This window comes from Nelumbo lutea, chromosome 5, assembly GCF_056320005.1.
Source record: "Nelumbo lutea isolate HS-2025 chromosome 5, American lotus-T2T, whole genome shotgun sequence".
In the NCBI taxonomy this organism is placed as follows: Eukaryota; Viridiplantae; Streptophyta; class Magnoliopsida; order Proteales; family Nelumbonaceae; genus Nelumbo; species Nelumbo lutea.
The window spans coordinates 68006624-68078712 of record NC_142688.1 but is presented as its reverse complement, the minus strand read 5'-3'; the positions used below and the strand labels follow the sequence as shown (position 1 = coordinate 68078712).

The following is a 72089-nucleotide window of genomic DNA, read 5'->3' as shown; positions in this document are numbered from 1 at the left end:
GAACGATACTTCACTCACTACTTTATTACTTGAACGGCTAGTGCACTTGCTAGTGTCACAATGAGCCACACATCATTGGGGTATTTGATTTCCCATATGAAGCCAACGTCAAGCAATTTTTGCACCTTGTCAATGATCACTTGCCACCTATTTGTAGCAAAGCTACTCTTCTTCTGCTTGATGGGTCAATAGTGAGGGTGAGCATTCAGGTGGTGTGTGATGACATCGGGGTCAATCCCTAGCATATCCATCGCTGATCAAGTGAACACGTCAGCATGATCTCTTAACAGCTACACAAGTTCTTCCTAGAGGCAGTCATCTAGGAGAGAGCCAACCTGGACCATCCTCTCGGGGTTTTCCTCATTGAGTGACACCTGATGAGGTCTTCAACTGGTTGGCCGCACTGTGTCTTTACTTTGTCCCACAAATCATATACTTCAGTAATCAATGTTGCCATCGCCAGGCGCGGTCCTCGGCAAGAGAGCAAATAGCACTGTCGCACAATTCTTTAGTCTCCATGTTCTACCCCTATGCCATATTCGGTGGGGAATTTCATGGCAAGGTGGAATGTGGAGATCGTAGCTGTGACAGTGCTTCTTTTGCATTGATGTACTTTTGGGCATGGCTCATCAGTGTGACTAGGGTCTACGGAGGGTTCTTGGATATGGAGAAGTTGAATGGCGAGGGGCGGAGCCCGTGCTGAATAGCAGTGACAGCTACATACTAGTTCAGGTTCCTAACCTATAGTGATTTTTTGTTGAATTTCACCAGGTAGTCTTTGAGAGATTCAGCCTTCCTCTGCAGTACTTGCATAAGGCTGGCCGAAGTCTTCTAGTGCTTCTGGCTTGCCATGAACTATGCACAAAACTAGGTCTCCATCTACTCCCACAACGCTATGGAATGTGGGGGTAGAAAGGAAATACCAAGTTAGGGCTGCACCTATGAGGGTGGCCACTAGGGCTTTGTACATCAGGCCCTCAGAGGATCCATGCAACATCAGTTGAGCCTTCAGTGTTTCGATGTGGTTGGTGGGGTCAGTATTCCCATTGTACTTGTCAAGCTGAGGTGCTCGCCACCGCATGGGAGGCACATTGTCTATGATCTCTTGAACGAATGGTGATTCCTTAGCGGTCGATACAGCTGGTTGCACTGACTGATCTACAGGTAGTGCCGTGCTTCTCTGAAAGTGGCTGCACTCCAACTCTTCCAAGCATTGTCGGAGCTCCCAAATCTCGGTGTCTTTATTGTTCGGGACCACAGTATGCGGGGCTCTCTCCTTGGGGCATGCGGAGAGGTCTTTTTCTGAGCTGGACTCAACGACAGAGACTACACGAGGTGGCGTCTGCTTGCCAAGCCTTTCTTTAGCAGGGATCCACGTAGTTTGATGCGTCCTACTGCGGTTGTCAGGCTCATGAGTGTGATCTATTGAGGCGGACTTCCTTGTCGTGTCTTGCTTTTCATGGTTAGACTGCACTCTCCTTTTGTTCGACCAACACATTTTGGGGTCCTCGGGGCAAGGATTGTCCTTTGTATGCGTCAGGGCGGATCCTAGTGTCTTCATTATCTTGAAGATCTTATTGACCTTCTCCTGCATTGCCCGGAACTACACAAGATCAACCGCAGTTAGAGGCTAAGGGATTTCTTGGTGTGGAGGGCTGCGACATCGAGACTCCCAAGATGGGGATCAGCATGTTGACCGTTCGAACTGGTTCTTCGGCATCTTGATCGCTTTCTTGATTGCGCGGTAGGAGAGAAAAGATTTCAGAGAAGGCTTTTTTTGTGTTTCCCACAGACGACACCAATCTGATACTACTCGATCTGAGGTGGTGCACAAACTGAGGAAGGTAGTCAAATAATCCTTGCCAACAGGGTGGTGCCAAGGTGGAAGGATGAGACTGTGCTTCAAGACCTATGATAAAAAAAGGGAAGTCAGAGGCTTGAGGAGTTATCGTCGGGTAGGCACTCCGACGATCAAGTCAATTGAGGGTGTTGGTCCAATTAGAGTAACAGTATGGGCGCTAGAAATTCCATCCCTTACCTTGAGCGGGAATAACTCTTTATAGCCGAAGATCCTTGTCCTGGTCGGATTGGGCTTCCGAGATTGTCGGGATGAGGTTAACCACCGAGGTCCTTGGGATAGAGTCCTATTTCCCAGCGAGTTGCCTTTCTCTCTCTCTTCTTATCTGTAGTTGTGCTTACCCGCGTGACGTGTAGCTGGCATGGCTAAGAGGATAAGATGGGGGGCCACATTAATAGCATAGCTTGGGTGGAGCCATGGAGTCGGTGTATATCACAGAGTTGGTTGAGCTATGTCGACGTGGCTGGGATGACCAGGCTGCCACGTGTCTCTTAAGACCAGCTCAGTGATGACCCGAACTCCACTCCCCCAGTTTTGAAGTCGAGGAATGAAGTGTTTCGCCGAGGTGTAGAGCGGTAGGATGCTTTGATCCTTGGTTGAGCAACTTCCAAGTTTAAGTCTAGTTGAGCGTCTGGTCCACTTGGTGTTCCTCGGTGCTTGCCAAAATTTGGGATCCACGCAATGTGGTTTGTGGCTGAAGGGTCCTTCAATCGTCGACTGCGAAACTCCAAGAATTCTAACTTCGTAGTCCAAACTGCATCCATGTTCCTCAACTATCTCCACAACCAAATGGATGACACAATCCACCAGATAATGGACCCGAGCTGCAAGCACCGCTCATCTTACATCTTTGCCCCATTCTTATTTATGTATATTTGTGAACACTTTCAGTTGAGCATCACTCCCCGCTGATTGTCCCGCTTGTCTGTCAGCATGGTGACTTTGGAGGGTGATCGAATAGAGGATGTGTTTCTTGACATTTGTTGTGGGAAGCAGTGGCTTGGTTCCAAGAGGGGCAAGAAGTTTGGGGTCACCAAGGTTAAGCTTAGATTTTCTTCTTTGGATGGTTTTGTTCTGCGCCCACATGCTTAGACAGTCTGTCACACCATGCCATTTTACGTCGGGGTTAATGTTCTCGATGGTGGTGACCAGTAGTGTGTTGTGGATGTTGAGAACCCTGTCATTCGTGTTGCGTGTCTGATTCTGTGGCCTGGTTGGTCACTTATCTTGATCATGCCGGACAAGAACAAGTTACGGCGTGTCACCCTGTTCGTAGTTTCTGAGGTCTGGGGATGAAGATGTTTTTTGGCAGCATCATCATGGCTTGGCATTTCCTGGTATCACTCGTTTCCCATTAGCCAACTATAGGCATATAAATGTTCATGGTTCTATACACATGGGCCATTTATGTGCCATTCTTATCGGGTTGCAGATGTTCATGGTGACCGAGCCCCACCCTTGACATGTAATGGCCCCACCACCAGGCCATGCAACTAAGCAAGGTGGAGAAGCCCTTTCAAAAGTTGGTGGTCCCCGGGTTGCTTAGGTGGCTATAGAGGAGCAGGGGCCTCTGGGCGCTGATCACAAGGGCAAGTGGCCTGCTGTTGAGGATGGTGAGAGTAGTCACCCTATTCTACATAAGAGGTGCAGGCAACGATGATTGCTCATTCTTTTTGGCCAGCAATAACGGGGCTTGTCGGTGATTCGGTGGTCGTATTTGATGCTACAGTGCCCCAGGCAGAAGAGCATGTTATTGCTGACGAAGGTGTTTCATAGGAGCATTCTAGAGATGCTGCTCAGGATCACCTAGATCCTTCGCTTGAAGTGGGGAAGAATACCCACATGGAGTTGGTGTAGTTAGTGGTTCTAGTCCCTCCCACTACCATTGTGACAATTCCCATCACCGGTGGATGGGTGATGAAAATGGCTCCCCGTGCTCAGAGAAAGGAGTCGTAGGTTTCTGAATTGGTAAGTGTGCTTGATATTTGATTCAGTGCATGTTTTGATTAGTATTTTCTTTTCTTCCTAGACTAAATGTGCAATTGTAGTCTTATGTGTTGAAATAGGTGGAAGTTAGGGAAAGATTGCCTCGAGTCTGTCACCACTCAAGTGCCATATGAATGTGCTATGAATAAAGAGGTGTGTATAAGTAAGTTGTATGTTCAATCCTTTGATATGCTTTTTTTTTGCTTTTGTTCATGATGCATTGTTCGTTTTCCCATAGGGAGTTTGTGATGTGGACTTGGCTAGTGTGCCTACAATGCTTGTCATTAGGTGTTTGATAGAGGAACCAAAATCTCTTCAGCCTCCTGTCGAAGGAAGAGAGTCGTCCAAGGAGTAGTCATCCAATGTGGGTGATATGGTCATTGCCTCAAATGTTCATCAGGGAGGCATTGCTCATGATGGGGATGCCATACTTGTTGATCACGAATAGGAGTAGGAGCCTTCTGTTGTAGTGCAAGCGCAGCTCCCTAGGGGTCTTATGGGCAAGTTTGAGTGTGAGTAGGAGACCGCATATTCTGATCATGGAGCATGGGCAAGCTAGGGGTATTTTGGTAATTTTAACCCATGGGGTATTTTGGGGATTTGGTGCAAGGGGTAATTTGGGAATTTAGTTAGGGGGTATTTTGGGAATTTGGTAACTCGACAATGAGGGAAGGGTGATTTTAGGGTCTAAGGGTAATGTCTGATTTGAGGTTCAAAGTGTAAGCTGTGGTTGATCCAGGCTATTGGTATCAATTAGATTTAATGGTGGATCTGAGGGCTCTTGGGGTGAAATTTGGGTCTCTTGGGTTTTTAGGTGTTTCGGAGAGGTTGGAAGGGTCTGATAGAGTGTTTGGGGTGAGTTAGGGGTTCAGACATAGGATTGAGAAAAATCAGGTGTTGAAAATTGCCCCTCATTGTTGTGAGGTAGAAGAGGGGCGAGACGGAGAAGGAAGATTATTGTGAGGGAAAAAGTGAAGAAGAGATCTCGTGAAACATCGTTTCCATCATGTTCAAGCCATTTTATTTTTGGCAAAGTTACCTTTCCTAGGTATCATGAACCTTTGGAATTAGGGTACATTTGCCGTAAAGAAAACAATACGAACAACTCAAAATTTGAAAATCATTTATTTTGGCAAAGTGACCCCTCCTAGGTATTAGAAACCATACGGAGTCAAGGTATACCTGCTGTCAAGGAGAAATAACTTAGGATAAATCTTTAAAAGCAAGGCAAGGCAAATGTTCAATCACTAAAAGATTTCTTACAATTCTTAAAGAGTTTAGTGAAATGTTTCAAATATTTAACAGAGATTATGAAATTGATATAGTATAATTGCTCTTTGACATAGCAGAGTGTGAAGAACTCATTGTCAAGCTTTAGATATCACTATTTATCATTCATTCCTTCTCAAATTTTCTTTTTTTTATTGCTTTTCATTTTGTTCTTTTTTTATTTTCCTTTCTCTCTCTCTCTCTCTCTCTCTCTCTCTCTCTCTCTCTCTTTTCTTATTATCGTTTATATCATCTCCAGTTACTCAATTCAGACGTGGGTCAAAGTATAGAGGCTAACATGACCAATGGAAGATAGACGTGGGTCAAGGCATAAAGACTGATATGACCAACATGATTTTTGACATGGGTTAAAGTATAGAGGCTAACATGACAAATGGAATTTGAGTAAGCAAAAGGATATGATGTGTTTAAAGCCAATATAGAAGCTGGGTATGTACCGAGAAGGTCAAAACATCTCATCAAAGTGTTATACAAGGAAGTTTTCAATTATCAAGCAATGCATAAGGACATGAAATATGGAAATGATAAGAAGAAAAAACTTTTAAACTCAAGGGAAAAAGTGCCTTTAACCTTAACTCGTATGAGAGTAATTATGTCCAAATGGGCTATGTCTGCTTCACATTAGATGAAAGTGTATATCCTCTCTTCAAGGTCATTACTCAAAACTCATTGAATTCAAAAACATGCGCGTTGGAATTGTAAGTTGTTGAACAAGGGTTTCATTGTAAGAAAAGCCTTATCATAGGGGGTTTGCCCTAGTTTTTTTTTTCTTGTTTTTTGGTTAATAAAAATGGGGGGCTATGAAGTTGATACTTTAATGGAGCGAGTGACAACTATGGTCCTTCATTGTCGGCCATATAGGTCTATCTAGTGCTGGTTTGCCGATTTTTTAAAGATCAATGAGGTCTTGCTCATTAGGATGAAATGTGGTATAAGATGGATGTTACAAATGACAGTTGAAAAAGCCCAAATAACAATTAATATAGGCATCAAATGCTTGAATCACTATTCCAGGGATTTGATTCAAGGTCTACTCCTTATCATCATATTTTCATCTTATCTTCTCTCTCTCTCTCTCTCTCTTTCTTCTCTCTTTTTTTTTTTTTTGATTTTTTGTCAATGCTCTCTTCATGGCCATATGGATGGAGATTGCTCTTCATATTTTTCATCAGCATGAATCATGCGTTCTTATTGATCAATGATGATTTTATTTTGGGACGAAATGTAAATGGGTAGGGAAAATCAAAACTAGCATGTGAGTGTCATCATATAAGCTTCTATAAGGATAAAATCATCTTAATTGCCTTAATTTCTTCTAATTGTTTCTTGATTTTTCATTTGCCATTTCACTTCTTGCATTGACCTTTCTTGATAATTGCCCCACTTACTTGAGTATTTCATTCTTAACAAAGCTACCAAAAGTACATTCCCCCCCTTTTTTTTGAGCTCTTACTTAATTACTCTAATCGCTTTTTGCTTGTTTTGACATCCACTCGCTGGAAAGTGTTTATTGTGAAAAAAAGATTGTCAGGGAGGCTTAAAGGACTAACTAGGAGATATTATTATACATTATTAGGATTGAATGCACAAGGTCAAACAAGAGGCCAATGATGGCCTCTCTTCATTTCATCATTGACTGCATGCCACTTATTGAAGAAGCATCTGTTGAGCATAGGTCAAGCAAAGCTCCATTGGGCATTCTCCTTCTTCTTCATCTCTCTTTTTTTTTTTTCTTTTTTCTTTGTTCTTCTTTCTCTCTTTTTTTTTATTATTATTTTTATCCCTTTGATAACTCCTGAAGTGCATCCTATGGGTTTGGCTAGTTTATCGAAAAAATGTCTAGTGCATAAGCTCAATTGGCTAATTAGCGACTTTTTCTGAATTCAAGGGATAATTAAGGAAAGAGTAACGACTGAGGATGGCCTCCAGTCGTTTTTGTGATTAATCGACAATGCACTAGGTTAGGATGATGCCTTTGTTCTATGCCGACTCAGGCATTATTCAAAGGGAATTTACTATGATTTGGCAGTTGTAATTATGCCCTAGTTTGGAAAAAGATGATAGCTTTATTACGGGTTGGGAGGTCAATAGGAAGTTCAACTATAGAGCTCTTGATCAATAGTTAATTTTTCTCAGGTTTGCTTTGGGACTTTGATAAGAGGCAAACTTTACCTTCTTCTATACAGCTCTGAATGGACTAATCACTCTCTTATAAGTAAGCATCTTAGGCAAGGGAATGAGAAATGGGGGGAAATAATATTTTAGACCACTTTTCTTATAACATAAAACTAGTGCTAGATCGAGCAAATCTTGAGTCTATAACTCATAATCCTAGAGAATTTTTCATAGATTATACCTATCGGTGGCGTGAAATGACATCCAAACTGCAATACCCTATGCCCAAAGGAACTAGTGCCAAATCGAGAACCTTTCATAGATTATGCCTATCGGTGGAGACCAATTAGACATCTCCAATACGCCAGAGAGCACCGGTTTGTCTTTGTCATGAATATCAAACTTCACACTCCCAGTCATCATTATTTTATCTATACTCACAAATGTGACTTCTTCAGATTTCTTATCCGCTCGGTTTCGTTGAAGAAGGGAAGAGACGCCTTTCAGAGTAGATGCTACTTCTCACACCATTCACTTCCTGGTGGGTTTCAGGGCTGAGTGGGGTATGGTTGAGAGTCAAGTACTCGGGGGTTGAATTGTCGTCCTCACAATTGAAGGTAGGAATCGGAAAGAAAAACCTCAACAACATGAGGATGAGGTTGGAGAGAGTCCAATAAATTTCAATTTCCAACACGTTTAGGTTTTCATTTTTTATTATTTTTTAATTTTAATTATTTTGATAAAAATAATAAGATAATAGATAATTCCTAACGAAACAAATTAGGTGCTCACTCAGTCATTGTGCTTAGCTATAGTCCCTACTACATTCCGACCCGGTGTCATGAGTCGAGGCTAAACAGGCAAAGTAATCTCCATCATTTATGGGGCTAGCCAGTGGAAGCCACCACTCGGTCCATTCTCGTAAAACATAGTTTTTATGATTTCGGCAGGATAAAGGCGCTGAATACTGTGTCGTTTTCGTCAGTAACCGGGTAATAGGCTAATAGCCCTTAGTTCGGCGCAACTGCAGTAGATCCGGGTTCCTCCCATACGGGTTGACTTAATTTGGTCTAAGATCTACAAATGACGGCCAGATTTTGAGGATAAAGAGGTACTATCATATAATAATGATATGATATGCATTCAGTACTCTTCCGCGAAAGATCCGAAACAAACGTACGTGGCCTTACAGAAAGAATACCTTCTCCTCATTTATTTAATCAAACGCCACTGGCCGGAACGAACACCGGAGCTAATAATTTCTCTGCAGTCTACTTCTTTCCACTTTCAGATTCCTTCTCCCCTTTACTTCTACCCAGAGAGAGAGAGAGAGAGAAAGGAAACCCGAGCGAGCGAAAGGACCAAAGTAATGGCTTGCTCGATCAATTTTCCTGTTTCGGGAAAGTCAATATCTCAGACTTCTGCTTCTCTTATTCCCTCCCCTACTAAAACCCTCAAGCTTTCCACCTCTGTTTCGCCACTTCCATCTATTGGATTCATTTCTGGAGCTTCTCTTCGTCTGAATGAAACCCTAAAACTCCGCGGTTCGAAGAAGAGCTCGGCTGTCGTCACCGCTTTAGCTGTCCCTGTATGTAACTGGATGTTCTTGTCATCTGCTTTAGTTTGGTTCGCTCTTCATTGTTAAATTCCTGTGTTTTTAGTTAGATATGTCTTATACGATAGGTTAGAATTAGGAGATTGGTTGATATTTGTTGTCTGTGGGGCGAGCTCTGTTTTTGTTTCCAGCAGGTAATAGCTTCTGTCAAACCAGAGCCCTTAAAGATCATGATATCCGGTGCTCCGGCATCTGGCAAAGGAACACAGTGTGAGCTAATCACGAAGAAAGTAAGCTTTCTTTTTCTCTTTTCTTAAATGTGAGTGTTGAATGCCAATCTTTAGATTTGAACCTGGAACTCAGTGGTCATGTTCAATGTTCCATCTACTAGATTCTTGAGAATAATAAGTTCTGGGATTGATTAGGTTGGTAATGTTATTATAGTGGTGATCTTAATCACAATAATAAAAGAAGATGTATAATAATAATTAAAACAAAAATAAAAGTATGACATATTTACAAGAAAATAAAATAAAAATAATTCAAATTATATTATGATGGTCAATGTGAAAAAATTTGTGTTGACATCTCATCCCAAAAAATGTGTTGACATTGGCAATCTAATTATGGATTGGATTGTGACTCTTCCTTTGTTTAAAGAGGTGAATGGGGCAAAGTTCGGGTCTAGGTTTTGGGATAAGGTTGAATGCCTATGCAATGCAATAGTTTATGTTTGTTATTGTTTGTGTTGTGTTGTGTTGGTGCCAGCTCATCACCTGAATGTATTTTTCTTCTGTTATTAATAGAAATATCCTTTTATTATAAAAAATAAAAGCAACAAAAGAAGAAAATGTATAATAACAATTAAAATAAAAATAAAAGTATATATAGTTAAAAGTAAATAGAAAATGCCTATGTTATGCATCTTTATTCTTCTTAACATAAAAGATTTTTATTACAAATAAAGAAAAAAATGAGATCCCCCCTTCCTCTTCATCCTCCTCCCCTTCCTCCTAACCCCCCTCCTCTTAAGGAGGTTTACGCCTCTTGCGTTCTGAACTATGCTTCACGCTTCTAGGTAATGGAACTCCTCGCGTCATGCCTCTACATTTTAAAATGTTGATTCAAATTATATTATAATCAATAAATGTTAACTAATTTTGAATTTTACAATTCAATTTCTACTACTGCTACTACAAGTAGTAGAACATAAAGCTAAAATTGTACATATCCACATCAGTTTACGTCTTTTAGTAGTGCACCTACAAATAGAAGGGTTAAACAACCCTCCCAAGCTAATAGAGAGCCACATGCAACCAAAAAGTGAGGTAAATCACTCTTAGATAAAGCCAACAAAGGGACAAGGGATTAAAAGATGAAAAACAGTCTCACCATTAACCTTGCACAAGCTGCACTAGTTGGGGGACAAGCACCAGTTTGGCCTTTTTCTTTGAAGTTTATCACAAATATTAATGCAACAGTGAAAGACTTCCCAATAGAAGGCACTAAATCTAGGGGGAATGGGAGGACACCAGATTTCTTTTACAGTCTGTTTGGTTGCTGAGAAGGGATGGGATGGGAGAGGATGGGACAAGAAGGAAAATTTTATTTTCTCATTTTGGCATTCTGGTGTTTGATTGCTGAGAAGGGAAAATTATTGTTCATCGTCTTCCTTCGAACTCAAACCAGTGGCGTGGATGAGGCGAGTTCCAATCTCCCCCTCATTAGTAAAAGAAGAATGCCCAGAAAAAAATTACCAAATAATAATATATTTATAAATTAATACTTCAGCAGCATGTAGGAAGGGTTTGTCACCTTCAAAGTTGCAAAGGATACAAGGGCAAAGCAAGATCTGGAGTTGTTCTCACTGCCTCCAATCTTCACCCCAACGAGAAAACGTATAAAAATAAATTAAGAAAAAAGTAAAAAGAATAATTGGGACCTGGTTTAACAAATCTGAGGGAAGAGAAACATATCTCATGGGAAAAACTGATTTGAGGGAAGAAAACTCTTACCTTGAAGCGGGTTTGAACCTAGAAAAAGGCATAAACACCTTGGCACGTTTTAACGGGAAAACAATGTTTTTTAGCCAACGAACAACCATGTTCGTTCAAGGTTCTACAAGCACAAGTGTAGATCTGTAAAACATCTACCTCTATACCGTTGGATACAATGGATTTTAGCCGACAAATGACCATGTTTTCCCGACGGCATGAGGAGATCAATGATGCCAAAAACGTGAAGAATATAGTCGCCTGTATTCTATGGTCATGGATCTGGTCTTATCTTGGCCGAATATCATCGAGAATGCTGCCGGAGACTTGATTGTTGTAGACGCAGGGAGACGGTGAGAGGATGGCTGCGGAGCTTCAGTCGAAAGTCTCAACATTTTTTTCTCACAATTTTCTCTTCTCACCAGGGTCGCACCATTTTAGCGCGACCTCACATCCTTGGTTTTGACAACCAACATCCCACGGTTTCACATCCCATCCCAGTGAACAAACACGTGAAAATGGGAATCTAATGGGAATATTCCCATTTTCCCATCCCAATCGCAGCAACCAAACGTACCATTACTGGGAATGAAGGGGAAGGGGAGGGAGAGGAAGTTGCAAGGGAATTGAATTTACAGGCGAAAGTCCCAGCCGAGTAAGGGTCCAAACCCTATTGTCTACACCTCGTCTCCAAGAACCACAGAATTCAACTAGGAGAGCAAAGCATAAACAAGGGGAATTCCTGACACTCTTAGGTTCCTAATGAAACCCAAGTTCTAGTTTAGATCAAAAGGAGAGGGAGAGGAGTAAAGGAAGTCAGCCACTGGCCTACCTTTAAAGTCGGAGATAGCATAAAGAAAAGGGAAGACCTCCAATAAGGGGGTTTTCCCAACCCTTATGTCTTCCTAAAACCTAATCTTTTGACCCGAGACCAGGTCATACTTGACGTGATTGAGGAAGAGAGGAAGACAATTATGGATATAAATATATTTTGATATATAATATAATATAATATAAATATTATAATCGTATATTTAATATAAATAACATTTAATATATGGGGACCTCAATCCCCATCCCCAACCCCGACCCTGATCGGAGATTCCTATTAATCCTCGTCCCCGTCCCCACCCCACCAAAACAATTCCCATCCCTGACCCCATCAGGTCGGGGAAGTCGGATCCCCATCGGGGATGGGGGAAATTGCCATCCCTAGTGGCATGGCACTTATGGAATGAGTTCAGGCACTTTAATGACTTTCAAAAGGCATGATGATCCAAGTTAAATGTTTTGGAGAACTGAAAACAGTTTGGTAGATGATTTGGCTAAGCAAGGGGTACAAAGACATTCCTTGAATTGGGCTCAATTGTAATACTTGGGTTGGGTCAGCTCTACTGAATCTGTGTTTTCTCTTTTTTCTTTTTCTTTTTTTTTTCACAACCTCTTGTTGTAATCCTATTTTCTAATCTTAATGAAATTATTTGTCTTGCTGATAAAATAAAAATATGCAAAATTCTCAAATAATTCAAATGACCAATTTAGAAGAAAGGAAACATATGAAGAATGATCCATATAATTGATATTGGATTTATGGTCATCCAATAAAAAGAAAAAGGTTCCATTAGGAAAAGAAATGAGAAAAATAACACACTTGGGGTGTTAGATTTAGAACTAGAAAAAAAAATACCAATTTATCCAAGAGAAACTAAGAACTTGATTGGTCCTTTTTGCATTTAACTCTCTTAAAACACCAAGAGAAACTAATAGAACTTGATTTTCCCTATTGGTTTTTCATTTTTTTCTCTTTTTATTTGGCCCATAATTATTGAAGTGTTTCTTTCATATTTTAAAATAATGAATTTATGTTGCTCACAAAAAAAAAAAAAAGAACTCTAAATAAGTGACTCTAGATGCAAGAGTCAATTCAATGAGTTGATCCTTCTCTTCTTTATGGCTATGAACCAAATCTTCAAGCTTGGCATTGATTCTTTCACGTTAGGGTTTGTCATGTTTTCCCAAGATATTTCTAGTTGTGGCTCTGAAACCAAACTGATGTAGGACAAGGTAGGAGTCCTGCTAACTTAAGATCTGGTGGTATGGGCTTTGCAGAGTGAAGGAGAGGCTAAGATCTGATGGTGGGTTTTGCAGGGTGAAGGTGGGGCTTAGGGTGATTAAAGATGAAGAATAGGAGTAACTAAAGCAAGTTGGTAGTAGAAAGGATGAGAACTCTTTCTGCTGGGGTAAACAACAAAGATATAGATACTTAGAAGAAGAAATAAGTGAGAAAGAGGGAAAAAAGGCGAACATTTCCTTGAAATAACTAGAATTTACTAAACCAAAATTTATTTCATCAAATAAGCTCTTTTCTAGATGCAATTACAATGACTGTATTTATAGACACAACTTATGAACTCGGATGTGCCTTTACAGACTCCAAATTGGACTAGGAAACTCACCTTTTTTTTTTTTTGATAAATAACTGGCCTTTTTTATAAGTAAAAAGAAAATTAAAAAAAAAAAAGAAAAATCAAATATAACCTAGATAGGTGTTGAGGGAACACCTCCAAAAGAGCTAATAAACAACAGACACCCAAATCCCAAAACAAAAGGCCCCTAAATGACTTACACCCCAATCAACCCAAAAGAAACTAGAAAAAACCAGCATCCCAAAATTTGAAGCATCCTCTAGAACAACCAGCTGAGCCTTGGAACCAACATAGAAAGTCACCCTCTCACCTGCACTGCAACCCTCAGTTCCCTTCATACTTCTTCAACAAAATCTGACGTTTCCTTCACCTTCCTCCCATTTCTCACCCCCTTTTAATTACTTTAGGAAACTGACCTAAATCAACTTTTAATCACTTAAATACTAAGACAAATTCATGGGTAATGCATAGGAACAGTCCAATATGGATTATAATGAAAATTTACTAATCCTACTAAAACTAACTTAGTGTAAAGGAACAAAAGATAAATAATGAGTTTAATAAGTAATTACAAAGAAGCACTATAAATAGTAAGGTTGAAATTGGTGTAGGAATTGGAAAACTGATTTAATTTTCCATGGATTCTTTCTTGGCTTCCATATCTGCTTTAAGGGGGGCCAAGTATTCCAGGGCAAGCTTTGGGATGAAATTTGGTAGAACCAAGGGTAATATCAAGATTCAAAATTTTGACACGATACGGCCCATATTGTCCGGCATAGGGTGTGTCATATCATATTGGCAGGTGGCCAATATGCCATTTTGAAGGCCTTTCGCAAAACTGTCGGTTTTAAATGTTAAATAACATTTAAAGTATGAAAGAAAAAAGTTGGTTTTTTGTAGTACTGAAACACCCAATATGCATGCTTGTGCGTATTGAGTATCGATACTTTGAACCTTGGGTAATATACCTTTTAGGGGCAACCTAACATGAGGGCATTTCAAGATGGTTTGGCAGAAAAGGGCGAAAGCTGCTAAAGTGGGAAATTTTCATGTTTTAAAGTAAATTGAAGAATGTATTTGGATCATTCAGTCCTTGTCAAATGAAAAGATTTAATAAATAATTTTGTGGGCTCTTTATGGATGTAATGTTTGCAGAATTAGAGAGAAGATAGAAAGAAGTGAAATAAAACCCATGTTAGTTATGGACTATTGGAATCACTTAAAGGTATTAATATAAGTTGCACGAACTCATAATCTATTTCATTGTTTAAAACATTCTATACAAATTTATGGACTATTGGAATACTAAGCAACAAATGTCATGCAACTAAAAAACAGAAAATTAAAGAATTGCTAGTCCTACTTTGACTCATGGAAATTGAATAAATCCCAAATTACTTTGCAATGAACTTGAAACTTTAAATATAAACCAACTATAAATAGACAGACATATCAAACTCTATGGTCAGACCTACAGATTTATAATCCAACAAAAATATCCCTGCTGTCTGAACTAGGAAAAAACATAACAGTTTCAGAATATTCCATGAAAAACATAAAATTTCAGACAATTCCATATTTGACCACTGGCTCTTTCGTAAAAGATGGATCTATAGAAACTATTATTATATTGTTCATCCCTGTGAATGGTGCCTTTTATGGTTTTGTCATAATGATATTGTGAATTAGTGATAGAAATGATTATCTTGCCATTTGCGTAGATGGCTTATGGCTTTGACAACATATAGGGGCCATTACTTGGTGTAGTGGTAAAATCTCGGGCTGGCAAGTGTGAGAATGCAGGTCGTGTCTGAGAGTGGTTACTATGCAAAAAAATGCCAAAGATACTGACCATACCCAGTCTGCCTCTCCCAATACCCCAGATAGTTAGGACCAACATTGGGTAATGGCCTTTTTTTGGCTTTGACACTTGACAGAATCTGCATGTTTACCTATTTCCCTGGATGTTCAAAGGTCTTATGTACTCATCTTGTAATCTTTCTATATGAACTTTCTCATGCCTTGGGAATCTGTGTGGATGACCAGTTTTACTTAATGGATTTTTCATGTTATAATTGCTACATGAAGAGAAAAAAAAAAAAAAGATTGAATGAAATCATCCTCATATATGCAGTATGGACTGGTGCACATTGCTGCTGGAGATTTACTACGAGCAGAAGTTGCAGCTGGGACTGAAAATGGAAAGCAAGCAAAAGAACATATGGAAAAAGGACAGTTGGTTCCTGATGAAATAGTTGTCATGGTAGTTTTCATTATTTTTATTTTATTTTTCCCTTTTTGTGATTTTGGTCCGCCTTTTACTTCATCAATGGGATCTTATTTACTTGTTTTTTTATTATCTAGATGGTGAAGGAGCGCTTGTTGCAGTCAGATTCTCAGGAAAGTGGCTGGCTTTTAGATGGATATCCAAGGAGCTTATCTCAAGCAAAGGCTCTTGAAGACTTTGGCATCCAGCCAGACCTTTTTATTCTTCTAGAAGTAAGCAATAGACAATTCTTGGTTAAAATCCCTGTTCAAAAGAATCACCATTTAAAGAATGAGTTTTGAGCAAAAAAAAAAATAATAATAATAATTCCTTTTTGAAGCTAAATACTTTAACTCCAAAGAATCTATTCTTAGAATGAGTTTGGAGCCTTAAATAGCTTTAGTTTCAGCAAGTTTCATACATCCAATCATCCAGATTTAAAGCTGATTCTTAGATTAACAAAATTCAACAGAATTAATTCTCTGAGATCATGCCAAACAGCATAATAAATATTGAATTTTTTTTCCATAAATAGATCAGTGTGCAAGAAATAGACTTATTGGCCCAAAAGAAATGGTAACATTCTTTCAATTACCTCTAGTTTATAGTTCTCTACTCTTTGTCCCATCTATGGTGTCATCTACATGAATCCAGTTCTACCATTCCATTCTGTTCAATACCATATCAATTGTTATATACGGACCCTTGAATCATTTCTCACTACTTCATCCCATGTCCTTTTTCTGTCTGCCCTGGTTCTTATTGGCCCTTTCAATTTTTAATAGACCACATCTCACTGTTGCTGTAGATGGTCTATGGATGTGCCCAAACTATCTTAGTCTACTACCTTTCTAGTTTTCCCACTCATTGATCTCAACATTGGCATATGTACAACACTTTTTTTTTTTTTACACTGTTTCTTAATTGCCCAACACTCTGCTCTGTACAACATTGCTAGCCTTATAACATTTCTATAAAATTTTCCTTTTAGCCATTTAGTGGTATTCTCCTATCACATAAAATTTCAGATGCGTTCTTCCATTTTTTGTCCATCCTGCTCTAATCAAGGTTTAAAATATCGGTGTTGGTGGAAATGTCATTCATCCAAATATAGGAAACATGTCGGAAATATTGTAAAAAATATAGGAATAGTGGAAACATTGTAAAATATGCAAAAAAATATAACGATACTTCATGAAATGATAAAAGAAGCATAAGCACACCTTTTTAAATTATTATCTTGTTGCAGATCATTAAACAAAACTAAGAAACTAAGGTTATGAGACAAAAGCATATCTTTTGGAGTTGTTCCATAAACCTTAAGATTCAAAACTACATGATGGACTGCATGTTTGAAATGAACATCAAGCTGGCTCAAAGTGGAAACTATCGATACATATCTACAATATTGTCACCATAATACCATCTCTTATACTCAGTGCTTTTAGTGTTCACTAGGGAATATGTTGATTCCAGAAAAATTTTGTGTCACTATCAACGGAAATGTAAATATGTAGTGGAAACTACCTCTTGTACTCCACATGGTGTTGGTTGTGTTCACTGGGGAATATTTTGATTCCAGTAAAAATTCATGTCACTACCCATGGAAATGGAAATATGTCGTGGAAATATTAGGAAATGTATGGGTATTTTAAACCATGATTCTAATTTGTCGTTGTTAGTCTGTTGATTTTGATCATTGAGCCAAGGTAGCAAGAGAGGTCGCATTGAGATATCTCTGGACCCTTAAAAAAAGAGTCAAAGAGCTTACATATTATTAAACCACATAGCTTCTGCTCGTATAGTCTTAATCATTTATTTGAACTTTGCTTTATAAATTTTCTGCATGTGCTATTTTGATGTTTGCAGGTCCCTGAAGAGATCCTTGTTGAGAGAGTTGTTGGCCGAAGACTTGATCCAGTTACTGGAAAGATATACCACCTAAAGTATTCTCCTCCAGAAACTGAAGAAATTGCTGCAAGACTTACACAACGGTTTGATGATACAGAAGAAAAGGCATGACTAAGCTGCTATTTGTTAAAAATGCCCCTCTACTTAGTAGATATTCTCTTCCATTATTTTTTTTCCACAGTACTCTTTGATTCTGTTTTTGTTTATTTACTGCTTCTTTTAAATCTAGTTGTTAACCATCTGGATGTTGTGTTGGCCTAAACTATGTGTCAACTGTCGACCTAATAATGCTGACAGGAGTAGGAATAATGGCCTACTCTTGCATTTTCTTTCACACATGCTCCACAATGTCAAATGTATAACTAAAACAACCTCCATTACTCATGTTAAAAGAACAAAATAAACTTTTGGATGGACATGTGCAAGTCAATGGAGGGGGAGTGGATCTTAGTTTCTACTCTCTTTTTGCTAGCTCAGCACTCATGAAGTCATGATGTGTAAACATATTCTGTTGTATATACACACACGTCAGGAGCAAGCTTCAGTTTACAACCAGCATGTAGATCATATTCTTGTCTCTATTGATTAAAATACTCGGGAGCAAACCTTGAATCCTTTATAACTTTACTTCTCTTCTACCCTTTTTGGCTTGATCCAGGTAAAACTTCGACTGAGGACTCATCATCAAAATGTAGAGGCTGTACTCTCAACATATGAAGGCGTAACAGTCAAGGCATGTGAAAATAACACCATATTTAGTTGGGAATTTAATATAAATGTAAATATGAATGCAGGATAAAAGAAATAAACTGGAAGTAGTATATAACTACTATGATCCGTTTTCTTTGTTATCATTTTCTTTTTTGCTATGCCTGTAGCTCTGTGCATGTGTGGATTAAGACATCATCATTCTTCTAGAAAAGGCAACAAAAAGCTTTACCGTGCCTTCGGCACTTGATCAGTTGTGAAGAACATAATGAGAATTAAGATGGATAGCTGTTTAGGGACTATGATTAGGTCTTGAGAAGACCATTGGTAGGTTGCAATTTGCACTATCTTTGCAGGCCTTTATATAGTTTCACTTTCAATTTTCTTTCGTGTTCTACTTGTATTCTGGTATTTCATGGAATTTAAAATTTTCAGGTGCCTTTTAATGTGGATTTTTTGCTTCATGTGAATCATGTGATCTTTATGGGGGTTTAAGTCATGCTCAAGTCAAGCCTCTTTCTATGGGAGGTGGCTTGCTAGAAAATTTACTCTTGTATATGCCTAAGTAGAGGAAGACCAATAGTTAATAGGATGGTGAATACATTCATTATTTCTTTTATTTATTTTCATTTCTTTTCTAGGTTATTGTGGTGATGGATTTGCTTTTTACTTTTTTTTTTCATTTACTATTAAACCAATTTATATGGTGCCTTTCTGAGACCATTTTCATTCATGAAAAATCCAGTAGCATCATCCTCTTTCCCTACCATTTTTTTTTTGTGTATAGCCCTTACAAAAATTCCCTTGGCATCTTACATTGTAGTTGTTGTTTTATTGTTCTAAAGTTAAAAACTCGTTCATTTCTACAGGGCCAGTTGCAGAGTGAATTTTGTAGAAAATCATGAATGATAAATATAAACCATTGTAGGTTCTTCTGTACGCTCCCAAAATATCCAAATTTCACAAGTTATTAGTTAATTGCAGGTCAATGGGAATGTTCCAAAGGAGGAGGTGTTTGCACAAATTGACGGTATACTGACTGGACTTATTAAGCAAAAGAAGGCTGCTTCAGATTTGGCTGGTGTACGACATGATTCACCAAGTTCTGAGGGTACAGAATCATTGAAGCAAGTGGCGTGTTAATCCCAAGTTGTAAAGAGTGGAGTAACCTGCCACTTGGTTGAGGCAATCAATGCCATTAAAATACGTACTACAAAGCTGGTGGGTGTAGGCCTTAGAGCCTTTTTTTTTTTTTTTTTTTTTTTGCCTCGTTATATTTTGATTTACAGGGGCTTGCAGCCCTTAGAAGTGGAATTAGCTCTAATTCTTTCAAATTCAGTGCAACGTGTTGCATTTTTTCATCATTAAAACAGGAAGTTTTCCATATCCATGTACCTCCACCTGAGCTGCAGTTTCAATTCTGTGGGACCCAGTGGTCTGTGTCATTAAGTGGCAAGCCTGCCAATATAAGGCACAATTAAATTATTCCCATAGCATATGATTCCACATAATAGCATTTGTCCTAGAATGTGGCAAGCCTGCCAATATAAGGTCTGATACTTCCAGAGCCATTCTAAGAAAAAAAGATACTTCCAGAGCCCATCGCAAGATGGGCTTTATACTTTTATCCCAGCTTCAAAGTGGCTACAGTGCACAAAAAAAATGTATGCAATAGAGAAACTCCAATAAATCCTAAAAGAACACAACGATGGGCACTAAATCCAAGTCTTACGTGATTATAAGCAAGGTATGTACATACAGGAAACACATTTATGTTAATAAAGTACAGAACTGGAGATATATAGGTATATATAAATGCTAATAATTAATTATTTTTACATTTTTTAATAAATATGCACCAAGAAAATAACCAAACGTTAAAATTTAAAATACATACAATTGCAACAAATATGTTGGTTTGGCCTTTTGGTGGGTGTGTCAATGAATAGGGGTAGATGGAGGTAAATAAGAATATTAATGAGGGGAGCTAATTAATTAGGAAAGATGTGTTTGAGAGAGATTTTGAATTTGAAATAGGAATTGATGAAGCTAAATGTAGAAATTAATGTGTTAGTTAATAATTCAGCATGCTATCCTTTCTCCCCTATCATAACCTATTTTGTGCTTTTGTTCATTTTTTATTTTTAAAATTAAACAAAATAACTCAAATAACCAATCAATTTTAATTATTTAAAACTTTCTTCTCTCTTTATTAAGTCATCATTATCTCTCTCTTCTGTCTCATTATCTCTTTGATTATCACTCATTAATCATTCCATGAACACTTTCTCCCAACTCACTTTACTAATTCTTTCTTTCAATTATTCCATTAAATTGCTTAAAATTTATACTCTTCCATTTTTATTTTATTTTATTTTCTCTCTCCTCTCATTAATATAATAAAACAAAGGCAATTTTCTTAGGTGTGATCATTTCAGTTTGTCTCAGGCTTTGGCCTACATTAAATTTCAGGGCCAAGCTTGGGCCTAATACTTTAAGGCCAACATGGCCTAGCCTAACCCATAAATAAATAATAGTTTAAAAATTAGTTGATAAAAATTACCTAAAAATAGTGAGAGGGAATCTATGGCATTCGTCCCACCCCTTCCATCATTTAACCTATTTTAGCATATTTTTATAGGCTCTTCCATTATTAGCCTATTGTATTCCAAAGAGAAAATTTCACTCTCATCTATTATTTGTTTTATATTCAAATTCTATTTAATTGGTTAGTTTTCAAAAAAAAAAGTTATAATTTGAAACCTAATAACTAAAATTCATAAAAATATTAAATTTTAGCAAATTTTTTATCTAGCCACGTTTAAGAATTAAGAATTTAATAAAAATTAATACTTAATAATTAAAAATATAATACATTTGAATTTTATTTAAAAACAACTGATATTAATAGGATAATTAAAATTAATAAACAAATTAAAAATATTAAAAGTAATAAAACAACCATTTGAATTTTTATATAAAAATTTAAAAAAATAATTAAAATGGCCAATAAGAAATGTCATAAGAAACTTACTCAGGGATGATCATTTCTAAGCTCAAGCAACAATTTTTTTTTCTAAGCTAGGGCAAGCTCAAATATGCACCAAACTCACACATAATGTATATGTTTGGTTCCGTTGGAGTTTACAATGATGCCATTTATTACTTTAAAGGTTTAGATGCCATTTATTACTTTAAAGGTTTATCTGTACTATCTTGTTTTAAACATTTCTTACTTTTTTTTGTTTGGTTGGCCATCATTTTAAAGGTTTGTTGCTTTCCACCTCAGATTAATACTAATAAAAGCATGCAAGATCAGCATTTTTTTTTATCAGTGTATGCGACATCAGCATTTCGTTTCAGGGAATGTTGGTGTGTTAAGGGAAACAGAAATTTGACGTTTCCCCAAATGCCCCATGCACAAAAAAAAAAACCAAGTATTTCAGTTTCTTAGTGTTTATTTGATAAATAGTGAAACTAAACAGTGGCTTCATATGCAATAAACATAAATGCACATGTGGCGCTGATGTGACAACGTTTTTTCAATAAATGCCAATGGAACCAAACATCTTCAATATAGGTAGTAAAGTTGTAAATGGATTGGATTCATATCGAATCCAATTACATCTGCATCCGCATTTCATTATTATGTTGGATTCCAGACCATTCAAGTTTAATCCAAAACCATCTTATTGTGTTTAAAATGACCAAAAAGTAAAAAAAAAAAGGTTTTAAAAGACTAATTATTTTTTAAGTATATTTGTATAATAAATGTATATAAATATAAAATATTAAATTTATCAAGTATAAAATTTATATAATTATACATAGTATCTATATATATATATATATAAATATATTCTCGGACATGAATTTTAATCGGATCAATGCAAGTTCTAACATCCAAATCTGAGATAATTGGATTTGAAGTCGATAGCCCTAGGGCTATTTGCTAGGGCTATCGAGAAGGAAACCCTAGATACCTAGTTAATTGCACACGAAAAGGTGGTGGATGGTAGGGGTGCTAACCGAACCGTGAGGTAATTTTCTTGACCAAACCGATATGTTTGGTTTTTACATTTAGTTGAACCAAAACCGAACCGATGTAACCAGTTAGCCGCGATTCGGTTTTTTGGTTTTTTTATGCCCTCAAAATAAAAAAAAAAAAAGAGAGAGAGAAAAACACAATCAAAGAGAACTGGGAGATGTAGTAGAGGGATCGCCAGTGTCGCTGAGCAAATGCAGCTGAACCTCTGGTGTCGCCAAAGCAGGAGGGGTCGCTAGTGTTGGAGGCCGTCGGTGATTCGATTGAAGGGCGGAGCGCTGAAGGCCGTCGGTGATTCGATTGAAGGGCGGAGCGCTGAAGGCCGTCGGTCCATTGGGGAAGAAGAGAATTGAGAGAGTGGGAGTCCAAAAGAGTGAAAGTTAGAGAGAGAGAGAGAGAGAGAGAGAGAGAGAGAGAGAGAGAGAGAGAGCTTAGAGAGCTTAGAGAGCTTAGAGAGAGACTGAGAGAGAGCTTAGAGATGAGAGAACTGGGAGAGACGGAGAGTGGGAGTCTGAGAAAGTGAGAGTCCGAGAGAGAGAGCTTAGAGGGAGAGAGGGAAAGAAAGGGATTAAGGGAAAACTGAAAAGTCCCTAGCTCCCTGTGTGGTGGGTGTCAATCTGTCAGACAGGCTGTTTGCCAGTTTGGCTACCAGTCTACCAAACTGGTGAACTGAAACCTCAATGTTTGACCACTCTCAGTTCGGCTTTTTAATTAGATTTTCAAAAAATATATATAATATATATAATGTCATATAAATATTATATATATTAATATATCGGTCGGTTTGGTTAACCGCCGATTTTTTAAATGTTTAACCGAAACCAAACCAAAACTATTGGTTTTTTTAAAACATTGAACCGATTGGTTTGGTTTTTCAGTGTTTTTGCTCACCCCTAGTGGATGAAGGCTTCACCTCCATCAAGAGATTTGGGTTTCTGGAACTTGATCTTCATTTTCTTGAGAAAGAAGATGATGAACAGTGTCCAAGGATAGTTTTGATATTTTTAAAAGTTTTAAATGCACATGAGTTCACATGATATACATAACTGACGGTCCATTAACAATAGGTACTAGATTGTCGCATTTTAAAGTTCAGGTACTAAATTGGCACTCAGCCTAAAGTACATGGTAGGGTACCTATCGAGAATTTTCCCAATAATAAATTATAATTTCATATTTTTTTGTTCCAAGTTCAATTTTCATATTTTCACAATAAGATTCAAGTAAACATCTAAACCATCTTTTCTAATCATAAGGTTTAATATTGTAGCTAAGTAGTATAAAGGAGAAATATGTTTTCCAATATTTTCTTAAATTTAATTTTCATTACATCAATAATATTTTGAAAATTTAAATTACTTCTATATTTTGAAAAACATTTAGTAATCATAAATAAATAATTGACTAAAATATCATAGGGCATTTTCTCATTATAAAAATTAGTAAGAATATTTTTGTATGAAATACAACTCTTTAACATAGAATAGGCAGAATTCCACCTATGTTGAACATCTAATACAAATTTTCTACATTTTAGACTATATTTTTGACATAAATATTTAAATTCTAATTTTAGAAATATGATAAGAAATAATATTTAAAATACCTTAAACATATAAATTTAAGATATGACATGCACATATAATATGAAATAATTTACCATTTAAACATGGTTTTAATTGAGAGTTTAAAATATTTATTACTTAACCATTATTACTGGTATTATAAAAATTAATAGAAAAAACTTTATTTTCAATTCCACTCCAATCTATAAATAAAAAACAACAATGATAATTTTTCTTTAAATAAGAAAATAAAAATAAATTATATTATATTAAAATTTACAAAAAATAAAGCAAATTTGTCAAATTTTGATAGATCATCCTAATTTATCCTCACAAGGGTATCTTTCCATTTTTAATGGTGAATTTATGAAATGTAGAGATAATTTTGTATAATGCTTACGGCAAGCAATCGTTATAGTGCTTTTATGATTAATTCTTAATTTCATTAATAGATTTGGTTGTGTTTTCAAGATGTAGAGTTTTATGAAGGAGCAAAGCCATGCAAAAATTGGATACTAACGGAATCATGCGACACTCCATTCAGCCATTGGGTTGTGATGTAGCATGGACCGAAACCCACCATATCGTATATCGTGGTGCGATCCTCGCCAGTCGCCACACCCAAAATAGCAGCGGCAACAGTTTTATCTCATGGTCTTCACTACAACATTACCCTTTCTATATTGTTGATTGTATTCTCCATTGAACCTCCAAAACTAACCTCAAGCACTCTCACACCATCCCAAATCCAACCATCGCCGGCCACCTGTGCCATTCCGGGCCTCTCAGATCACTCCCAGAGAACTGAGACCTGTGCGACCCATCTGGTGTTCTCTGGGAGTGAACTGAGGGGCCCTGATATGGATGGATTGCTGGTGGGCCATGACTGGGCCTGGGTGTCCTGATGGTTGAAGCAAGTCCTGATGTTATCATCGTCTCATCTTATTTGGCAGGTAGCCTGAAATCAAGTAAGAAACAGTAGACTGTTCCTGATACTCTTAGAAAATGTACTCAAATGGAATCGCATGAATGATGGGTCTTTCGTAGTGGTGCACAGGCATTCAAACTTGACACGCTTTTGAAACTGGTAGATGTCAAAGGAGCTGATGGGAAGACAGCTCTCCTGCACTTTGTTGTTCAGGAGATAATCCGCTCTGAAGGCAGACATACGGGCTGTCTGTATGGCCAGAGAGAACCCAAGCATCTCTAGTGTGAAAAAAAAAAGATCTATTGGAGGAGAATACTCCCCAAGAAACAAAATACCATTATCATACTAATGTGGCCCATAGGCTTTGCCTGTAAGGTGCCGTGCTGATCAGGTGCCGAGCTACCTGCGAGGTGCCAAGCTGACCAGGTGTCGAGCTACCTGTGAGGTGCCGAGTTGCCTGTGAGGTGCCGAGTTGCCTGTGAGGTGCCGAGCTACCTGTGAGGTGCCAAGCTGACCAGGTGTCGTACTACCTGTGAGGTGCCAAGCTGCCTAGGTGTCAAGCTACCTTTGATTGCGCTGCATCAGCCTCGTAATGTCGGTCATCCACTCCTACAAGAAGCTACTAGGAGCCTTGGAAGGCTCAACCTTAGGTCACCAGCTCACACAGGAGCCTTGGAAGGCTCAACCAGCAAGGGTGCCTATGTAGTCTGTTGGCCGCCAACTCCTGCGGAAGCCACGAAGAGCTTATCTTTGTAGAGAGGACCTTGCGGAAAGGATTGAAGAGGTTTCATCCGAATTGAAAGTAAAGTTGGTAAAGCTGCTTAGTCTGCTAGCTCCCTACATAGTCTTTGAGTTCATAAAAAATGTAAACCATAAAGCGAGAGCTTCAATTTCTAAAAAGTGAGGACTTAGCTTTCTAGGAGAAGAGGACTTAGCTTTTGTAAGATGAGAACTTAGCTTTTGTAGGATGAGAACTTAGCTTTTTGTAGCGTTCCCACAAACGACACCAATTGATGTAACCGGTTCTAGTCACGTACCATTTTTTTTTTCATTTTTTGCTAAGTACCTTGTCATTTGACCTGGTCCCAGGAAAGGATAGTGGATCTCCCTAGTAGAGAACTGCCTGGGGGAGAGCTATGCCTAGCTCCCTGATGGCGAACTGCCTAGGGGAGAGCTATGCCTAGCTCCCTAATGGCGAACTGCTTGGGGGAGAGCTATGCCTAGCTCCCTAATGGCGAACTGCTTGGGGGAGAGTTATGCCTAGCTTCCTGATGACGAACTGCTTGGGGGAGAGCTATGCCTAGCTCCCTGATGGTGAACTGCCTAGGGGAGAGCTATGCCTAGCTCCTTGATGGTGAACTACCTGGGGGAGAGTTGTGCCTAGCTCCTTGATGGTGAGTTACCTTGGTGGACTCACCATTTGATCTGCTCCTAGGCGGCCTGCGACTCAGAGGATGGTGGAGCTCCCTAGTGTAGCGCAACCCGACTGCCCTCTGCATGAGATGATCTTCTCTCCTTTGTAGGCGGTGGGAGCTGAGAGACCTGCGAGAACTCCATCTTTTCCTCCTCCTTGCAGGCAGCAAGAGCTGATGAACCTACGAGAACTAAATCAAAGGACCCGGGGGTATTTACCCGACGGGGACTCTCCGATGCCTAAGTTAGCATTTTGATTGTAGAGGGCTTGGAGAGAAATGAGAGAGCTAGAGAGCAGGGACTACCTCCATTTTTCCATTCTCTCCCCATTCGTTTTGGGGGTCGGAGTCCTTATATAGCGGTGTCTTGTCAAATCAAGCGTAACTGCCTCTGTCAAGTCAGTCATAACTGCTTCTATTTCTCTATCGTAGCCGTTACTGCTAGAGCTGAGGTGGCGGGTGCAGGCAGCTGCTGCAGAGTACGGCTCTGCTAGGCAAGGGACAACTCTTAGGGCCGGCAGGTACGGCGCCGCTTGGTGAGAGACGTGGGTGCAGGTCTCCGGATCTGTCAGGTACAGTTGTCAGGCAGGAGATCTTCCTGCAATATGTCAAACTGCTCTTCTGTACTGAGCTACCCGAGCTATGCCGAGTTGCTTGTGGCGAGCTTTGTCTAGCTGCCTGTGGTGAGCTATGCCGAGCTGCCTATGGCGAGCTGTGGCAAGCTTTGCCGAGTTTCCTATGGCGAGCTATGGCAAGCTTTGCCGAGTTGCCTGTGGCGAGCTATGGCAGACTCTACTGAGCTGCCTATGGCGAGCTATGCCAAGCTTCCTGAGCTGCCCAGTTGTCAAGAGGTTGCACTTGGTTTGCATGAGGTGCCAGGTTGTCACGGGGATAATTGTTAGGGCCCCGTGCGGCACTCGAAAGGGGCGAGTAAACCTACGCAACAAAGCAAACACACACAAAAAAGCAACAAGATGGAACGCGAATTAGCAAAAGGCTATTTGTATTGCAATAATCAGTGGTAAGCACAAGCACACAATACAATGTCGAGGGGATCTCATGCTTAACCTTTACACGCTTATGAACTCACTCGACTACCTACCTCCCCTCAAAGAGTACGTTAAGCTTTTGGGGGAGTGACAATAAGAAACATCAAAAAGGTGGAAAAGAATACTACAATATTACAATAATGCCATTGGTAATCCCCCATATAAAAGTACATGCATAGTCCACCCATGGCACACACTTGGACGCTGGAGTGGCGGCTGTAGGCATGGTGGTTGGCACTTGAAGGGTGGCTGTAGGCATGGTGGTTGGTCTGCTTCCTTTGTCATCCGACAATCTCTGTTCACTAAGTTGTTCTGCCACAGCCATGGCGGAGGCAAGGTCCTGAACATTGCAACGTTGGAGCTCGAGCTCGGCCCAAGGCTTTAGACCATCCATGAAGTTGAACAATAAGTCCTTGTCTGACATATCGGTGACTTCTAATGTGAAGGCTGAAAACTCTTTGACATAGTCATGGAGGGAGTCGTTGTGCTTAAGAGTCTTCATCTTGCGACCAGCGAGGTATTCCACATTCTCTGGGTAACACACGTACCACGTTCTATATCAACACACCTTCTGCGCCACCACAACATAGCGACATCAGTCAAATACATAGTAGCAGTACGTACCTGAGTCATTTCATCAGTCACATTGGCGGCGGCAAGGTACTGTTCCATTTGCCACAGGAATTTGTCAAGCTCTCTTGCATTGCGGGTTCTCGAATAGGGGGGTTGGCTCCCTAATCTTGATGTGGGAGGGAGTATGTGTAAAGGAAGTGCTGGTTGGATTAGCGATGACCCTCTTCAGGATTGCACATTCTGCTTTGAGCTCCTCTAATTGAGCTTGGGTGTCGGAGGAGGAACATGCGGTGGACTTCATTGAGGTCCACTCCGCTTTCATTTCATCTAGTTGGGCATGGACGACCATTGATGTGGAGGTGCTTCTTCTCCACGTTGCCCACTCGTTCTTCATCTCATCGAGCTGGGCTTGAAAACTATCAAGCCTGTCTTGGACCTGCAAGTTGGAGGAGTTTGCTTCTTGTTGGCGCGCAGTGCTGCAAATTTGCTTGAGCTGCCATTGATTATGTCTCGGACCTCGTCCATGACTCCACTCAAGCGACCTTCAATCTCGACCAGTGTGTTGTCCATGGCTTCCATGTTTTGATGCAGCTCGTCTATCGAGTCTCGCATCTCACCTACGGTGGCTTCACAACGTAGCATGTGCAACTCAACGGTTGCATGCTTGTTGGAAGATTTCTCACGTTTGCTGGGCTTCGGTTCCTTGTCCTTGCCGATGTCATCGGCGGGCACATCATCAGCCTCACGGGCTGTGGAGAGTCCATGCTCGATCTCCACCACGATGTCCTTGTTGTGCTTCATGCTATCACTCACGTTGCGGGTCGAATGGCTTAAGATGAGCTCCTGCTCTGATACCAACTGTCACGGGGATAATTGTTGGGGCCCCGTGCGGCACTCGAAAGGGGCGAGTAAACCTACACAACAAAGCAAACACACACAAAAAGGCAACAAGATGGAACGCGAATTAGCAAAAGGCTATTTGTATTGCAATAATCAGTGGCAAGCACAAGCACACAATACAGTGTCGAGGGGATCTCGTGCTTAACCTTTACACGCTTATGAACTCACTCGACTACCTACCTCCCCTCAAAGAGTACGTTAAGCTTTTGGGGGAGTGACAATAAGAAACATCAAAAAGGTGAAAAAGAATACTACAATATTACAATAGTGCCATTGGCAATCCCCCATACAAAAGTACATGCATAGTCCACCCATGGCACACACTTGGATGTTGGAGTGGCGACTGTAGGCATGGTGGTTGGCACTTGAAGGTGCGACGAAGAGAACACTTGTTACAAGGTGTCACATTTTCACTGGAGGGCCAAATCCGCCCTCATCAGTTATGATTTCCTATACAACCACACTACACCTGTTGTGGTGAGGTTAAGTCTATACCACACCATAGTAGAATAGGTGTTTTCTACTCTGGTCAAAATTTGGTAGCATGAACCACACCACACACCCATATAAGCATTCTACAAGGTGTGGTGTGGTTTAGGCTACACCCTATATTTTGATTCCATGTATCTCATATACACAACGAGGTGATCTATGCTATCAATAATATTTTTTGGTGTTTTTAATCAAAATGCAAATAAATAATGTGAATTAATTTAACATGTGATAAAAAATTAAAAATTAATAATAATAATAATAAAATTATTTTGATAATAAAATTAGTAAAATAACAATTAAAATTTTAATAAAACTACATAATAAAATTAAAAATAATAATATTGATAAAAAATCAAAAGTAATATAAAAGGAAGGGTAAATTACAAAAAACCCCCTTATACTATGGGGTTAGTGACAAAGACCCCCCTGAACTTTAGCTGTTAGACAAAAACCCCTTGATCGTTAAGTCAGGTAACAGAAAATGTTAAATTACTAAAATACTTCACTAAACTTTTTTTTTTCTTTTTCTTGCCCTTTTTCTCTTAAAACTTGTTTAAACTCAGAAATGGATATCTGATCCTCCAGAACGATGACTTCGGAAGAGAACCTACCAAGGAAGCAAACAAAATCTTTGGGTATGTGGGTCACAGTATCTTAACAAGCCATCAGCCCTCTGTAAAAAGCATTGAGACCCAGTGTCGGATGGTCCTACCTTGTACATGCTTAGTGAAAATTCAGCACACTATCCAATTTTCAACCACACTACAGAACACACCCTAAATTAATCAAATTGAAATATTGTATCAAACAAATATTTAATGTAATATTCTTAACTCAGAAGTCGCAAGTAATTAACAGTTTTTATGGTCAAAATATAATTGACAACTAAGTATCACTGATGTTGATTCATATTTGGAGATTTACATTCTTAATTGTCTTGAAAAGGGGAAGTCGAACTTTCTCACGCAACAAATATAACTTATATTACAAGAATATTCTATCATAAAAGTGAGGAGTTAGTTATAATGACTAGGTGCCATTGTATCAGTTGGACTGGATTTGATCCAATCTGATCCAATCCAACATGGGTCCATTTGCAAATGGACTGGACCCAATCTGGTCTGAACCCATACAAATCAAGTCCAAATTGGTCCTAATTAAAATGTAAATGAACTAATTGGGTCCAATCCAATCCAATCAATGAAACTTTAAAAAATTAAATAAATAACTCAAAAAAATATAAAAATTTTCACAAAAACACAAAATTAGATTCAATCAGTCCAAACTACATCCATAACCATAATCTATATAAGAAAGGAATGTGTAGAGGCAAAGACCTCTAACCTTGCACATGTTCAATCCCAAGTGCAATTGCTCTCATTCCTTGGGTTCTTGCTTTAACCAAATGCTTTTTGTCACTTTCCTTTTTATCCCTTGCCTCTAGTTTTCGATTTTCATCTTACCTTAACTTTGTCCAAATAATAGTTGCATGCAAAATGCAAATTTCTGCTTATTTGCATCTACGCGTATGTAAATGCACCAATTTAAAACCTCCCCTCTGACTGTTTTCTTTTTCATATTTTCTTTTCCTTTTTATAGTGCTTTAATTCACTGTCTGTTCCTTTCCTCTTTTATGTTTTTTTCTTTGCAGATTTGTTTTTGCTTTGAAATGATAGCTCTTCTAATTAGGTATGGTGGAGCTTGAAGAAGAATGGCGGGGCATTGGTTTAATGTTTCTCCTTGGATTTTTGTCTATCCATCTACAGCTTTGCTGGAATACCGAAATTTCAGGCAACTGTTAGAACTCTTTTTCTCAATGACCTTTTCAGAGTTATGGTGTTGGTGACCCTACCATAAGATTGAGGTTGTTAGTTGAGAACGTTGATAAGTTGAGTCTGATTCTAAGTCTACACATGAAAATAGAAGCTTTTTATTTTATCTCATGTTCTTTTGTTTTTTTCTCGTGTTCTTTGGGATATTATACTGTTTGCCACTCGGGCAATCTGGTGGTGATCGGATTTATGGGGTTTTCAATAGCCAACTACAGCTGCTCTGAAAAAATCTCTCTTTTGATCACCATCTTTCTTTACAAAATGTTCCAAGAGTAATCTCAGAGGTAGATGGCTACCAGTCCCATTAATCCAGCACAAGCTACAGAAGCTACATTAACAGTTCTCTTGGCTTTTTTAAAAGCCCAGCTGAAGCATCGATTGATGCTATAATTCTCTTTATTTAATACTATAATACATAGTGGATGAAACCATTTTGTTAATTTTGATACAGGGAATAACAACTATTATTGTTTCCAATTTGGGGGATACAATATAATTTGGTATTTCTAAAAGATTTTCCCAATTCATAAAATTTGATCTGTTTGCTGTGCAATAAGAAAGACCGACTTACATGGGATTGGAGAAAAAGATGTGCAAGTACAGGTCATTAGCTAAGCAATTTGTGCACTACCAGTTTAATAACTTATCATTCATTAGATAAACAGTGGTAGGAGATATTTCTTACCAGGTTTAGAGTTCGTATAACGTATAATCCATGCCCCATGTATTGCTTTTTTTTTGGATCGGTTTTGCATAGAATCAAACCACATTTGGAACTAAACAAAGAGGGAAAATTATACGTAATACGGATACCACAAACACATATTCTAAGGTGGAAGTTTACGCCCAAATCAATCCTAAAATCATCCCCCACTGAACATGACACAGTGTATAGGTGAAGTTGATTCAGCAACACATTTTTCAACAAAACTGCAACCCAACTAATTGAATCGAACTGGAAAAGGTGAGCCTGAAATTGTTTTTTTTTTTGGAAAAATCATAAGAAATTTGATCTTTATCAGTCCTTGAAAGCTTAGGTCGTGATAGGGTTTCTTGAAAGATAAAAGAGAATAAGAGATGACAAGAGAGAGTGGTGTTCAAGTCTAGTTCGCCATCTTCTTTTATTTTCTTATGAAGCACTCTCCTAATCAAATTATGACTTTATCCAAATTTAATTTGGATCCAGAATCTATCAAGAGATAAGACTTATCCTTTTAAGAGGATAGGTTCTCCATACCTATTTTCATACCCAAATTTGACCAATAGCACTTAATTATGGGCCTTAGACTCATTTACTTCAAAGATTGATGACCCAAGATGTTGCATGGCCAACTTAGGCCTGATTTGTATGGAATAGGACCTCACAATGATCTCACATAAGTCTATATGGGTTCAGCCCAACCTCTGTAAAAAGGCTTGGCCGAATTAACTGCTAAATGTAGTGAACCATTGAGCAAATCACTATGAGCTCAATATGGGCCCAACATTTACACCTAAATGATCTTTGAATTCAGTCATCCTATGAAGACCCAATGATAATGGATTTAAGTAAGATGATCACAAAACTGCCCGATAGGAAAGAACCTCTCCCATAGTTACAAGGTACAGTGTCACACTCTCTACTCGGATGGATCTTGAGAATTAAAACATTTTTGCAAACATTTTTCATTAAACATTAATATATATCACATAAATATATTTTGCAAAACCAAATCTCAAATACAGTTGAAATCCTCTATCGACAATTTAGGTTTTCATCAGAAAGAGTGTAAGCCCTATCATTCACTTTGTCCGACAAAGGGACCGATCTTATCACTATGTTCACCCACTCAGATAAATTCTTAGACTACCCCAACATACCCAGGTTTTGAGCCTTGATGGATCTTACTGATTATCATATTAAAGAGAGTCCAATCCAATTCCTAGTGCAATACCATAATCAAGTCTAGGGGTTATGTATAACTTTTCATATTTGTCCATTAATCTCCAATGTCTAGGGCATAACTGAAAAATGGTCTAGGTTCAGTGTTTCATCCAAACACACACTACATGTGCTTTAGGTCTAACCCTAGCAGTTGAGACAAATTGCCCCAACTTCTTTGACAGCACATCAGTGGTAGCCTTGGTAGGATAAACTCCCCAAGTCTATCCAACGGCTGATAACATTTTAAACTAACACGAGTCTCATAAGTGTCTAATTTAAGTGGTAATTACTCATAAACATACCAATGTCAACATAAATAATAATGTACTTTTTTATTCATTTATATTAAACAAGGTTCAAAATGAAAATAAGGTACTTTGATAATGGTGCCATAAAAATTATCTGATTCCTTGACTTCAATGAAATGGTAATAATTCTGCTAATTAATTTATAATCAATTATCTGCTTAGATGGGGGATTCATGGAAAGCATGACCGATAAACCATGTTTCAACATTGTTGGGAGGCCATACTAAGTGCTCCCCTTCCTACATTCCTAGGACAAACAAACTTACAGATGCCTCTATAATGATAACTATCTCAGAAAAGCTCTAATAATTATTGGTATGTAAAGCTAATGTTTTTTGGAGTAGATAAAGCAAAAAGTTAAAAAAAAAAATCCTCAAGAGTAGAGAAGCCTCTGTAACAATCACTCTTTGTATTATTTTATTTTTTAAATTTATTTTTATTTGGAAAAAGTAATCATCGTTTTATTTCTACCTTAATTTTTTTATTTTGTTTTTATTTAGAACAAGAGAAATGCTATAATTTTTATTCTAATTTTACTTTTAATTTTTAATGTTTTTGGATTGGAAAATTTTATTTATTTTAGCTTTTTCAGAAAACAAATTACTTTCATTTTGAAAATTTTAGAAAAGACAAGTTATTTTATTTAGTTTTGCTTTTAATTTTATTTTTTTATTTGTGGATTAAAAAAGAAGGATAAATTACCATTTGGGTTTAATCTTGATTTATATTTTTAAATTTTTAATATTTTTGTATTAGAACTTAAGAGTGACATTGTTTTCACCTACAAAAATCATTTATTTTTATTTTCAGTGTCAATTTCTTTCTATTCCTATGCATTGCATGGGTTTATTGCTAGTTTCTCCTAATTGTAGAACTGATTTAGATTCAACGAACCAACTGCAATTGTTGCCCACTTAAAATCAAACTTCATATACATAGTACAAGTTCCTAAAACTTCATAATACAAGGGAAACTTCAAAGTTAGAAACAATGAAATAATTTACAGTTCAGCGGAACAAAAATCCAATTATTGCAGAAGCAGCATTACCAATACCAATCTCTCCAGAGTATTGGAAATTCAAGTAATTATTCAGACAATCCGCATTTGAATTAGCCAAACTAGGCAGATCAAATAATTCTTTGGGGACACTCTACCTACATCTAAACCACTCAATTTACTACAAACATTATTTTTTAGAAAGTTGCTAGTATGCCGGCCCTTTTTTGCTAATCGTTCTTGCAATAGAGAAAGTGAGCATCAGGGGAAGCAGGGAGAGAGGAGGAGCGTGTCAAGACACAGAAATAGAGAAAGTGAGCATCATAAGAAACTTAGGCCTCATGGTTAAAAGAACTTGACTACGTAGAAAAAATTAAACAACCCAGAAGCATCAGTAAACTTGGCAAATGTCAAAGCTCCAAATAAACCAAAAATGATGCATTCTTTTATAAAACTGGGGGAAGAAATCTGAAGAAAAACCCATGTTCCGTGAACCCAAAAACGAACAGAGAAAGAGGCTAAGAACCATCAATATATTTGGCAATGTGCAGGGTTCGTAGAGATTAAGAACAGGAAAAAAAACAGAGGCTATCTACCATTGATGAGTTTTCAAGCTTTTGCAACAGTTGCCTTCACTCCCACAATGAAAGATGAAATAAACCCACGTGAGAGAAATTATTGAACGGACTTTTGAGTCCATCCTATTTGGACCACTAAAGTACTGGACGATGAAATTTTGGACCAGTCCAGTCCAATCCATTAAAACAATTCAGACCATCCAAACCGGTTCAAGAACAATTTGGACCATCACGACCGGTTCAATTGGTTACAGTTCTGATAAGGTCCAATCCAAATTCAATCCATTAACAGCCCTAGTAATGGCTAGTATGATCCTTGATAACTATGGCCCTTGGGATTGGGTCCTGACCAAGATTCAAAGTATCGATACGTATCAGCCTGTATTGACCGACATGTGTTGTGTCTATGACTTCCCGATACACCCCTTCAGGGATTGTATCAGGTCGGACATTGGTTCAGAGGGCAGCCGGGCCTTAAACCAACCCCTCTGAACCACTTTTGAAAAATAAATAAAAAAAACCTAAAAAAAAAGTATCGATACAGTCCGATACGCCTATAGGACTTTTAACCTTGGTACTGACACATTAGCAGGACTTTGAACCTCCATTAATGGCAGGGATACGTATCATAAACGTTGAATTACAGATTTCAAACCTGATGAACGATCATACAGTATTGAAAAGTATGAAACAGTCAAGATAATTCCAAGAAAAAGGTGAAATAACATTGCACTTGACAAATTGCATCCTAACTTTGAATCTTGTACATTACCTGATCAACAAATAGCTCTACTCAGCTTGGTAAAAACAAAACAAAAATGAAAAATAAAAAACACAAAAATCAAAAAAGAACACAAACGAAGGAAACACTGAACTTGATATTGTATTTGTACAGCAGCGAGGGAGCAGTTTCCACCCAAACCATTTGACCATGCAACAGTTCTGACGGCAAAATCCATTTCAAAAGTCTAGAACCCAGATACCATTGGTAGTTTCAACCTCAGGCTGGCAGGGGTAAAAACTTCACTCTCTGGTTGAAGCCTAAACAGATTTCTTTTTGGGTGATTGAGAATTGAGAGAGAGATTTTTGGCAAGTGTAACAAGTGTTGTCTTAGGATCAGAGGCTTTCTGTACTTTCTTTGATGCTTGTTCGACTTTAGTATCTACTGCTTCCAAATGGTTCTGCTGAAAGATGAAAGCCGAATTGCATAATCAAGATTGTTATGTTACCAGTGTAGAATAGCAGCTACATTAAAAATCAATAACTAATAAAAGTTTCTTACAATAAATGAAATGACTGTTAATAGATCAAAATCATGGTTCAAAGCATGGACACTGACACTCTCCATACATAAAAATTGTGTATCAAGAGTTTCAATCAATTGGAACGTTTCTCTTTGTTTTGGGTTTGGTAATTTGTCAATGTATATGTCAGGATCATCTTTTAACATTTAAAACATATGAATCACCGAAGTCTTAGTATTTAGAGTATTGGTGACCCTGAAAACTGATAATGACAAACAAGGAGGCCCAATAATGTAGGGTGCTTGTAAAAGGGTCTAGCCCCAAAAACATGCCATGATCAGCAAACATGGTGTTTGTAAAGGGGTCACAGAAAGTCCTTGGTAAATAGCAGCAATGCAACATATAAATTAGAAGTTTCCCCAGATCCAAGAAAGGACAAGAGTATGTATGCACATTGATCCATCAAAAAGAGTATGTACAGTGGTTTAATGTTTCAAACATCAATTCCGCCTTGGTAAAAAAATAAAAGGAAAACCCTCAAATCCGTGCTTATTTATAGTGGATGGGAGTTTGATGCAGGAATTAAAAAGCGCAAATATGGGGTTTTGAAATTTGTATGTATTTTACAGGGGACAAGGGATATTTAGTAATTTTACAGGTTTATCTGTGGGTTTGGCATTGCCATTCGATTTTTTTAGTCCCAAGTTGTGTTTAAAATTTCAGTCATTTGGGAGTTATCAAGTCCCCAATTCAAACCCAAACCTGCCCACTAATTACCAATTAGAATGGAAATACCAAACCTGATCCACCTCATACTATGATAAGTACCACTGTTATTAGTGAAGACTATTTACAAGTTTGAGAAGCAACCATTGTCAACAGGTTGAGTTTGGCACAAGTTGGGTTGGGTCAAAGCGAGCTTAACACTTAAACCAACCAACCAACGTCCCTAGATTGATTACAAGTTTCTCTACCTTGGCTTAGAAAAGGAATTTATTCTGAACAATTATAAAACAAAAGGTCATTAACCGTCCAAGTTGAGTAACTGCAATTTCTCACTCCATCTCAAAAATTTTGTTAGTGGCTATCACAGAAATCAAAAGTTGAGTAACTGCAAGTCCACAAGTTCTTCCTCAAAGGAGTTCATTCAAAACCCCAAAATGATTTCAAATTAATTCAAACATGTTTTCTCTGAACATATGTTAAAAACCAAAAGTTTCACATTTCCAGAGTTTCATCCTTTTGTGTCAAACTACACCTCCAAATGCTCTCAATATTTGAATAATTGCAAGTTCTCCTACAAGACAGACAAACTGGGTGCAAAGCCAGCCAGCTGAGACCCCTACTGATGTTAATTATAGACTAGGTGCTTGTGACAGGGAACCTTTGAAAGATGTAAAATAGTTTCAAAGATTAGTGGGAAGATTGTTATACCTTCCTATGACACACCCTAAGGTTCAACACATGGAGGCTACAGAGAGGATTCTCAGGTATTTAAAGAAGTATCTAAGGACTGGTTTACTATTCAACAAACATAACCATCTGAAGGGGGAAACCTATACAGATGTCGATTGAGCAGGTGTTGTGGCTTATAGAAAATCCACAAGTGGTTACTGTGCATTTGTGGGTGGAAACTTCGTGACATGGAGAAGTAAATAACAGAGCGTAGTAGTAAGGTCTAGTGCCAAAGTTGAGTTTAGGGCCATGGCACATGGGGTGACTAAGTACTTTGGTTGAAGAATCTGCTAGGGGAGCTTGGGTTCAATGTTAACAGTCCCATGTCCCTATATTGTGATAATAAGGCAGCCAAAAAATTTACAACTAACCCTGTCCTTCATAATAGGACAAAGCACATTGAAGTGGGCAAGTACTTCACTATATACTCCTTATGTCCACTCCAAGGAATTGCTAGCTGGTGTTCTCACAAAAGGACTTCCATACTTGCAGCACAATGAACTATGTGACAAATTGGGCATGATAGACATATATAACTCAACTTGAGGGAGAATGTTGTTTGATTACTGGTACTTTATCGAAATGAATACAAAGGGTGATAAGACATCACCCAAACCTATAAATCAAAATAATCACCCTAATTCAAACACATAACCAACATCCAAAAGCCAAAACCAAGAACCCAAAAGATATGCAACCAAGGCCCCCAACTTATCCTTTCCTCCCAACAACCAAAGTCATGCCTAAAATACCACCCCGACAAAGACCCAATCCCGAAGCAAGTATTAAGACTCATTCAGACCTTCCTATGTTGAAAGAGTAAAGTCTTTTTTCTCTTCAAAGCCCTTCTTGTCTTCTTTACACTTTTCTTAATGCTGACCCCAAATAAGCCTCCCCTCAATCCATCAAAAACCTTCGAAACTATCACAGATCTACAGTTATCTGGTGTTTGAATCTTTTAACTGCAAAAGGATTGACCTTAATCCTCTTCCACTCCCCGTAATTATCATTAATCCTTTCTAGCGCTAAGATGGGCATTCTTCTCAAAATCATGCTCTACTGTCAAAACCACTTCCTTAATGGCTTTTCTAGCAAATTCTCCTCCACCCAAGAAAAATAAACCCAATGTTTTACTCACCTCTACCTCCTTATTAATCACTGTTTTTTATAAATGAATGCAATTTTATTAAAAGAGTATACAGTCAGCCTAAGAGGAGGCACAAGGTGTTACCTCCCACTAGGACTGAACAATATGCAAATAAACACATACAAGCCTGAATTATAATTATAAGGTAGCCGAAAAAATGTCTCCCCTTGATACCCCTTGTCTAACCCACTGAATCCTAACCGTCATGTTTTTTGTCAACTAGTTAACTTTCGTTGAAAGATCTCTGTAACACCAACAAATTGTTTCTGGATTTGTCATCCAGCCCAATACTTCCTTGGAGTCCCCATCAACTATGAAGTTTTCCACTCCAAGTTGACTAGCCAGTTGTGTGCCTTGTACCGCTGCAAGTATCCCAGCCATTATAGAATCACCGACACCCACTGGTCATGAAAATAAAGGATGTTTTTGTCTCTCTCTTAGAATCCCTCTTATGCCCAATGGCCCAGGGTTGCCTTGACAACTTCCGTCAAAAATCAATTTTACCAATCCTTTCGGTGGGGGTTTCCTATCTGCTTGCTGTCTGTTCTTTGTAAAGGTTGTGGATACCACTGCTGCCCAATTTCTCCTTAAATCATCAAAGGAGTAATCCACCAACAAATCTGAAGATTTCAGCCAAGAGGCTGTCCTTATCATTATACACTCCTTGACTTCAGCAAGACTTCTTTCCTTGGAAAATTCTAGCATTTTTCTCCTCCCATAAAGTCCAGAAGCTAGAAACTCTGATACACTTCCACATTATCTTCCCTCTCTTTGTCAATCTCCCATAGGCAAACAGAGTAAACAGCAACTTTACTTTGGAGGGCAAGTTCCGCCTACTGCACCCAAATAACGACACAACCCTTTTCCAAATATTGGCAGCAAAAGAGCAAGATATCAGCAAATGGTTACAGTCCTCACCCTTCACTTCGCACATAAAGCACCAATTTGGGGACAAGCACATGTAAGGTTTCTACTTGTGTAAGTTTTCCACAATATTGATCTTACCATTAAAGACTTTCTAATAGAACACAGATTTTTTAGGAGGTATTGGCCTTGACCAGACTTCTTTAACAGGGAGGACCTGAGAGGAGGGAGTGGAACAGAGGGATTAAAGAAAGATGCACAAGTGAAAGAGCCAACCAGGGTTAGAGACTAAATCTTTTTATCAGGACTAGGGGGTCGAACACACAGTCTAGAAGCACCAAGAGCTCTAAAACACAAGCAAATTGATCATCCCTTAAACCTCTTTGAAACCCAAAATCCCAATAAGTCAAAGGGAGAATTGGGGGAGAAGGAACCTTAAGATAGGTTTCTTTTTAAAGAGGGAGATAAAATAGAGGGAAGGGAAACAATCTTTTAGGGGTTGAGTGCCCACCTAAATATCTTCCCAAAAAAGAATTGAGTTTCCAAAGAAAGCACCATACCTTACAAACTAAGGAATTTGGGGGAATGCCAAAAATTGCCTTTTAGGGTGTTGTGAGCAAAGCCCTTTGAGATACCCCAACGTCCCAACCTAATTTAGAACAGCCATGGATACTCTTCACCACTAACGCCATAACCTCTCTCTCTTTCCAGGGGCCACCTCCAAAACCACTTAACTAAAAGAGCTTTGTGCTTATTCACTACATTCCCTAACCCTAGACCTCTTTTTTTGCTTCAACTCACCACCTCCGTCATCTGCAAAAGATTATTAAATCATCTGCAAATTGAAGATGGGTAATTAGAACACTGCCTCAGCCTATTCTCCACCCTCTTAATGACCCAGCCATATCCACTTCTGATAGGAGTCTACTAAAAGCATCGGCTGCTAGAGTGAATAAGAAAAGTGACAAGGGATATCCTTGTCTCAAGCCCCTACTATCTGGGAAAAAATCATTAGTTACCCCATTGACTAAGATGGAATAATGGCAGGAAGTTAGGCAACCATTTATCCATTTGCACCATCTATCCCCCAAACCCACACTCCCTTAGCACAAGTAACAAAAAGCCCCAATCCTCTAGATCATAAACCTTTTCAAGATCCCGTTTACAAATAAACCTTGGTTACCTAATCTCCTCCACACATTCATTTTCTATTAGAATCTGATCAACTATTTGTCTCCCCTAAACAGAAGCACCTTGGGCTTGGCTGATAAGGCATGAGAGCACCTTTTTAATCCCTAGAGATAAGACCTTAGTCACAATCTTGTACATACTAGACACCAAACTAATAAGACTAAAAACCTTTGGATGCTTAGCCTCTTTCTTCTTGGGAATCAAGAAGGCCATAGTAAACCCATCCAGCCCTAGTGCTTTAGATCTGTTCATAGAGAAAATAGCTTGTCTAATTTCCTCAAAATTCCTCTCCAACCAGCCTTTACTCTCTTCTGGAAGCCTCTACCAAGTCACACCTTCCAATTCCACTCTAGTTCCTAGTGGCCTCCTCGAAATGGATTGAAGTGGTCAATAAAACAATTGACTATCCCCTCTTGGGAACCAAAGATTAGCCCATTCACTTCCAATTTGGATACTAGGTTTTTTCCTTTTTCCATTGGCTAGTTCATGAAAATTTTTCCTTCCCCTACACATATGTCCAATGCACCACTCACAAGACCCCAAATAGCCGGAATCAACAAAAAATAAAGAAATAAACAAGTATTTGGAACCAATATTACAAAATGGCATTTAACATAAAACAGCTAAGGGAAAAACAACTATTACCACTGGTACTTTAGCAAAACAAAGGGAGGGAAGAGATGAAATTCTATGGGCATAATTGTAAGAAAAGAGAGTTGGGAGATGAAAGTTTTTACTCCATAAGGTGAATGCATATATGTACATTAATACTTTATAATTAATAAAATGGTTGGTTATTGATCGAAAAAACCAATTATGTATATCAACAACAAAACAGAGAGACATCTTTTGTAAATTCCTATTTAATAATTTGAAAATCTTTACATTCATATAAAAACTTGAAATCATTATGACTTCAGACGTAAGAAAGACTTCAAATGACTAATCACTAGAAGATGTATAATAAAATTTAACTATGAAGAAAGATTGTTTAATTACCAGCAGATCACTGTTCCCAAATATTTCCATCTGTAGAGAAGTTGCAAGCTTATTACTTTTTTTAGTCTGAAGAGTTGTCTCGCGGTGATCATAAAAGTTAAAATCATCTAGCATTGATGTTTTTGCTGTATGGCTCTTAAAAATAGTCAGCATTTCCAAACCTTGCTTAAATCCAATCTGCAAATAGCAAAAAATAAAAAGTCAAAATGATTATGGAAAGTACTTGAGTAGCGGAAGCAACTGAAAGAATGAACAACGGAACATTTTTCCTTTTTTATTCAATCAGCAAGACAACATTAATAAAAATCACATTATTGAATGGCTATTTGATATTGCCATTGTAACATTTAGCTTGAATGGTTTTCATAATTTTGACAATCAAAATGAAGTCCAATAGTAATATCAGAAACAACTTTTGCAAAACTGTTTCATATTAAGCCTCAAGGCCTAAGATTAGAGGCCATTGCTTGGGGAAATGGTAAAATCCTTGGCTGACAAGCATGAGTACATGGGGGAGTGGGAAAAGCCACTTGCATAAAAAAGAAAATGAAAAATGTTAGGCATGTATTCACTCCACCCCCCCTAGGCACACAGGCTAAGCACATTTTAGGGTATGTGCCTCGCCTAGGTCCTAGGCGCAGCATTTTCGAAATGCAAACGCATAGTTGTCAATGCGACACCTAGGCGTGTAGGCGCTTTTTGGGTCTCGCCTCACCCAGGCACCATATGATATATATACCTATTGTAAGTTTTGTATATTTAATATTTTTATATTCTAAGTCTATAATATAAACATGAACACGATGCACTGAATCATTACTTTATTTATTTCATAAGATAATAAGCTTTTTATATTACTTTTTTATCTTGTCAAGTTTTCTAATAAATAATATTTGATGATGAGTTCAAGAGGTATGATATTCGAAATCGAGTTCGAGGGTTCCAAGTTGTACATCTTTGAACAAGAAAGGGAAATCAATCATAGAAGAAGGTATGCTTTTTCTCAAGCAAAAAGAAAGGGGCAGCTTCATTTTTTGTTTTGGAACAAAAACAGGGGCTCCACCGCTCTCATTTTTTTTGTATTGGAATAAAAACAGGGGTTCCATCCCTTCTTCATTTTCTGTTTTGAATAGGGGCTCAGCCCCTTCTTCATTTTTTGTTTTGAAACAAAAACAATGCCTCTGCCCCTTCTTTTTCTTTTTTTTTTTTTAACAAAAACAAGGGCTCCGCCCCTCCTTTCTCTTCCACTTCTTCGTGGAACCAAAAATATCAGCAGACTAGAAGTCTAAAACACTTTTTCTTTTTCTTTTTTTGAAGCAAAAACACTCCTCTTCCTGAAACAAAAAACTGAGGTCTGCCCCTTAGTTTTCTTTTTCTGGAAAAAAGATTCATCTTCATCATTTTTTGAACTAAAACAGGGGCTCCACCCCTTCTTGTCCATGATTTGTGAGGTTTTTATTTTATGTTTTCTTTCTTCTAAAACAAGAATAGAGGCTCTACCCTTCTAATGCAATGGCAAAATAGGGGTTCATCCCCCTTTTGTTCTATATTTTCTTTCAACATTAAGCAACTCTAGGCACCTAGGCGACCAGGCAACTAAGCGCTCCCCTGTCACCTAGATTTGCCTTGGTGCGGGATCTTGCAGTGGAGTGTGTGTAAAGGAAGCTTACTTTCCTAAAGAGCTCTCTATCCCTGCGACTGTGAGGTAGAATCACTCTCCTAAAGAGCTCTCTATCCAACCTTCCATCTTACAGTCTTATTTCCTCTCCTTGTCTCCAATTCCAGCTATGGAGGCTCAAAGAATTGAAAAGTTATAGAGAGACTTCCTTTGGAGAGGGTGGAAGGGGGATAAAAAGATCTATCTAGTCAATTGGGACCAAGTTTGCGCTCCCAAGAAGGGGCTTGGGAGTAGGGAAATTGAAGTTATTTAATGTGGTTCTACTAGGAAAGTGGATATGGAGGTTTGAAAAGAAAAATACAATTGGTGAAGGAAGTTAATTGTTGTTGAATATGATACTGACAGAGGGGATTGGGTAACTACATTCCATTTGCCTTTTTTGGGGTGTTCTCTTTGGAAGAAAATTTGTTGATGATCGGATTGACCGATGACAAAACAATAAACTTGCTTCGCTTCCTATACGAGATGGCTAGTGAATGGATCCAAGGGGTAACGAGGCCGAGGGCCAAAGAAGCTCACAAAGTGCGTTGTGGCCGAAGGCTAGGGGGACCCGAAGGGGGTTACAGTCGAGGGCTGCTAAGATTGGCCAAGGCTGAGTACCTGCGAGGAAGGGATCGTCAAAGGCCTCAGGTGATAACCCAAGGCGGGGACTCCAATAGTCAAGAAAGCGAGGGTGGGCGAGGTCCGAAGAGCTCAGACGAGGTCGGCAGAAAGCTAGAGAGAATGAGAGTTTGGAGAGATGAAAGTCTGGTGGCCAGACAGAAAGACCCCTTACCTTGGGGGTGGCGTGCCTTATTTATACTTGATGGCACCTGTAGGCGGGGAGACATGCGGATGTTCAGGATGCAATCCGACCCTAACAGGGCAATCATCTAAAATCACCGTGTGGGGTCATGCCATTGGTCCCGCGCTAGGTGCTGACCTCCGCCCTTGGCCACATGTCGACACACCAGAGGCCTACCTAAAGCACCTACATCATTTGCTCCCCACTCTCAAGGTCGTGGTGGAGGTCTTAGCTGAGGACCTTGACTTCAACCGAAGAGGGTTTCATTCTTATTGGGAGGCATTGAGTGGCCTTCTATGGCAAGGACCTCGACTGTAGGTAGGTTGGAGAGAGTGGTCTTCAGGCGTGGAGGTGTTGGTCCCAATTTTGGAGTTGCTGAGGATAGTCCAATTTGGGAGCATGGAGACATAGACAATAGCCAAGGCCTCGGAGGTAGTCCAACCCATGGGCGTGTAAACGTCACCCTTGGCTTCAACGGGCTTTCGTTAGCTACTATGTTGATCCTGCTCCTTGAGGAGGTTGTGGAGGGCCAAAGAGCACGAAGGCGCTAGGCTCGACTTCGTGTAAGGTGTTAAAGAAAAGTGGGTGTATCCTAGTCGCACACGAGATGAATTCCAGCACTGGGTGTTGTCCCCACGTGTGACGGGTTCTCGGCGTTGAAAATCTGGACCATGCCCAAGGTGGGAATTGGGTCGTGATAATACACAAGACGATGGAGGTGTTTCCTTGTATATGGTACAAAGGTCTAGTCATGCAAGTCAACTTGGTGGGGAGCCAAGTTGAGCCTTAGATGGCAAAGGAAGCTTTGACACGGGTTGGCCTCGACTTCGCTTGCCTAGGCAGGAGGATTCCTGTTGTCGACTCGACACATCGGCTCACTTTCCCGTTGGTAAGCATCGGTTAGCTCGTGCTTGCATAAGGATGTTGCTGAACGCCAAGGACGTGTTGCTTGAGTAGGCATATGGTAAAGGCCCGTTCAACGGACAGGTCAAAAGGGCACCTCAACGAAGAGGGTACCTCGGCCAAGAGAACACCTCGGCTTCTGTGCAAGAAGGGCGACAGGCATCCAGGGTGACGTTACCTCAAGTTGAGGAGTGCGCGCCCATCGAGAGGCGAGCAGAGAGTCGTCGAGGTGGGGTTGTATCCCAAGGTGATGATGCTTCAAAGCAAGGAGACGAGGTACGATAGGCGTTTGCGATGAGGATGTTCTGAGTTGATGCGATGTCACCAGCGAAGAGGGGCCACTGAGGTGCAAACGACGATCCAAGTTACCAAGGAAGTAGTCGAGGTCTAAAACCCATTCTGAGTCATCTAGCATGGAATGTGATTTTTACGTGTCTTGTGCCTTTTTACAGTTGCATTTCTTCTGTGTAGGGTTCAATGCCCCCTTCCAAAAGGTTGCAAGTTGCAAAAATTCCATTACTCAATAATCCATCTGCTTAAGCACCCAGGTGAGTAAGGCTGAGGCCTAGCTTCGCCGCCGAAAACATAGGGCCCCCTTCCTTTGCAAGAAGGAAAGGGAGGCACACGCCATAACTGTCATGGCTACCCATCCCATGGGGGACAGGGCACGTGAAACCGTACGCGGCTGAAGCTGTGTGGAGCTCAGCCGACACCACGAACCGCCTTGGTCTCAACAAGGTGGTGTTGTTCCTTTCAGCATGTCTATTCTACCATAAATTGTCCCAAGCGAAGGGTCAATGCCAGCTCTGGAGCTAGGATGAAACTCACTTGCTTAGAGGGTCTCCTCGAAGCAGGGCCAAAATCACAGGCTGCCCCATCGACTGCAACCGAGGTTCATTAGATCCCTTGTCAAAAAGGGTGAGCAGGCATGTGACCTCCAACACACCGTATGCCTTGGGGCCGATATCTGGTCCAAGCGTTTAACGTTAGAAAAGGTTGCATGCCACGGCCAACCGGTCGTTCGAGGGCATATTGTTGTCGGAGGGTCGTATGCCTTAAGGTTGACACCTAGTCTAGGCATATAACCTTGTTGAAAGTTGTATGTCGTGGCCAACCTATCAACCAAGGTGGGGGACCTGGAAACTAGGTGTATGACCTCAAAGGGTTGTGTGCCTTGGACCGAGGTCCTGAGCGTGTAACCTTGGCAAAGGTTGTATGCTGCAAAGGGTCTCTCGATCGAGACGAAAACTTATATGCCAAGGGTTTGAGGCGACGAGGGAAACTTGCTTTATTACAAAATGTTTAAATGGCCAACAGAGGTCGAGCTTTTGAGGTTACATGGTCCAACCTACGGGCAAGCCCATGGCTGAGGTGTCGAGGATGAGTGATTGACTACAACCGTTGTTGCTGGGGCGAGGTAATGACATTTGTGTCAACAGACTGCTTCAGATATCCGTAGCGGATGAGGGACTCAACCTCATCCTAGAGGTCGTAGCAATCTTCGGTGTCATGGCCGACTCTGCAATGAAATGTGCAATATTTTGTTGAGTCACCCCTCTTGGGGTTCCTCTCTCTTCCCAAGCCACTTCATATACTCCTCGCCTCCTTACATGAGGATGTGTGCTCAGGTGGAGTTGAGTGGCGTGTACTGGTTGAGGCCAGCAGCTTCCTACTATTGTCGTTGTCGCAGTTGTCTTCATACCGGTGGTCGCCATGATCGTGGTCAACCTCTCCACCTCGATGCTCACCGACCGAGGCTTCCTTGGCAACGTTGTACTTTTGCACCCTTTTCAAAAATTCCACCTTGGTTCTAGGGCAGTGTCTTGGCGACAGAGCACTTAAGAGCCGACCCGAGGAGGCCTTGGATTAATACATGTCGCGGGCCTCAAATTCTTTTTTCTTAAAGTGGTCGGGGTAGGACCGCAAGCTCTCACCATGTCACTATCAAATGGCTATGAGTGAGACGACGCTCTTCTGGCATCATCGACTGCTGATGAAGTAGGGGTGAGGAAGAGGTTGGCGAACTGGTCCCAGAGGCTAATGAAGCAAAGCGGGAGCCTGGTAAACCAATGCTGAGCTGCCCCCTTGAAGGTCGCCTGGAAGGATAACACATCAATGCTTCAGAGTACTAGTACAAGAACATGAGTGCTCAAAAGCTCCAGGTGTCTGTCTGGGTCGGAGGTGCCATTGTAACTCGTAAATCTCTAGTCGACGACAATGTCCTTGGCTTCGACGTTGGTTGCAAGACCGTGATAATTCGTTCTTCCATCAACCAAGAGGTTGGAAAGTTCTCGACGATTGACTCACTTCGGCCGCTTCCACCAAACGTTGAGGGATCGATTCGATCCAACAGGCGCTTAAATGGCAGATCCCACGAAGGGCATCCACGACGATGCCCTAGGTTTCTAGCGAGGCGGCCAGTCGCCCCACCTCGTCCAACCTCTGCATGAGGTGGTTAAGCCAATCGAGGACCATTTGGAGTTGGTCCCTGGTGACCAATTTCTACGGAGTTCTCTTGTTTCTAGCCAATCCGTTGGAAGTTGAGTTGTAGTGCTGGCTCATCAGTCGTTCCGACAGACAACACCAATTGTTGATGCTTGGATTGACGGAGGACAACACAATAAATTTGCTTTGCTTCCTGTATGAGATGGCTAGAGGATGGATCCGAGGGGTGTCGAGGCCAAGGGCCACTAAAGCTCGGAGTGCACTGTGGTTGAGGGCTAGAGGAACCCGAAGGGAGTTACAGTCAAAGGCTAGTGAAATCTACCTGAGGTCGGTCGAGGCCGAGTACCTACGAGGAAGGGAACGCCAGAGGCCCTAGGTTATAACCCAAGGCAGGGAATCCGACGATCAAGTCAATGAGGGCATAGCAAAGAAGGCAGGCAAGGCCCGAAGAGCACAGACGAGGTTGTCGGAAAGCTAGAGAGCAAGAGAGTTTAGAGAGATGAAAGTCTGGTGGCTAGAGAGAGACCCCTTACCTTGGGGTGGCATGCCCTATTTATACTTGAGGTCGCCTATAGGCAGACACATGCGGATGGTCAGGATGCAATCCAGCCCTAACAAGGTGGTCATCCGAGCTCACCGCATGGGGTCGCACCATTGGTCCCACGCTGGGCGCCGACCTCCACCCTGCACAGAATCAGAATGGGTTAATGGCATATTGTTATGATGTGAGGGGTAATATCATCTCTTGGAGCGCTTCCTTTAGAAGACCCTTTCAAGATTGGGAAGTTGATCAAGTGGAAGAGCTGTTGGAGTTGCTGTCTAGGCAGTCCTTAGATCCTAATAGAAGATGACACTTGAATCTGGAAAAGCAGTGCAGATGGATATTTTTCTGGTAAGTCCTTTGCAAGGGTTTTAGCAGAAGGAAATCGAATTGAACTTCCTGCTGCTAAAATTTGGAATCCAATATCCCCATCCAAAGTGAATGCCTTGGTCTGGGCAACAGCACTGGATAGGTGCCTGACCAAAAGGAGCCTGATAAGAACAGGCTTACAGATTCAAGACCTGCTGTGTGTGATGTGTGGCCAAGTAGAAGAGGATAGCAATCACATGTTCATTCATTGCACTGTCTCCTCTACTATTTAGGGGCATTTTTTATCTTCCCTGGGCTTATCTTGGGTCATGCCGAATTCTGTGTTGGACCTGTTATGGAGTTGGGAGCTCCAAGGTTTGTCCAGGTGGCAAAAAGTGTTTTGCTGGCTATTCCTGCAACAATGATTAGTACCATCTGGACAAAAAGAAATATAAGGATTTTGCAGAATAGCATTAAAGATTCAGACTGTAATTTCTTATAGTTTTGGCAAGCTGGTCTCTTGGATTGCAGCTGCAAAAGGTCTCCAGTCCTCGGTCCTTGGGGCTCAGCAGAATACCAGAAGTATGTTAGAATTGTAATGTGATCTAGAGCTTTGATCTTGTACGTCCGGCTCCTCTTTTGAGGCTGCTGTTGTAATCTCTTGATCATTTTCTAATAAAGTTACTTTACACAATTACACTTAAAAAAAAATTAAAAAAAATTATTGTTGACCCAAGCAATGAAATCATTCAAACCATCACACAACATCATTCCCAGTCCAGGTTTACCTCAAACCTAGAATATGTAAAAATACCATTGACTTAATAAAAAAACTGTGAACCTAGCAGTGGAACTGTTGACTGGGTTGACCTCATCAGTCGGTCATGGGTTGCAAATTACAATTTATATGGATATACTAGAGTTGCACCTTGGTGATTTGATTGGGGTATCTTTTTTTAATTTTGGGTAATATTTCTTACCCTATGAGTTGCACCTTGTCAAAAATGCCTTTTCAGCCTCAAGATCTTAATTTTTAGTATAAAAAATTAAACTTAAAGGAAAAAATATATATATATTGTATGCAGAATTTAAGGTTTGGACCCATTTAGAATTTAACAAATTCCCAACCAAATCTAACCCAAGTTGCACCCCCTAGTGTGAGGTCAACACTTTAGCTACAACATTTGCATAGAATTTTGTACAATGCTTTCCTTATTATTGGTAAAACCATTATTATTATTTAAAAAAGACAATTTTGGAGGAAATCACCCTTTGCCACCATTCCATAAAGGTTTGTTTCCATGAAAGTCATACTCCTCCGATGCCTAAATAAGCGCTTTTCCTCCATTAGCCACACTCCCCCTTTCAAGCCCCTTGCAACAAACTATCTCTCAATCTCCATCTTAGATCCAACTCCTGTGAAGGTCTTCCATCTCTATTTCTCCTATAACTTAGAATAGTCATTCATCCACTTGAAATAATAATCATTGTTTCTGCAACCATCCTTCATCCACCCGATAAAGGATGCATTACAAGATTATACCAAATGCATCACTAGAGTTCACCCATGGACAGATTCATAGATTATAGAATACGACGATCTCTATAGTTCTTCATTCATACTTCCAGTTCCTGTATTTTAACTCTACTTATTGATATAAAAATTCAACTCTAGATTCTAAACATTAAATAGGTGTGTTTGGTGCGTCTTTTCGGAGTGCTTTTCAGTCTATGGGAAGCCCAAAAGACCAAAAAATGTTCTTTTTCCAATTGGCATCATGTAGAACGAAAGAGAGGAAAGACACGAAGACAGGCACATAGAAAGACCAAAAAAGCCAAAAAATCAAGAAGCTTCAAATAAAGCTTTTGGTCTTTCCATACTAAAAATAGCCTTCCCAAGTGTTTTTAAAATCCTGGTAGACCATGGTGTGAACAAAACAATCTTGATCTTTAAAGACAAGACCACAAAACCTTAGTGCATCTTCTTGTCTACTGGGCTGTTGAAAGGTCTACCTAGAAAGACTTGCCAAACAGCTTGTTGATCTTGTTATAGATGTTGAATTTGAACAGAGTTCTATAATAAATGCATAAAAAGTAACCAATTTCCTCAAGCCTATTCAAAAAGTAACCAATTTGAACAGTGTTGGGATGGCCTGTCTCAGCCATCAGGGTAAGACCCGAGGCACATGCAGTATGGGATTACTTGAATCCTTGAACCGGACCAGATTTCCAATCTTGCCCTGGACCTCGGAGATAGATGGGCAAAACTGGAAAGTTACACCTGACCCCTAGACTCGATTATGACACTTCACTAGGTGTTGGATCAGGCTGCCTTTGATATGCCAATCAGTGAGATCTTTAGCGGGGATCAAAACCTGGGTATGTTGGGGCAGTTTGAGAATTCATCTGAGTGGGTGATCATAGTGACAGAATCAGCCACTTTGTCGAACAAAGGGTAATGATCGGGACTGCACTCTCTCTGATGGAAACCAAACTGCCGACAGTTGATTTCAATCGTTGGAATTTTGTTTTGCAAAATTAATATATTTATATATATATATATGTACGGTTTCAAATTGTTTGCAAATGGTTTTAATTCCCGGGATCCATGTGAGAGGAGAGTGCGGCACTGTTCCTTGCAGCCGAGAGAGAGGTCCTCTCTTGTCGGGCAGTGCTTGATCATTAAGGGCTGAGAGGTTAAGTGTAAGACCATTGAGGATAATACCTGATGGGCTAATCTTGCACCTGCCCACAGTCCCTGGGTTTTTATAAGATGGCTTGGCCCAGGAACCACTTAATGTAAGTGTTGGGCCCATAGGGTCCATATGATGGACTCAAGGGGTTCATTGAGTTTTTCAGTGAATTCGGCTAGGCCTTGTATTAAAGGCTGGGCCGAACCCATGTGGCTGGTGTGTAGATTAATGATTGGGTCCCACGCCATACAAAGAAACCCAACTGGGCAACAGATTAGAATGTAATTAGACACTAAACACTTAATGGGCCAGAAGCCCATTTCGAGGTGGGCTGATATGATCACCCATCCTTGGGGCGAATCTGAGATTAATATTAGTAAAAGGATTGGGCCTTTAACCTTATCCACTCTTGGAGACCAAATTCAAATTAGATTTGAATCTAGTAACCTCCTGATAAGATCAGGAGTAAGCTAACTTTATCTGCAGATAGGATTAAGATTATCCCCTATCCAAATACTGATTTGGATTGGGATAACTCCTAATTAGGAGGATTCTTAATCAAGAAGAAAGGAGGAGAAACCCTAACCAAGAGAGAGAAATATCAGATTTCGAACCACCTTGAAGAGATATAGGATATCTCCTGCGAATTGAGATAAGATCTCATTCATACTCTAGAAAAAGAAAAAGGCAGTTCAACCTTTTCACCTTTAGAGTTCTCCTGCTGCCGCCGCCATCTTTTTCTTTGCAAGATTAGATCTTTGCAGAAAAAGAAAGACAAGAAATTTGTTCTTGACATTAGTCTTGCAACAAAGACTAAAAGCATTCAGTGTTTAGTGTTCCAGAGGATTCTTGTGAAGGATCCAATGTGTAGGACGCACCCTGCTGGTTCTGTTCCATCCACAGCTTTGTCATCTTCAGCAGGAATGGATCTTGGAGCATTCTTTGGGCGTGAACACCAACTTTGGGAGATACTGCTTCTCCGGATCAGGTATATTCCTCCCATTTATCTTTTGGTACAGATCTGGTTTGATTATGGTTCAAGTAGGATCCTTGAATATTGTATTCTAAATTTAGGGAATATGATTCCCAGTTGGGAGAAGGTAGGAAATTTTTGAAATTCGCCCACCCATTCCGCAACTTTTATGGCGTCCATTAGATGGATCCTACCCTTACATAGAAAATTGCTTACATACTACTATTTTTGAATTACATCCATTATGTTCCTATTCCAATGATTTCATTATGAAACCTTGTTCCATTCAGTTAATTCACACCAATCAATCCAAAATAATGTATCATATTCAAAATCAAAACACCATTTGTGGTTTTATAAGTTGACAATATGTAAATTAAAGGAAAAGGTTAAGTACCTCTTGAGTATCCCTGCTATTAGTTACAGGCTTGTTATCATTATTTTCAAGTATGATATGCCGCAACTGTGCATTGGGAACATCCTTTATTATGTGCCATTTTACAGGGAAAAATCCACTCCATTTGTCCAAATGCCAGAAATCCATATCCTTATTGAAATCTACTTGTCCAATCATTTCAGCTAGACCTACAAACTGCCCACTTGCATTTACCTGAAATTACAAAAGGAAAAGGTAGACTGCTAAACAAATTAATGAGTTTCAGAATACTGAAGATGCATGTCAAAATTACACCAGCAGTACTTTCCATATTTGAGAAGAGCATATGATTGCTCTGCAAATATTTACTGGTCAATTGGGCTTTCGAATTAAAGCAATAGTGTTCATTCTAAAGTAATTACTGCTCCAGATAGAGAAGTATCTTATTTGAAAAGCTGATGGGTAGGATAACTGAGCTGGACAAGGAGGGTAGATCCAGCTTCTTGAAAACTCTACAAAGAAACGGAATACTGTTGCATTAAACAAATAGAATTCATAAGAAGTTTTTCATAATTTAAAACACTTGGTATATTGGGATAACCCTTCTATTCAATGATACATTTTGGAAACATAAAAAGATGCATGAGATTGAAAACTTTTTCTAATCTTTGGTCCACACTCCACATTGCCCAAATACAAAACCAAAATATGACTCTACTATACTTTTTCCCAATAACTACAGATTCCTAGAAAAAGAAGCATACCTTAAATCTTGCATATCTCTTTCCTATAGACTGGGATTTATTTGGCACATTGTAATCAATAGATTGACTAAAAGGAAGATAGAAACATTTTGACAACATCACTGCCAAGAAACAAGTATTCAACTCTATATGGCACATCATAAAAAATAAAAAGTCTCAGTGGGCTCAAAGATCCTTGTAGCACTACTGGTGTAGAATTATCATACATATCAACTTTTAATATATGAATTGGTCCAGGAAAAGACTTAACCAAAAATAAAAGGAAAGGTAGTCTTGGCAAAGGGTATATTTTAAACTCACAGAAAAGAACAGGAAGACTGGACACTTGTTGCCTGTCTCACTTAACCGTGTCTCTGCCTCATGGAATGCTGTGTCCAGCTTCTTATTACCATTTGGAGTACTTGCCCACACACCATACTTGATGCTCTTATGAATGTCATCTTCGTTAAATGACTTGATAACAAAGAATTTGGCATTTTCATATACAGTCTGAAAATCTTGTAGGTTATATTGGTCTCCGCTGACAGTGAGCCCCAACTGATCTTTCTCTGACGTTTGGATAGGAGTACCAACTCTGCGAGTCCTAGGTCCACGATTTAGCTCAGCAGAGGCTTCAAATTCTCCATTCCTATTAAACTTATCTTTCAACCTATCATTGCCAACCCAGGTCCGACCATTCGATCTGCTGCAGTTCATGGGACCATTACGTGGAGAGAATCCTTGTCCCTGGTTAGAAAAAGGAAAGAACTTTCTCATGGAGTAGCATACTTTCACAGACCCTGCTGACTGAAAATTAGACCCCAACTGTGGCACCTGACAATTAGCATGTTTGTGTTACTAACATGCCAAAACAATTAAAAGAAGCACAAGTCCTTGGACAATATCAAATAATATTTAGCAATATAAACAATAAAAAACCAATATTGTCATTTCATTCAAATAACGTTAAAAAAATTATAATGCCTCAAATGATGCATAAATGCATATATTTTAAGGGCTTTTTGGTAAGAGTGGATGGCTGAAACAAATAACTTATTTCTTTGTCTTTTAGTGGATAAAATAGTAAATAATTGAATATTTAGAAGCATAGTAATAACCCAAGCATATCGTTCAACGCTTAAGGAGTTCACAAACAACTAAATTACTTATATCTAAAAGGCAAAGCAATAAATTATTCAGTTCAGTCACTTTAGAGACATTGTCAAGTGACCTCATAGAATTTTTTGATCACTAGATGGCCCCTTAAAACTGATTTTTTAATTTAAACAGACATTCTAGAATACATAATTCAGTAGAAATAATAGGGTTAATGACGTCACTTTATCTGAAGTGGAGTAGCAAAAAATAATAGAAAGAATGCTCCATTGCACAGAGAAAGAAAAGAACTTGAATTTAAGTGGTCACCGAATATAGCATTTCAAATCAAAGCACTACAAGGCTTCCCCCCAGCAATAAGATAAAGGAATTTCCAAATTCCTTTTCCTGATTTCAGAGATAAGCTTCAGATGGTATTGTAGGACTCATGTTTAAAACAATAGTCCCATACCATCAACATAGTAGTAGAACAAGGAGTACCCCATTTTCTCTTTCAACAGTTGTGCACCGACTTGACCAAAGTCCATATAAAATGACTCCCCTAGACACACGAAGCCCCCAGAAGAACAGGACATGCACCAAATCTTTCATCCTGCCTATTGCGATTGCCCGCTGACTACAGTAATAGAATCCTTCGAGCGAAAGATCAGTGATGTGCTGCACAAGGGGAAAAAATCCAATGTCCTAAAGAGTGGTTGGTTCTTGGGACTTACACTCCGGACTTTGAATCCAGTGATAGGACTACTGTAATATTCATTTACCATTAACTACATCCATTGATTTACTGCACCTCAACAATGACATGTAAAAGTTAAGCTATGAGAAACAGACTCTATTTCCTTATCAAAAAAGCACAAGAACAACAGGAATAAAATAAAATAAAAGCAATATATTTCCCAAATTTGTAGCCACAATTTCTCTTTGTTCAGTTGACATGAACTTAGCCATGAAATTTTGAACAATCATATCCTCGTGACAAAACCTAAAAGTTGCTAAGCTTGCAGTATCCTATAGATGTCCGTTGACATGAAAATTTAAATAATCTTGAATGCTTTTTGTTCTTAATTCAGAGGAATTTTGATCTTTTCCTGACAGGGCTTCTGAAATTACGATGTTTCATTGTAAAATTTGTTATGAATATATTAGTACCTTATTCAATGGCTTAAGAGGTTGGCTTGGAGGAGCAGATTTAGAAAAGTTAGATGAGGTTGTAGGTAGGCATGATTTTGAATCCAATGGAAATGCAGAAACTTTTGCATCAACAGCACCAGTTGTCTTTATTGAGTTCAAGGCTTTCGGTTTCACTGCAGCAGTAGGAGTTGAACCGGTACTAGTGGGATTTGGACCTGCAAGTACAGCACCAGTTCCATTTGGAGCATCCCCAACTGACATTGAATCCCATGAGTAAGGTGACACAGCTTCTGACCCATATGATATTGGTGGTTGGAGGTATCCTGAAGAAAAGTAGGGTTGTTGACCAAGACATTGACCTTCAACACCCATCAAACTTCCTGAAGCATATGGATTATAGCCAGGCATATAGTAAACAAGCGAGTTGCTATCTGATTGCACACCCTGATATAAATGAAAGAATGAGAAGCTTCACACAGTAAAGCCACATTTTGTGGATCAACAGTTTATAGAGATAAAATGGGACTGAATTATTCCCTTACATGAAAACAAAACTAGAAGAGGATTAATTCATTATTAGGTAGCCAAAAAGAGATCAAGGAACTTTCACCTTCAAATAATTAATGTCTAAAGAACTTACTGGGTATGTCATTCCTGAACCATCTCCTGCATTAAAATAACCACGGTCATCCCACTCAGAGTAGGCACCATCATATCCTAAAACCATCAAGCAGACAACCAAATACTTTTAACTCATTAATCTCTAAACATAAGATAATTTTAATAGAAGCACATCCAGAGAAGTACACGCATGCATGTACACAAAATGGATGAAAAAAAACACCAACCCGGATAGTAGTAACCATAACAGCTGGTGGGTGGGTAATAACCTTGATCAGCAACAGGCTTTTGATCAGCCTCACCTTTGATGCTAGAAGTAGCATCCCCAGATGAGGTAATGGAAGAAGTTGAATTAGATAGGCTTCCATCTTTTCTAGGAGCCTGAGAGGAAAGGTCGAAATACCTTTAAGTAAACGCAAGGAACAGAACTATAACAATTCAGTGAGTAAAATAACATTGGACTTCAAGCATAAAGTCACCATCACCACACACAAATAATGGTCATTAACTTTCTTCCAAAGTCATGTAATTTAGATAATGGTTTGGAATGTTATTGCAAATAATATATTGGAGCTAAACAAGGTAATTGCAGAGCTGTTATTAGTATTTCCAAACTATACAGTTGGATTACCTGATCTTTCTTGCCCAAACTGGCATGCGGAATTGGTTTCATTGCTGTATCCACCTTGTCATTAGCTGGATAAATATGGTTAAGAGAAACATATGTATACTTAGATTTATTACACAAAAGAAATCCTATGGATGTCAGATATCCTAAAAGATAAAGAGCATTACACGTTCAAAAACTGTTCCTCTACAAATAACAGCCCAAATTGGTAGCTTACTGTCACCAGGATCACCACAATAATGTGATTCTAAAGTAAGATGGGCCCATTCCATGAGCATCTCTCTGTTGCCGAACTTGAGTTCTGTAGGCACCAGGGTATTTCACAAGGGATAAGGTAGACTTCCTTGGTAAGTCAATGAGCATCTCAGTGTTGTCAAATGCAGGTGATGCCAAGGCATTCTTTATGGTATAGGCAATTGACTTCCAAAGTAAATATAATATCAATGATATAATGTAATAACCATATATTAAGTTATAAGCACTTATATATGATTATTTATCTTGTACATGTGTACAATTTATAACACGTTACATATCATATACAATTTATAATGAATTTTGTTTAGAAGCTACTAGGCAGTAGGCAACGAGGCAGTCACCAAGTTTAGAATTAGATGGAACATTTCAATCTTATTGCTTTCTTGGCTCTCACATAAATTTACAATTTAAACAAGCTCAGATGTTCACATGTTTTAGTGGAAATCCCTACTAAAAGCAAAAGAAACCAATAAATCTACGCATTTCTTAAGATATATTATTTTTGACAAATTACAAAAACCAACTAAAGAGAATATAAGATCAATATCTGGCTATCTGCATCTATTTTATACGAGGAATATACTCAACAAAGTTCAACCAAAAAGCCTGACTAGAAAACTGAAATGTATAGAATCAAAAGGCTTGAATAGAAGGATACACTTCTCGACTTTATCGCCATCAGCCATTGCAGATGTACCCGACTCCAAATTTCTCCAATTCAATAGCCAAAAATAATTTTAACAATAAATAGAATGGTACACCAAGACACCAATCGAACCTGCAAATATATAGATATAGAAAGAAGAAAAGAAGGAAAAAAGAAATAAGCGTGCTATAGAGAATAACAGTAACTCTGGACTGCCAATGAAACACAGAAAAAACCCCAGCGTCTCTACTTAAAATTCCAATTCAGTTTGCTGGTCAAAAAAAATCCAATTCAGTTTCCTAAAACAAATAGTATTTGTAATAATTCCGCATACTTTATACAGAATATCAACACATACAGAGTTCAAATAGAAGTCAAATTTCTTTTGTCAGATGTAGTTCAACAGAGACAGAGTGATATGGGGAAACCATTGCCTGTAGGCAACGAGCGCAGTATAGCAGCACCAGAACTACACTAAATGAGTATACGCTTGATGCGCACTAAGCATACAAGGTCTCTGTATTCGGCAGACTATGACAAAAAATATTCGATTCGTTTGGAAAGGATAGAAAGAACAATATTCTTTCGGAGGAAAGAGATTCGCAGAATGAATAAAAAAAAAGTCCGAAATTCCCACGCCAGAAAAATAAAAGAAACCAAGATATTTTTTATTAAAAGAATCTAAAAGATATTGTTCTCCGTAAAAATATCAGAATCCACGGAAGACAGATCCTTCCGAGAAAGACCCGGGTTTGAATTTCTATTTAGAGCAAAACAATAATTCCTTTTTAACCACAAAAGAAAAAAAAAAAAAAAAAACGTATTTTAACAGCAAACAGGAGTTCGGAAAAAAAAAAAAAGTCATTCTGCGATGTGAAAGATCACTTGTCTCGGCAAACAATTACAAGGAAAATAACTCAAGAACTGAAATAGAAGAATAAAATTCTTAAGTGATGAGAAATTCATCCAGATCTCACTTTTGAGAGGAAAAACTATTAAAAATAACTAATTTCAGCAAGTAAAACTGCGACAATCCAACTTTCTGATTTCTAAAATCTCCAATTACTATAAAAACAGTTATTGGCAACAAGAGCTTCTTCTCAGTTGATTTCCAATCGTTTTCTTTCCTTTTTTTTTTTTTTGAAGATAAGAGAAGAGAACTGAACCCACACCATAAGTCGCACTTTGACGTCAAAATCTCTGTTTTCATACAAAGCCGATCGAAAACAGAGCTTCTATTATAAAAAAGACTTCACGAAATCCACCATTTTTCACTCATTGACGCTTACATAACCAGAAATCAGTTATAACCAACAATAGCTCGAAAAGTAGTTGAAGAGCATAAAATGAATGGAGTATGACTATGAGAGCACCTTTCAAGCGCCAAAAACCGCTTCAGATCTGATAATCCCAACAGCCTATCCTACAGATCAGCTTCCTGAGCGGTTTCCGCTTGAAGAAAAACCGCTTTAAAGCGGTTTTCCGATCGCCAGAGACAATGATCTCCGACTTGAGATTGAGAAAAAACGAGCAGACTGAATAGTGAGAGTGAGCAAAGAGTAAAAGTTAAAAAGGGAGCATTGAGTCTAACCCTCGAGATCCGACGGGCCAGATGCTCTCCTACTTTCCTGAAAACGAATATAAACCGTGGATCAAGAGATTCAGAGAGGAGAGGGAAAAGGAGGAATGAAATGTGTGTTGATGGCGGGCATGGATGCATGACATGATGGACGAGGCGGGTAATAAGCACCCATTTAAAAACCAAAGGAAAGTGGATTCTCTCTGTGGAATTTGATTCAAAGACGGAACCTGCGTAGCTGCGTTTTGCACGTCCGATTGGAATTTGGGTTAAAATATTGATCTGTGACTATAATCTAACGGTACAGAGTTGAGCCTTTAGTGAATCACGATTTGTTAACGATCCGATTTTCTAGGAAGGGAAAATTGGAATTGATTATCATTAAATTAATGATAATTGGAATTGGAATTGAGTAAGTCTACTCTTACCGTTACTAATATCATGTGACTGATATATTGATAAAAAATTCTAAAAACACCTTCCCACCTCCATTCCAAAAACACCCTCTCTATCTGGTTCGACTCCATTAGAAGCTCACACACAAATCCATCACCGGCGGTTAGGTCTATGATTAGAAATCGAGGAGCTATGTAGATTACAACTGAATCTGCTAGGCACCTGCAACCACGAATTTGCAATGGCCATCAACAACACTACAACTTGGAGAAAAAAACCTGCTTTCCCGGTGTCCATTTTTAAAATGTAGATGAGAAACCTATGCCAAATCTGCCGTTGCAAGTTGCAACCGTGGTGGTGGAACCCCCTTCTCGCTCTGGTGGCGGTGATGAGCCCCCTTCGAACAAAATCAGAGGGGCGGAGGGGAGAGAGAGACGAGAGGTTGAGAATGGAGAGAGAGACCAGAAGAGACAAAGGTGGAGGTGAAGACGCAACTACACACAGCGGCACCCCCTTCTTGCTCCAGCGGCAACATGAGCCTATTCGAACAAAAACAGAGGGGCAGAGGGGAGAGAAAGATGAGAGGTTGAGAATGGAGAGAGAGAGAATAAGAGATAGGGAGACAAGAGGTGGCGAGAGAATACCAGATCCACCGTTGCAGGTTGCAGCGGCAATGATGAAATAGAGGAAGTGAAAGAGGAGAGAGGGAGAGAGAGAGAGAGAGAGAAATAGCAAGAAGAGAGAGAGAGAGAGAGAGTGAGAGATAAGGATACAAGAGGTGGCGAGAGAGAAGTACCAAATTCACCGCTGCAACGGTGATGGTGAAACAAGGAAGTGAAAGAGGAGTAGAGAGAGGAGAGAGAAAGAGAGGGAAGAAAGAATGAAAGATAGGGAGAGAAATAATGAGAGGCTCCTCTGGTTAACGTCCTTGTCCTATGGTGGCCAGTAGTCGAGCTCAGTTAACTTCAGATTCTCAATTCCCATCAGGTAAACCCTCTCCCACAAGCTCAGATCCATGTGTCTGGTTAAAGTTGTTAATGCATAACCTATTGCATCTCTACAGTCTAGTTGCATCTTTGAAAGCCTGTGATACCTTGCAAGGGATCTCAATCCAAATGGTTATTCTGTTGGTTTTGGCCCCATCCTGTAGTCACCTTTCACCCTAATCTTGATCTCTTCCAGAACAGGGCAATTGTCCAATCCAGATGAAGCTAAAGGTTTCAACAGCTCACCAATGGCAATCCAGAGGGAGAGGTATCGCATCCGGTCCCAAGTTTTCCTCAAGAACCTACTGCAATTAATGCCTTTCATTTGAACATGAGAGTAATCCACTTCACCAAAATATCCACATAATTTCTTCTTGCTACCATCATCACCCAAGAAGATCGTGAATTTAGTAGGCCAATCCGATGTGCTAGCATCATCCCTGGATTCGTTGGGTTCAAAGCCATGTTGGTAGATGGCCCCGTTGCAAGTGATCTCAGACCGGTGGAGGTTGTCTCACGCATAGTCAATATGCAATCGCCGGATCCTATCCCGGATAGGTTCCAGAGCTCGTAGTGATTGTTGGGGAAGATGGGGTCACTGTAACTTAGGAGGAAAAGTTCTGAAGCGCGTCTGAAGACGTTGTCTTTAGTACGTTATTTGCCCCCACTCAGTTTTACTGAGTTTACTGTTGGGTTACAGGCAAATTCGTTCCCAAGATACAACAGAACCTTGGGCGAGAATCTGCAACCAGCAAAGTTGAAGAGTCTCCAAAGAAACCTTCTGTGAGACTGTAGCAGACTGGACTGAGAGAGAGAGAGAGAGAGATAGTGAATTTCGAAATTGTGTTTTTAGAGTCTGATTCATGCTCCTTAAATAACTTGTGAACATGTATGAGGAAAATGTAGGTGCTGATTTAGAGAAGGCACCTTGAACAGTCACAATTTCAACCATTGTGACTATTTAAAAAGTTGTTAACAGTTGGTGACTATTAAATTTGAATTGTGCCTCTTGATCACACCCGATCGAATCATGACCGTTGATCTCATCAATGGTGATCAACGGTCATCAACGTACCAAAACCAGAGCCGCCCATCGCAAGCCACACAAGTGTGAGCAAAGTGCGCCTCTAAAGCGCCTCATTGCGCCACACACACGTGCGCACGTTGCGCGGTATCGAATCCCCATACTCTCCTCTACTAATTCTAAGGAGTGTAAATCAGCTCCTATTGAAATATTGAAAACAAAACTTATAATTTTCCAATGTAGAACAAGTTCAAAACTGGGTTTTTGTAAGAGAAAAAACTAATTTTTTCAAATAAGTGTACATGTGCAATTTCTCATGTAATTGACCAATCAAACCCATTAGATTTAATCTCTTATGAGATCAACAATCCCCCACATTGATTGATCAATTACATAGTTCTCTCTCAATCCAAACTACTATGACACAATTGTGCATACAAAAGGTGTTTATCAACTTAAACCTCTTGTAAGTATAGTTATCTCAGAGCCTTGTCAAAGTTATTGGTGGTAAGACATTAAACCAACTACTCTCAAGACAAACTAGAGACACCTATACACATAAAAAAGTTTTTATAGAAATATATAAAAACTTTTGTGAATCAATGTTACTTCATTTTTCCCTTAATAATATATATATATTCTGGAAAGCTGGCCTTAGAGGACTGCAGCTGGATTTTGATCGGTCATTAAGGGACGTTTCTTTTTGTCTTAAGGTAGCCAAGACTAATCTGTCAAAGGCCACTCAAAAATTAGAAACCCTCATGGAGGAGTGTGGCCGTCAGCAGAAAATAATGGCGGAATGTGAAGTGGAAGTAAATGATATCCAACTAAGAGCCCATGGTGATGGACTCAGGGGTTCACTGTCTCCTATGGTGAATTCGACCAGGCCTTGTAAAAGAGGCTGGTCTGGACCCATGTGATTGATGTTTAGATAAATGTTTGGGTCCCATGCCATACAAGGATATCCGACTAGGCAACAGTTTGGAGGAAAAGTGAGCAAATGGATTTGATGGGCCTAAAACTCAATTCGAATGAGCTTAATGAGATTAATTAAAGAGGGGCAATTCTGGGATTTAGATAAACAAATAGGATAAGGGGTTATCCCTATCCACTTAAAGAGTCCAAATCTAAATATAGATTTGGATCAGGAAACTCCTAATCTAATTAGGAAGTTTCCAAATCTAAATCTCATTTAGATCTTGGACTCTCTGAATGGATAGGGTGTGGGCCCAATCCTATCAGCTGATCTTATCTCATAATTCGCCCCTTAAAAACTAATCAAATTAGCGCAATTCGAAATGGGCTTAAGGCCCATTTAGAGTTATGTATTCATTAAGCCTTCCAAATTGTTGCCCAGTTGGGCTTCCTTGTATGGCATGGGACCCAAACATTGATCTACACATCAGCCACATGGGTTCAGCCCAGCCTTTGTTACAAGGCCTGGCCGAATACACTATTATGGACAGTGCACCCCCTGAAACCCATCAAATGGGCTTTATGGGCCCAACACTTACCCTAAGTGGTCCCTGGGCTAAGCCACCTTGTAACACCCAGGGACTGTGGGCAGGTGCAAGATTAGCCCATTAGGTATAAACCTCAATGGTCTTACACCCAACCTCTCAGTCCATAATGATCACACACTGCCCGACAAGAGATGACCTCTCCCTCGGCTGCAAGGAACAATGTTGCACTCTCTCAAATATGGATCTCGAGAATTAAAACATTTTGCAAATCATTTTGAAACCATAATTTATATACTTTTATATCTCATATAAAATATATTTTGCAAATCAAATTTCAACGATTGAAATCGGCTATCAATAGTCTTGGTTTCCAACAGTGAGAGTGCATCCCCGATCATTACCTTTGTCCGACAAAGGGGCTGATCCTGTCACTATGATCACCCACTCAGATGAATTCTCAGACTGTTCCAACATACCCAGGTTTTGACCCTCGCTAAGGATCTCATTGATTGGTATATCAAAGACAACCTAATCCGACACCTAGTGCAATATCATAATCGAGTCTAGGGGTCGGGTGTAACTTTCCAGTTTTGCCCATCAATCGCCAAGGTCCAGGGCAATACTGGAAATCTGGTCCAGTTCAAAGATTCAATTAATCCCACACTGTATGTGCGTAGGGTCTCACCCCGGTAGCTGAGACAAACCATCCCAACCGACTTGGTGGCACCACAGTGGCACCACAGTGTCTTCTCTCTTAAAGAGAGTCTAGATCCAAATACAAGATTTGGATTAGGAAACTCCTAATGGGATTAGGAGAACCTCTCATTAAGGCTATATATAGAGGAGAAGGGCGAACCCCAAATCATCCTTCAGTCCTACTCGTTCAAGAGAGAAGACAACATATAGTTGGACTGACGCCATGTTTTATTCTTGCCTTCTCCTACTATTGCCGCCATTACTAGTTTGATCTCCACCTGTAGGAGCGGTCAAGAAAGGGTTCTTGATATCACCTTTTGATAGAAAAGGTGATTTGAAGTCGTGCTCACTCGCCCTCCATCAGTCTTTGGTAATCTCCTTGGGCATGAACACCTTCGTTGGGGGTTACTAATACTCCGTGTCAGGTATATCCCTCTTCTACCTTTTGTTTTCAGATCTGGTATGGTTTAGGTTCAAGATTGATCATTGAAAATGTTGTTTTCTAAAATAGGGAATGTAATTCCCACATGGGAGAGAGAAATTTTTGAAATTTTGCCCTACTTTTCGGCCATCCATATGATGGATCTCTCATCCCTTCAGTCCAGTTCATAGTGGGCGTGAAACATAGAAGAGAATTCTCTCGTTGGCCTATAAATTACGAGGTTTTCATTATGACTGTTGGGTTGCTATAGTAAAGTCGGCGTGCCTCCCTAGGTTGGAGGCTTGTTGTAAGTGTTAAGCGAATGGCGAGGAGTGGAATTGCGCTTGTTTGCTAATGATTAACGACACTTCTCATTTTTGCAACAATTAACCAAAACGTTGTGAACTTTACCGCAGATTGTTGGAAGAAGGCGCTCAGTGTTTAAATGTCATCTATTGTATTTTGACCGGTATAACCGATTGAATGTAAGTTAGGGTTCTATCGCGATTAAGCGTTAGCTTAAGCACAATGGACTTTATTGAGATTGATTAGAGAAAAGAAAGGTGGCTAGTGTTATTCCGGTACCTGATATACTATCATATGTGAGAGAGTTGTTTCGAGTTACATTATGTAGATAAGTAGATAATTATCATTTAGAAAAAAATGGATTGTCCCAATTTTCTAAACATTATTAAGTGTGAATGAATGACGTATGGAAGGAAGGAGTTGTGAGGTGAGTGTTAATGTCCATATTTGTAGAAAAGAGTTGAATTAATTTGTAAGGGGATGTAATTTTGCTACCCATATGGGAATCGAGAGTTGTCGTGCCTGAGGAAGGCAAGGCCCTTCATGGGTGATGCGGTTAGGGTTTGGTTATAGTATAAATAATCGGCATAAGATAGAGTTTATCACAACATTGTTTGTCAGGACAATTAGCCCTAAGGGTTAATTATGAGCTCCACACCATTGTTCCTTTTGTGGAAGATTGTGGTCATTGCATGAGTGGGATCTCCGAGCCTTCCTATGGGAGTGAGATATTAGTGATCAAGGTTAGTGTCTTTCCTAATTATTGTTAGTGCATGGGATGGGTGGAGTTTGTGCCCCCCTTAGACTACTGCATTTATAAGTTAGATAAGGTATTGTTTATGAATTAGATAGGAATCATACTTGATATTGACGAAGCCCCCTAGGAGTTGCCTAGGGATGTGAGTACATTTAGTTTTGTCGTGGCATTGGGGTGTGAGCCTAGGGCTGCTAGGTGATATGATCGCACCTGTGGTTGATAGGGCCTTATCGGGGTTGTTGGGGAATTTGAGTGCAAGCTTGGGGTTACCAAGTGATATAAGTGCACTTGGGGTTGCCAGGTGATATAAGTACGCTTGGGGTTGCCAGGGCCTTCTCGGGGTTGTCGGGGAATTTGAGTGCAAGCCTGGGGTTGCTAGGTGATTTGAGCGCGCTTGGGGTTGGCAAGGCCTTCCTGGGGTTACCGGGCAATGTAAGTGCGCCTAGGGTTGCCAGGGCCTTCCTGGGGTTGCCGGGGAATGTGAGTGCGCCTAGGGTTTCCAGTGTCTTCTTGGGGTTGCTAGGGAATATGAATGCGCCTGGGGTTGCCAGGAGATAAGAGTATATATGGAAGACATATTTGGAGGTTAGTACACAGATTGTATTGTTCAAAGAAGGAAGTTATATATTTGCCACACCATCAAGGTACATGGATACATCAAGACTTTATCGCAAAAATTGCAAAAGGAACTTTATCCAAAAAATTGTGAAAGAAACTTTATCGTAAAATGCAAACTATTAGCAATATGTACAAGGAATTCATCACATTGATTTGTAAGTGGAGGTACAATTATATAAGACTACTTAGTAGAAAGGCAGAGACACTAAGACAATGTCTTTAAGACGTTCATTTCTAAAGTAAATACATGTAGTAATGAGATTACATCTTAAACCATGCTACTCAAAGTAAGGTTTCAACTAGTATCCGTTGATCATTTCTTCCTGTTCGCCTGTATCTACAATTTTCAATACATAATAGCCAGATGCATGAGCTTCTTTTATCATATACTGCTCCTCCCATGTTGCGGCAAATTTTCTGATAGACATGCCTTATCTAACATTTATCACCGTCTTGAGTACCTTATTGCTTTCTTTGGAGTTCTTGGGTCTTAACAATCTATTGAAATTTATGGCTAAGGCTTGTTTGTATTTAATTTATCTCTTTAAGGCTCTGTCCCTATCCTCATCTATGGTTTCTAGTTTATCACCGAGTAGATGATCCATGTATTTAGGTCTGATCCTTTTGTTAGATTGTTTTGTATGCCCTTAGTATTGTTTCTAGTTTATCACCGAGTAGATGATCCATGTAAATGAATAAAAGTTCTTATTTGATTCATGTTCCCTTGGTATGTTTCTGTGTAATACCCTTAAACTAGACACTTATTGAGACTCGTGTTAGTTTAGAATGTTCACAGCCAGTGGGTCGGTCTGGGGAGACCTATCCTGACAAGGTTGACACTGTGGTGCCACCAAGTCGGTTGGGGTGGCTTGTCTCAGCTACCGGGGTGAGACCTTAGGCATATATAGTGTGGGATTAATTGAATCTTTGAACTGGACCAGATTTCCAGTATTGCCCTGGACCTTGGCGATTGATGGGCAAAACTGGAAAGTTACACCCGACCCCTAGACTCGATTATGATACTGCACTAGGTGTCGGATCGGGGTGTCTTTGATGTACCAATTAGTGAGATCCTCAGCGGGGGTCAAAACCTGGGTATGTTGGGACAATCGGAGAATTCATCTGAGTGGGTGATCATAGTAACAGAATCAACCCCTTTGTCGAACAAAGGTAATGATCGGAGATATGTTGGAAACCAAGACTGCCGGTAACCGATTTCAACCGTTGAAATATGTTTTGCAAAATATATTTTATATGAGATATAAAAGTATATACATTATGGTTACTAAAATGTTTGCAAAAGGTTTTAATTCCTAGGATCCATATAAGTGGAGAGTGCAACACTGTTCCTTGCAGCTGAGGGAGAGGTTCTCTTTTGTCGGGCAGTATATGATCATTATGAGTTGAGAGGTTAAGTGTAAGACCATTGAGGATAATACCTGATGGGCTAATCTTGCATCTGCCCACAGTCCCTGGGTGTTACAAGGTGGTTTGGCCCAGGGACCATTTAGGGTAAGTGTTGGGCCCATAGAGCCCATTTGATGGGTTTCAGGGGGTGCACTGTCTTAACAGTGTATTCGACCAGGCCTTGTAACAAAGGCTGGGCCGAACCCATGTGGCTGATGTGTAGATCAATGCTTGGGTCTCACGCCATACAAGGAAGCCCAACTGGGCAGCAGTTAGGAAGGTTAAGTTAGCACATAAGCTTAATGGGCCTAAAGCCCATTTCGAACTGGGCTATTAATTTAGTTAATTAAATGGGCAAATTCTGAGATGGATTAGCAGTTAGGATAGGGTCTTAATCCTATCAACTCAGAGAGTGCAGATCTGAATGTGATTCAAATTTAGAAACCTCTTAATAAGATTAGGATAAAGCTAATCTAATCTACAGATAAGATAAGAGTTTATCCTTATCAATAGAAGAGAAGGCTGATCCAAATATGATTTGGATAAGCACCTCCTAATGGGATTAGGAGCTGATCTTTTCAAGTTAACAAAAGGAAGGAGGGGGCGGCAGCCTTGAGAGAGAACAAGAAACACATCAGATCCTCTTTAGTGCTGAAATCAAGAAGAGAGAATTCTGCACCCTGCGAATACTCTTTTGACGCCTCCCTGCTCTTGCCGCCCCGTTTGCCAATTCAATCTCCAGCTGTGGGAGAAGTCAAGATTGGATCTTGACATCAGTTCTTTGAGAAAGGATTGAAAAGGGAAGATGTGCTCACGTTCCATCCTGCTGTTTCTTGTGAAAGACAGAGTTCTTGGGAAGAACACTGTTGATTCTGCTCCATCCTACATTGTGCCATTTTCTGTGGAAGCAGTCTTTGGATCCTTCATTGGGCGTGAACACTTTCGTTGGGAGATATTATTTCTCCGTATCAGGTATTATTCTCTCCCATTCCTTTTGGTTCAGATCTGGTTCAGTTTAAGGTTCAAGATTGATCATTGAAAATATGATTTTCTAAATAGGGAATGTGATTTTCAGTTGAAGGGAGAGAAAATTTTTTGAAATTCACCCCTTATTCCGCAATTTTTGGGCGTCCATGGGATGGATCTCTCAATCCTTCACCTTTTTCCCATTGCGAAAGCTACATTAGTGGACACAATCCTTTTGGTTATTGGCCACCGGTTTACTCGCCATTCTCAGTAGGGTTTTATAGGTGGCTTCTTTTTGCCCATTTCCTTGTGGGTAGTACGTTGTTGATGTGCCTAGTCTTGCCCCATATTGCTTTAGGAGGTCACAAAATTCCTGGTTTTTAATAGGTAGGTCGTTGTCTGTCAAAATCCTCATTGGGACCCCAAACCGATGCATTATGTGCTGCCTAAGGAAGTTAGCTATGTTCTTTGTGCAAATTCTTCACAAGGGTATATCCTCTACCCATTTGGTGAAGTAATCCATAGCCACTATGATAAAGCAATATTCTTTGGAAGGTGGATGGATCTTACTTATGAGGTCTACCCCCCAAGTGTGGAAAGGCTAGGGTGTGATGATTGGGTGAAGGCTGTTGGCATGCTTGTGTATTCTTTTAGCATGGATCTGGCATTTATGACATTTGCGCACATGTTCCTGAGTGTCCTCCATCATGGTGGGCCAATAGAAGCCTAAATGCAAGATGTGATTATACAACCCTAATTGTCCCTGGTGAGCAGCGGGTTTGGAGCTATGGGTTGCCTCTAGTATTTCTTTGATTTCATCACTAGTTAGGCATCGTAAGGGTTTCCCCATACTGCCTAGCTATAGATAGGAGCTTTCTTTTCAGTGTTGGGTCTATGGGCAACGTGCTGTCTTCTAGGTAGCTTATGTATATACTCCTCCAATCTTCCTCACAAACAATGAGGCATTCTTTCCCGTCTACCATACACTTATTGCATTCACGCTGTACCTTGGCAGAATCTGACTTCATCGCAGGCCAGTAGTATCATAGTCTTTGTAATTTCTTGTATAAGGTGCTTGCAATATCCCCATAATGGGCCTTATGTGCCTTGTTCAGGACTACTTCTACCTCATTCTTTCCTAGGCATCTTGTTCTCACCCCATCCGACTATTTATGGTATAGTACCCCATTAACCAGCTAAAACTTTGTGAGCAGTTTACTATCCTACGTCCCTATGGTCTGATTGTTTAATTTCTAAACTATTTCGTATCTCCAGTCGTCCATCATTATTTCATCCTCTTTTTCTACCCAGGCTTTCATTGTGATGATTGATTGCTTGGCAAACAGCTGGGTGGTGATTTCTATTGGCTCTTTGTTGAACTGTATTTTTTATCCTAAGGTGGTTAGTGCATCGGCGAACCTATTATTGGCTCTGTTTTGGTGCTTGAAGTCTACTTTCAGGTCTTAGACTTGCCTTTGGATCAAAGTTTTGTATGGTAGGATTGTCAATTCCTTCACTATCATGCTTTCGTCAAGCTGACCAATTACTATTTTGGAGTCGCCAATCACTTTGATTTTCTTTGCTCCAGACTCTATTGCTTTGACTAGACCTAGGACTAAGGCTTAATATTCTACTATGTTGTGAGAACAGGGGAACTGGAGTTTGAAAGAGTAGGCAGAAGTTTGTTCGTCAGGTGAGGTTAAAGTGACCCCAGCGCCGACTGAGGTGTTGGTGTTGTTTCCGTCAAAGGTTAGGACCCATTCTCTTCCTTTGGCTACTGCAATCATGGGTATATCTCTAGGTATTTCTTTTTATATAGGAAAATCACCATTTGAGGGAAAGGTGGCCAACAGGTTTGCTGCTGCTTGATACTTAATGGCCCTGGGCTGGGTAAATTCTATCATATACTCATTAAGCTACATCATCCACTTGACAAGTCTGCTAGAAAGGGGAGGTCTGCCTATGAAGAACTTAATTGGTCATGTCATGCGATGAATCTTTCTTTTTGACCTAGGATGTAGTGCCTGAATTTGTGTGTGGCAAAGACCAACACTAAATACTGCTCCATATGGGAATAATTCTTCTCAACCGGCTTAAGGGTCCTACTGACATAGTATATGGAGAATTCCGCTCCTTCATCTTCTTCATGTGCTAATAGACATCCTATGGCCTCTAAGCCTATTGCAATGTATATACTGAACTCGTGCCCTTCCTTGGGTAGTGACATTGTTGATGCCTTAGCAAGGATTGCTTTTAATTGTTCAAAGGTCTGTTGGTGCTCCTTGGCCCACTTGAATTTTACAGACTTTTTGACCAATTTCATCAATAGTAGTGCTGCATGTGCAAGATCGGGGATAAATCTCCTTAGGTATGAGACTTTCCCTAAGAAGGTTTTTAGTTGTGACTCATTAACTAGGGACGGAAGGTCTAAGACGACCCTCACCTTGCTCTCATATGGGTGTATTCTTGTTTGGTCTACTCCATATCCCAAAAACTTGCCTGACTACACTCCAAATACACATTTCATTGGGTTGAGTCTTAGCTTGAAAGTCTTGCATTGGGTGAACACCTTTCTTAGAACCTCAGGGTGGCCTTCTTGCTTCAGTGCCTTGATTATTATGTCACCCACATATCATTTGATTTCCTTGTGTAACATGTTGTGGAAGACACTAGTCATCGCTCTTTGGTATGTGGCCCTAGCATTATTTAGGCCGAAGGGCATCATCCTGTAATAAAAGTTCCCTATCGGTGTCCTAAAGGTTATGTAGGGTGCATCTGTAGGATCCATGAAAATCTGATTGTATCCGATACAGGCATCTAGGAAACAAAAGAGTTCTTTTCCTATGGTTGAGTCTATTAGAACTTCCATGTTAGGTAAGGGAAACTCATCCTTGGGGCAAGCCTTATTTAGATCTCTAAAGTCGACACAATACCTACGATAAGGTGATGTTAGTTTTCTAGTGGAGTACTAACACTAAATAACTAAGCTAGAAATACTGACATGAGTTTCCCGTTCTTCTTCTTTATTGGTACAATGTTGGCCAGCCACTAAGGGTGTGCTATAGGCTTGATGAATCCTACTTTTAAGTGCCCCTCAACTTCTTCTTTGATATTGAGAGTTACTTTAGGTTTGAATATCCTTTGTGGTTGCTTTATTGGTTTGAACTTAGGATCTATGCAAAGTGAGTGTTTGACAAGATTCAGGTCTAGGCCTGGCATCTGGTCGTACGACCAGGCAAAATCCTCGTAGAATTATGTGAAAATACACACAGATTAGGCTCTTTAATTCTGTCTTAGTGTTTTGCGATAAAGAAAGGTCTTACCTTTCAACAATGTGATCAACTTTTCTTTACATTCAGGTCCTAACTTGGTCGATATGTATAGCAACCTCTTTTCTATTCCTTCTACTGCAAGGTTTATCTTCTTTAAGGACTCTTCCACAGTGTCGATGGGATCCATCATTGTACGTGGCACTTGATGTTTGATTTTTTGTGTATTGTATACATTTTTCTTTTAATTTAGTTAAATGCCATACGTTTGCTTCATGCTTGGGGGATGGTTTATTGTCTAGTGCTACAATTATAGCAATGTTGGTTTGCGGAAATGATCCGATGTAGTGCTGGTTGAAACATTACTTAGAGTATTGTTAATTTAGGAATTATGATTACTCTTAGCAATAAAAGATGTGCCTATAAATGATCTCAGAAATATATTTGAAGAAGAAAGTCTCAGTTTACAATGATCTTCTTTTGGAGGACAACTTCGTAAGTGATTTTGAGACTACGCAACAAAAATCAAAACTTAAAAGAAACAATTCATACCTCAGGGATAGCCTTTTGCTTGTGGGTGGTTCGTCATTATCGCAGTCTTTGACGATCATATAATAGCTCTTTCCGTCACTGCTGGTCACCCGTATACATTTGGTTCTCTTTTTCCTTTCTGTGACTATTCTGGCCTTGTCCTGTGCTAGGTCTGGTAGTTTCATCCATTCTACTTTGGCTATCTATGT

The 72089-nt window shown here is 39.6% G+C and overlaps 2 protein-coding genes across 17 annotated transcripts; one reads left to right on the top strand and one right to left on the bottom strand.

Annotated features, from left to right (window-relative positions):
- The first annotated feature begins 8386 nt into the window (after nucleotides 1-8386).
- On the top strand, nucleotides 8387-19497 carry AMK2 (adenosine monophosphate kinase). Of its 2 annotated transcripts, none has more exons than XM_088942918.1 (7): nucleotides 8387-8837; nucleotides 8999-9094; nucleotides 15359-15487; nucleotides 15589-15723; nucleotides 17360-17506; nucleotides 18060-18134; nucleotides 19094-19497. In XM_088942918.1, the coding sequence occupies exons 1-7, from the start codon at nucleotides 8619-8621 to the stop codon at nucleotides 19250-19252; spliced, it is 960 nt and encodes a 319-aa protein (XP_088799044.1). In that variant the 5' UTR covers nucleotides 8387-8618; the 3' UTR covers nucleotides 19253-19497. The 2 variants fall into 2 exon arrangements, with proteins under 2 accessions (XP_088799044.1, XP_088799043.1); XM_088942917.1 differs by having other exon boundaries at nucleotides 8403-8837; nucleotides 8996-9094.
- A 15921-nt stretch (nucleotides 19498-35418) lies between these two features.
- Nucleotides 35419-59217, bottom strand: ECT11 (evolutionarily conserved C-terminal region 11). 15 transcript variants are annotated; one of them, XM_088946503.1, is made up of 10 exons: nucleotides 59053-59217; nucleotides 57474-57593; nucleotides 56561-56625; nucleotides 56157-56310; nucleotides 55949-56025; nucleotides 55327-55752; nucleotides 53383-53895; nucleotides 52340-52552; nucleotides 41617-41793; nucleotides 35419-35900 (listed from the first exon to the last, which is right to left on the bottom strand). In XM_088946503.1, the coding sequence occupies exons 2-10, from the start codon at nucleotides 57499-57501 to the stop codon at nucleotides 35757-35759; spliced, it is 1797 nt and encodes a 598-aa protein (XP_088802629.1). In that variant the 5' UTR covers nucleotides 57502-57593; nucleotides 59053-59217; the 3' UTR covers nucleotides 35419-35756. The 15 variants fall into 15 exon arrangements, with proteins under 15 accessions (XP_088802629.1, XP_088802625.1, XP_088802630.1 ...); XM_088946499.1 differs by having other exon boundaries at nucleotides 58835-59193; XM_088946504.1 differs by having other exon boundaries at nucleotides 35419-35897; nucleotides 58835-59186.
- Between the last annotated feature and the right edge of the window lie 12872 nt (nucleotides 59218-72089).

What these genes read in the sequence shown, in the direction of transcription:
- AMK2 (XM_088942917.1), top strand. Translation starts at nt 8,619, where the DNA reads ATGGCTTGCTCGATCAATTTTCCTGTTTCGGGAAAGTCAATATCTCAG. An exon ending in ACCTTTTTATTCTTCTAGAA is followed by an intron (nt 15,724 to 17,359) that starts GTAAGCAATAGA and finishes TGATGTTTGCAG; the next exon opens with GTCCCTGAAGAGATCCTTGT. An exon ending in TTGATGATACAGAAGAAAAG is followed by an intron (nt 17,507 to 18,059) that starts GCATGACTAAGC and finishes GGCTTGATCCAG; the next exon opens with GTAAAACTTCGACTGAGGAC.
- ECT11 (XM_088946495.1), bottom strand. Translation starts at nt 57,501, where the DNA reads ATGGCTGATGGCGATAAAGTCGAGAAGT. An exon ending in CAGTCTTCCTGTTCTTTTCT is followed by an intron (nt 52,553 to 53,382) that starts GTGAGTTTAAAA and finishes TTGTAATTTCAG; the next exon opens with GTAAATGCAAGTGGGCAGTT. An exon ending in TTGGGAACAGTGATCTGCTG is followed by an intron (nt 35,901 to 41,616) that starts GTAATTAAACAA and finishes TTCATCTTTCAG; the next exon opens with CAGAACCATTTGGAAGCAGT.